The following is a 72089-nucleotide window of genomic DNA, read 5'->3' as shown; positions in this document are numbered from 1 at the left end:
TTATGGTTACCAGATGTCCCCGTTCCCAGCGACAGTCCCCAGATTTACAAATCTGTCCCCTGACAAAATCCATCCCCGGAATGTCCCCGGATTTCATTTAATGTCCCCAGAATTATATTTTAAGTGTTGTAGATTTATTAGTAGGGAATGAATGTTGTGTGATTGGTTCAATGGCACAAGACATATCGTAAGGGGACTTCCGGTGAGGCAACATGGCAGGCATCACGGCAGCGAGCAGCTCCTGAAGCGACTAGGCTGGCTCTGGGCTGCTGAGACTGCCGTGGCTGCCGCCACTACCGAAGGGGAACCAAGAACGCCCCCCCCGGCATGTCAACTGGGGGAGCCACTGACCCCCCCATGACCCAAATCGAGCCAGGAGCGAGAGCACCCGCCCACCCGGCCGACTGCCCAGCAGTGCTCCAGGGCCAGGAAAACCCGGAGCCAATGCAAAAGGAAAGGGGAGAGGAGAAGGAGAAGGAGGGCAGAGAAAGAAGGAGAAAAAGAAAGTAGCCCCGAACTTGCCATGCTGCTGTTGCCACCACTGAAGAGGAGAGTTAGGAGAGCACTGGGTGGGCAAGGACACATGGCCGAGCCCAGGCCTGACCTGAGGCTACCTCCACAGCAGCTAGCACTCAAAGAGAGCAGGCCGGGACCCATGAGGAAGGCCACATGACAGAGGAGACCACAGAAGAGAAGTTATTACTTCTTAATATTTTTTAATAACTTTTTTTCTCTTTTCAGAAAAAAAAGTGTCCCTGGATTCATTGAAAAAAATCTGGTAACCTTATTCTAGAACATTATTGAATTAATCAGAGTAGGAAAGATCTCTACACATCAGATCAATACTTTCTGTACTACGAAATGGAAACTGACAGTTCCATTGTCCGGAGAGGTCACTTCTTGGTTCGCATGGAGAAGCCATTTTCAATGGAGCCCAGCGACTGAAGCATTCCCACTCTTCCCCCTTGCACAAATGTAGGGACCCTCAGGCCCAAGAGCCAAGTTCAAGCCTCCAGAATTGGCCCTCAGAAATCGCCCCAGGCCATACGTTTCATTGACCCTGCTTTGCCCTCTTAATATTTTTCATTGCTTAGAGGTTTTTTGAAATATCTTGCCAGACAGGACGATCCCTCCTCCCCTTCCCCTGTGAATTGTTCCAGGGAATCTCCCAACCCCTCCAAGTCAATTTTGGGGGTGCAGGCAGCACACAGAGGGAGGGGGGAACCCTGTTGCACAAGGGCTTCCACTGATGGGACTTCATAGTTGAATTCCTCCTTAAACAGTATATCAATGCTTTGAAATAAATAAGCTCTTAAATAAACAAATGCTTTTTCCCTGGTTGGAAAGAGTCCATGAATGCTGGCCATGCTTCTTTCTTCTCTGGATGGATGGAGGACAGAGAGTGGTGTTGTGTGAATATGTGTAGAAACTAGCCTACTATTCACATTACAGTGGTACCTCGGGTTACGTACCTAATTCGTTCCGGGGTGCGGTACGTAACCCGAAAAGTATGTAACCCGAAAAAAATCGCGAAAAATTGCTTCTGCGTATGGGTGTACTGCGTGGAACGCTTCTGCGCATGTGCGAACTGCGCAGAATGCTTCTGTGCATGCGGTGAACTGAACCAGAAGTAAACGCTTCTGGGTTTGCGCAGCATGTAACCCGAAAAGTACGCAACCCGAAGCGTACGTAACCCGAGGTACGACTGTAATTGCTCTGCCCGCCACTGGCATGTGGCCCTCGGAATGTTACCCAGAAGGAAATGTGGCCCTCAGGCTGAAACAGTTCCAACCTCTCCCCTTATGTGTCGATTTAGCCCTGAAAACCCAACACCTGAATAAGGCGAAAATTGCCTTTGGAATTAGTTTGCTGCGCTTCAAGAAAATCCTTGGGGCACCTAGGTTTTTCCCCAGCTGGTGTTTGTATGAGTCAAGGTTTCCTTTATGAGTAGATGTAGGAAATTCTGAGCCTGACATTAAATATTCCCTTAATGGGGGGGGGGGGTGCAGTGGGAGCTGGATTTGAGTGACGATAGTCAATTAGAGCCTTTTACCGGAAAAAGTCTATTAACTAAAGCAGTGACATTTCCTTTTGTTGAAAGCTGGTATTTCCAAGACTCTGTGATAAAGGCTAATAGGCAGTAATCTAAGAACAAAGGAACAGAGCCTTATGCAATCGTGTTCCTATGTATTTATCAAAAATTTCTTCTGCCTTATGGTTGAATAGTAGTATTAAAGTTCATCTCACCTAGAAACTGTGCAGTAAAGTGAAGGAGTCTGGTCCAAGTCTAAAGTGCCCATGGCTGTTATTTCCAAAGGTTTCTGTTCGTTCATATGCATAGTTTTGCTATGACTCGTCCTGACAGTCACCTGATCTTGTGTTGGATACAGGTGCAGAGAGCTCTACCACACAAGGAGGTCAGGATTCTAGTCAAGCTAGGATTCTTTTCTCCCATGGAGGAACCCCTGTGCCCATACTTCATCTGTGCATGCATAGAGCCTCTTCACACGCATGCCAGACAGAAAGGAGGTTGTGGCTGCCAGGCACATTGGTGGTGGGGGTGAGGTACTGCAGGCCCCCCTCTTGCACTGAATGCATGGAGGGACGGGCTTTGGTCTTTCAAATTTCAGCGGCACTCTGCACAAGCCCAAAATTTGGCACCTCCTGCCTCTCACCTTCTGTTATGCTCAATTGTATATGTCATAGTTGTGATGCCCTGCAGTGCCCCCTAGGCTTGGCGCCCAGTGCAGCAGGGCCAGTTGTGCTGTCCTAAACCCGCTTCTGGGTAATCTGAAAATTACAATACTACCTGGAGATGCTGGGGATTGAATCTGGGAACTTTGACATGCAGTCTGCCCACCTCTGGTCTACAACATCTCTGTTACTGAAGCTGCATACACACTACACCAGGCATCCCCAAACTGCTGCCCTCCAGATGTTTTGGCCTACAACGCCCATGATCCCAAGCTAACAGGACCAGCTGTCGGGGAAGATGGGAATTGTAGTCCAAAACATCTGGAGGGCCGGAGTTTGGGGATGCCTGCACTACACCTTTAAAACACATCCCAAGCACATTTTCCTCTGCAAAGAATTCTGGGTAATGTAGTTTACCCTTCACGGAGTTACAGACCACAGCAATCCTTAACAAACTACAGTGCCCAGAATTCCTTGAGGGAAAGAATGTTCTTTGAATGTGCTTTTAAATTATAATACTTACATTGTATCTGATTGATCTCGGATCTGGGGATAAGTTAAATCAAAAGAAAAGAAACAGAAACAGGAGTATCTGCCGAAGCCAAAGGATATGTATTCCCCACTGACATTTCAGCATAAGGCCAAAAGCTTCCCACTATAAGCATTTAAACGCCAGAAGCAAAGAAGCCAAAATACTCTCCTTCCTATGTCCAGTAATACTTCTGCAACATCCTTGTGCATCGGTGTCACTGTTATATCAAAATGTTAATTGGTCAAGATGTCATCTTTGCTCATCAGCGACTGGATTAATTAATCCTTATCGCAAGTTCCTCTGCCAAGTTACATGGGCAGGCAGCCAGACTGTGCAAAGCAGAGGCATCATTATCAAGCATGCAATGGGGCAGAGACCGCAGGAATTTTGAGTCTATGGCCTACTTTTCACTGATAGACTTTAACATATGTTACGGTATGTCGTGAGTGTGATTTCAGCTCTTTGTGAAGTCCGCTCAGAATAGTGATTCAGCATACTAGCAAGGAACTGCTAGGAGTCAAGTATAACAAGAACAGTCTTCTTTATTGCAGTAGGAATCTTGACTAACAGGAAGGAAAGGGTGAGCTCCTTTTATACTCTCAGGAGCAGGGGTTGGGGAAAGGATACATTTAGATTTTGGCGGGAACCTATCAGAGTGAGGATCCAAATTGTGCTAACAAGTTAGCCAATAGCAACTGTCACCGCACCCATTTGAATCGCCCAAGAGCAGGAAAGGTAGTTACAGGACTAGCAGAGAAACTCATGTACACAAATTAAACCAATACATAACAACATACATTAGGCCATGGAGGTGGTCCCACAAGATGGAGAGACAGCAGCTCACTGGGATGGCTATAAAAGGGTTAGATAAATTCATGGAGCTATCAATGGCTACGAACCTTGATGTTATGTTCTATCACTGCTGTTGTAGGCAGTGCGCTGTATTATGGAAGAACTGAGCTTGTTGTGGGCCTTCCTCTGAAAACATGTCTCTGATAGCAAGTGGCTCTTTGGCGGAGTATCAGTATTGATTTGTGAAATGTAAAGTATGAGTCTTAAATATGTTTCTTTTGTTATTGTGAAAATAAAAATATATTAAAAAGAAAGAAAGAAAGAAAGAAAGAAAGAAAGAAAGAAAGAAAGAAAGAAAGAAAGAAAGAAAAGATGTCTGAGTTGTGTGGAATTATGGCATGAACTCCCAGTTTTGCCCAGTCTGTTATTAACACATCTAGGGATTTACGGACCCCATTAGAGGAAGCCTTGCACAAGAACTTCCACTTGTACAACAGGGATTCCCCACTGCTTTTCCCACTGTGCCCCCCACAAAATTGGCTCTGGTGGGCAGGGGGTCAGGAGAACAGAGGGAGGAGAGGGGGGAATCATTCCATCTGGCAAGCTGAGCTCCTTGCACAGATGAAACATTCATAATAGCTGATGTTGAGTTCCACCTGTATTCTGCAATTTTTGCAGGGATGTTATCCATAGGGCATTTTTCCCCGCGGAAATAAGAGGTGGCAGGAAAGAATGGGAGAAGAAAAATGTCACATTCTACAGAGCAATCTTTTATGAGGATTGCTCACAAGTTAGACTGAACACAGTCACAATCTGTAGCTGCCCAGGTGCAACCGTTTGTGTGTAAGGGTGTGCACTTGTTCATCTGCACAGTTCAAATGGATGCGTACACGAGTGTACACTGTGCACATTGCATGAGACCTGTGAATAACTGTATAAGTGCACAGCTTAACTATTTGTGTGGACAGATATACTGATCAGTTTAATGTGACCTGTGAACACACACACACCGTTCTCTGCATAAAGAGGAGAAATGTTCGCTTAAAATGACAATGCCTTCTAAAGCTACACTTGCAGAGAAAGCAAATGACTAGAATAGGGCTGTCTTGTTAGGCACTAGCAATCTCTTCTAAATCCAGCCCATAGATGGTCCGGGAATCAGCGTGGTTTTACATGAGTAGTATGTGTGCTTTTATTTAAAATGCATCTCTGGGTTATTTATGGGGCCTGTCTGGTGTTTTTACATGAGTAGAATGTGTGGTTTTATTTAAAAAGCATCTCTGGGTTATTTCAAAATACAGTATAGTCCGGCCCCCCACAAGGTCTGAGGGACAGTGGACCAGCCCCTTGCTGAAAAAGTTTGCTGACCCCTGCTCTAGCACATTTCTCCTGCACCACCATGTCTGCTAAAGAATCACAAATTAACTTGGATTACTCAGAGGTACCACTTAGTCTGCATTACAAGTATCGCTCACAAGCTGACTTACTTATACTTCAAGCCTGTTGCTCTTTTTTGGGTGTGCTTCACATGCTGGTACATTGTGAAATTTTAGTCGATTGGGAGGTCAAACCAGCAATGGGCCTGCTTCTTCCAAAAGATCAAACATTTTGTGATAAAGAGAGTGGTGGGGAAATGCACTCAACAGTGTTATGATTGATACAAATCTGCTTGACAATTTCCCTCGTTCATTTAGGCTCAGTCTAAAACATGCCTGCCTGCCTTCCATAGCATCTTTTAGGTCAACTGCTTTGCCAACTTTGTGTCCTCTAGATGCTTTCAATTTTGAAGTCCAAAACATCTGGACGGCATCACTTGTGCTGTTTTAGATATTTGAAAACTGCTGTCATGTCTGCATCATATTTTCTCTCTGCTGTGCACACTTCTTAATTCTAGAATTTCCTTTCAGGTACACCCTAGGAGTTCAAAACCTGTCATTATCTTTGGGCCTTCCATCTGAATTCTTTCAGTTTATCTATGTCGTTCTTAAAACGTGGTGATCAAAACTGGACACACAGAATGCTTTCTTCTGATGCAGATACTCTGGTTTTGTGAAAGTTCTGAGGCCTCATAAAATGATGCTCCGAAGGCAGTCGGGAGTCGGGGAGGGAATCTATATTTTGCAAGAACTGAGAATCGCTGGCCACTTTCATCCTTTAATCTTTGAATGAAAGCAGATGGGGTTCAGTGGAAAAACAGACAGGCTTCAGTTTGGCCCTTATAATGGAAGCTGGATGTACTGCCTGTGATCAGATGCCTACCAGCACTGTGGGTGGTGGGCACAGATATGAGTGATTAAAAATTACATCCATTTCAAAGGATCGAAAGCCCTGGTGATGATATTGAAAGAAGCAAAGCCAAAAAGAGAAAGAATCTTACATCAACCAGTTAAGGGGAGGGAGCTGAGGGACCTTTTCTGCTGAAGATCAGGGTAGAAACAGAGAATCATAGGACTGTAAGGGACCTCTAGGGTCATCAAGCCCAACCCCTGAAATGCAGGAATCTTTTGGCCAATGCAGGGTTTGAACCCATGACCCTGAGATTAAGGGCCTCATGCTCTACCGACTGAGCTATAAATAATGCTTTAAATTAATAAATAAAAAGGTCTGGAAGAAATTTAAAGTCTATTTAAGAAACAATTGCAATATTGGGAGCATTTAATATAAGATTTGGAAGTGTTTAATATAAAATTTGGAAGTACATGGAGGTTGTAGATGTGGTTTTGTGGAGGTATTATAGTATATTTAGATTTAGATATAAGTGTTAAATAAGAAATGAAATGTATGTTAAGGAAATATTAAAAGGATTCAATTATGTTTGTTGAGGAAAAAATAATAGGATTGAAGTATGATGTAGAAGGGTGATATATAAGGAAAGCATTTAGGAGGGATACGAGGAAGTCAACAATGTTAGGATATATGAATGAGAAATATGGTTTCTTTCTCTTTTTGTATCTTGTTTGGTATTTTTTTATTCTTGTGTTTTATGTGTTTTTCGTATTTTTATGTTTTATGTATTTTTTCTATTTTATAAAATCAATAAAAAAATAAAAATAAAAATAAAAATAAAAAAGCATAACACCGGGGGGGGGGGGGGTTGAGAGAAGCTACTTTTCCTTCCCTAGCAATATGCTAAGCATTTAAGTTTCTATTGGGTCAGCTGCTAGATCACAGGTTATAGAGACATGCCTGCTGTGAATGAATGAATGGCAGGGCACTCCATTGTCTCTTGAGACAGATAGATGCCAACTAGAAAAGGCTCAACCTGATGAATTTCTGCCTGCCACACAGCTGTATGAGAATGGTTCCTAAAGGAATGGTTCCTAAAGGAATAATCAGTAAATTCCGGGAAAGGATGTATCCGTTTGGTACCTGCACTTATTGTGCAGTAGTATATGCAGAAAATAACTTATAGGGAATACGTGGTCTCAGATGAATGCCACCACAGGAAAGATGCATCCTGATTGTTAGGGGGAAAAGAAAAATGAGACAGAAGCTGGGAAATGTGCACTAAGGGGAGGAGGAAACAGCAGCTCTTTATGACCATGGACATTCCTATCGCCTGGTGTCCAAACATCTCACGCATCAATCAGAACTCTGACTTCATGCATTGGCAAAATACACCGAAAGACAGGAGCAGCCAGGCTGGCTCATCTCACAGAAATCACATAGAAGGTACCTGCACATTTTGCTTCTTAACTTTATTTCTAGGAGGGCTAGGTACTAACTTTTTAAAAAATAAAATAAAAATAAAACTCATAGGAAATCTGCACCCACCTTTTGGGGTTCCTGGTGTTTGACATGGCCGGAGGCTACTTGCAGTCTTCTGGCTTTCCATGTTGTTACAAGAGACGTCACAAATAGCTATAATTTTCTGCTCCTAGAACAAAAAATGCTGTAACTGTATCCCAACAAGTAGCAGGACTGCATATAGAACAGGTTGTGTGTTTGTGGAATGGGTAACAATGTATAATCAAGACCTGCCTTTACAATGGTTATGAACCCGCTGATAATTATAAGGAGGCTTATATATGGGGAATCTTATTTTACATATCTCTAATCATTTAAAAGTATGCTTAGATTTTTTTTTAAAAAAAGAATGGATCTAATTTCAGTGTTTTCAGTCAGGTTACAATTGATATGTCACTACTTTTAACAATACGAGAGAACTGGTGTGTGAGATGTGTTCTCTTGGAAATAAAACAGGTTTTATGTGTGACTGGAGAGGTTCTTTTTCTTTCTCATGTAAATGTGGCAGTGGAAAGGAGAAAGAGCTATACGAACACCAAAGAAACAATATTTCCCTATTGAAAGCAGTTTAATTTGTCAGCTAAGTTACTGTGCGAATAGACTTCACAAAAGCTGCAATAGTTTCTGTGCTATCATGATTCACAGTTCTGTATTGGGTTAACATAATGCCTCCCCTGCTATATAAGGATCCAAGTGATGCATTTTTCAGTGGGGGTGTGTGTGAGGGGAATATTGTACCTGCTGCCAGTAGAAACATAAAAGATAAGCCAAAACTTTGAAATCCCAATTTCTGCCACCTGCATTTTATGCATGCCTTCTCAGAGGTTATATTTTATCTGGGAAGGTCAGCTAGAGAGGGTCTAGCAAACTAGGATGAAGTACACTTGAGGTTTCTGCTGAAACCTGTTGAGATGAGCAAGACAGTGTCACCGCCCAACACTGCTGTGGGACCTCCTGATATAGTTAATGCTCAATTTCCCCTCAAGTTCTGATCTTATCAAAGCAACACTTGCATGTAAAACCTAAACACAAGCAGGGAGAGCGAGTGCCATGTTCTCTGGCCTCAAGCTCCCATCTGGCTCAGAGGAAGAATTGGAGGAGGAGGAGAAATCATTCCCCACTCCAGGATCTTCCAGCCTAGAGGGCATGGCTTTACCCAACACCTTAGGTTCAGACGCCCCCGCCCCCACCCACTCTGGCCGCTGCCACCCCACAGTCTTCACCACTCCCCTGCTGAAGGAGCCAGTGGCTGCTGAATCAGACAATGGCCCTTTAAGAAACACATATACAGTACTTCCTAAAAGGGAGTGGGATTAACAGCCAGTTCAAAAGGCCACAGCATGCTCCTGAGACAATGTTCAAGTTCCAGTTAGCTCCTGCCACAGTGATCTGTCCGTGGTCCTGAAAGGCAGTGCTGTGCCTGTAATCCCTCCTGCATAGCTTACTTTGACTCTGCTTTGCCATCGATTCTGCTTTGTTGGACTTTTCTTTGGGTGGTCTTCTGGATTTGATTCTGCCTTTTCAGTATGTGCCACTGCTTCAACCCAGCTTCCCCAGTTTGGTGGAAACCTTGGGCTGAGCTAGGACAGGAAGTTGATGATGTTGTTGTTTAGTCGTTTAGTCGTGTCCGACTCTTCGTGACCCCATGGACCAGAGCACGCCAGGCACTCCTGTCTTCCACTGCCTCCCGTAGTTTGGTCAGACTCATGTTGGTGGCTCCTTCATGGATCACTGCCTTGTCGTGGCGAAAGGGCTTGAATAACGCAGAGAAGCTATGAGCTATGCCATGCAGGGCCACCCAAGATGGACAGGTCATAGTGAAGAGTTTTGACTAAATGTGATCCACCTGGAGCAGGAACTGGCAACCCACTCCAGTGTCCCTGCCAAGAAAACTCCATGGACAAAGACAACAGGCATATAAAAAGGACAGGATAGAAGGGGTGAATGTGCTAAGCTCCAGCACCATCACAATCCCTGTCACCCTACAACTCAGGGATGCTCCTTGCTCAGTCCTATATAATTGGTCCAGGTATTCTATGTAGGAACAACCAGCCAATGGAGGAGAACAGACAGCAAGAGTCTGATCAGTTGCTTATGGTGGGAAAATTAAGGCAGTTCTAAATGTAGAGAATACAGGGCAATATAACAAATAGCAAAATGCTGCACTGGAGCAAAATGTCACCTACAAACTTGTCTCTGCTGCTGTGCCCACATGCCTTGCTCCTTTCCCTCTAATGATCTGGCAGTGATGCTCGGTGTTGGGAGGGCAGGTGAGCAACCACACCCACTGACCACTACTGCATATGCATCACAGTCAGGAAAATCATAGACACCTGTACTTGGCTGGAATTTGATAAGAGCTTGAAAGGCTTCCACATAGGAAATAACTATTATGGATACCATGATGCCATAATATCTTTTTATATATATTAAATGTGGATTCTTTGCTCATTTAAGTTTATAGTCTCCCAAATTTTATTAATCCGCAGTGTTTAGAGGGTAGCTTTGGAGACTTCCAATATATGCTATACTCTTTACAGGTTTGTCACTGTATAAATTGTTTAACAAGGTCTTGATAGAGGACCAAAATGATGAAGTAGGATAATTTTGGAAGTTAGCTGCATTTTAATGTGGAAAAATCCTGGGAGCAATCAGTATCCATGTCCCAAAGCTGCTGTACTATTCCAGCCAAAGATGAATGTATGAACCAAACTATGCCTCTTCTAAACTATACTGACTATAGTTGGTCATTCTGGATGCTCTTTCTGTTTCAAACTCTTTACTCTGATCACATAAGAATGTTTTTAACACATTTACTACTACTTGAAACAGCTCAACAGGCAGATTGCTCAGAAGCTGCATGAAGCTAGAAGGTGATGCCAAGGAGCCTCTTATGCAAATATTTAAAAAATAACTTGTATTTTGTCCAGCATTCAGGTATGGGGCATGTGGCCTTGCAGATGTTGTTGATACAATGTCCATCATCCCTGACAATTGGGATGGGGCTGATGTTGTTGAGTCCAACAACATCTGCCCCATCTTTGATGCATGGCATAAGCAGAATACCACTAGAGGATCAATGACACATCAAAAAGCTATAGCACTTTTTTGTTTTTGTTTTGTTTTTTGTTTGGACAAAAAGGATGAGAAGGTATTTCTGTACTCAGTGGCGGCAGCAAGAATTTTAATTGCTAAATCATGGAAAAGTCAGGATGTTCCTACCATTAGAGATTGGCAAGAAAAGGTAATTAGTTATATTGATCTGGCCAAATTAACAAATTCGATTAGGGGTGGTTCAAATAAAAAATTTAATAATAATTGGGGAAAATTTGGAATATATTTGAAAGAACTTGGGTTTTAAACAAATATTCTGTAGAATTCCTATGACGAAAGTAAATGGAAGCAGTAGGAAAGTTAATAAATTTGAAGTCAGGGATGAAGAGAAGGGGAAGCTGATCTGTAAAAGAAGATGTGAATATTAGAAAGAAGATGTATAAGTAAAGCGGACAAAGTATTGTAGAAGATAGGGCAGGTTTTGTTTGAATTTATATTATTGTTTATTTCTGTATTTATTTTGTTTGCATTTTAGTTGGATGTTTTGTTTTATATATGTTTTAAATTTAATAAAGTTTATTAAATAAAAACAAAAAACAAAAAAGCTATAGCACTAGACACACTAATCTGGAAGTAAGTCCCATTGAATGTAATGGAATGTACATCCAAGTAGAAATACGTGAGAGTGCATGGTATGCCTCAGGTGTGCATGGTATGTCTCAGGTATGCATTGAGAAACAAATGCTTGCAGGTTGCATTTAAATCCAGGTCTTTCTTGCACAGTGTACATATTATCAACTACATTAGTGGCTTTTCTCCAGCTTCTATAAGATGGAGGAACCACATTTAACAAATATATTTAAAATATTAGGAATTTAGATTTCTTGAGTGAATATGATCTGCAAAAATCCAGAGAAGCCTTGAGAATCCAGAGAAGAGAAGGTTAAGGGGTGATATGATAGCCATGTTCAAATATATGAAAGGATGCCATATAGAGGAGGGAGAAAGGTTGTTTTCTGCTGCTCCAGAGAAACGGACACGGAGCAATGGATTCAAACTACAAGAAAGAAGATTCCACCTAAACATTAGGAAGAACTTCCTGACAGTAAGAGCTGTTCGACAGTGGAATTTGCTGCCAAGGAGTGTGGTGGAGTCTCCTTCTTTGGAGGCCTTTAATCGGAGGCTTGACAGCCATCTATCAGGAATGCTTTGATGGTGTTTCCTGCTTGGCAGGGGGTTGGACTGGATGGCCCTTGTGGTCTCTTCCAACTCTATGATTCTATGATTCTCTTTTAGAAATAAACAGGATGAGGTAGGGCTATATATAAATTGCTTAGGTTAAGAAGCTCGCTGAAGAATGAATGCTTTGTCATTTGAGCAACATAAACTATAACCAATTGCAATTTATACTCTCACCTATTCTGTGTTAGTGACCTAAAATGGTAAAGAATGTGAAATGCATGATTTCATAATGCCAGCATACACATTTTACCATGGTGGGGGAATCCTCAATGTATAAGAATGCCATTTTTGCTTGTAGCCCCATGTTTCTTGCAATGTAGTATTTGCTCGTATAAACCAATACAGTATATACCGGTAACTATGCTACATCTCTGTAGCTTGATCCTATGCATGTAAGCATTACAGACTCAGACTGGTGCCTGTTCAGGTAAAAAAATATTGAAATTAGGCCATAGGAGGGAGAAGCAGTTGACAATTTCTAAACCTGTAAAAGAGTGAAGAAATACTCAGAGGAAATTAAAATCACCAGGAGGAAATCTGTAGATATTTCCAAGGCCTACATATATGACCTGCAAAACGAATGAGACAATTGTGGAATAGATGCATCCCAAAGGATGCAAGGTAATTCTCAAGAGTAATAGAAATTTCATGAAAACTAATTTTCCTGGCTCTAAGGGTAGCAAAAATAAGTCAGGATAAAATGCCACTAGCAATTACAGAAGCTGTTCATCCTGAATAAGAAAGTGGAAGAGTGTGTCAGTAAACATTTTGGGATACAAATTGGCAACAGGAGAACATAATTAATACTTCCACATAAAGAGGAAGTCCTGATAGGGGAGGTGCTTGAGGACATTTGATAGAATTGGTTTTCCTGGCTTCCTTTTAAAACCTATTTTAATCTACAGTATGGAAAAAAAAGACTTTGTTTAAAATGAGTTGCATAGCTTAAAGCCCCATTTGTCAGTTTTCATTTGCAGCGAAACGTAATAAAGGCATTTTACCTTTTGGTCATTGGTTGTGAAATTTGGAAGTTGAGAAGTTGCAGATGGGAGCAAAAACACAGAATGTGTTAGTAGCAGAGGAATTCTCTGCCTCCTTTTGAGATTAGATGCCCCTGAGCTCTGTGCTGTGCCGAAGTTCATCAGCTCCCTCCACTGAATCCTCACTAGTCAGTCAAGCAAGCAATCTCCGTTCTGAGGTTCACTGCTGTACCTTCATTCCCTGGCTTTCCTAAGTAACTCACTCCAAGGAGAAAGATGCTCCATAGAGCTGATGGGAGCAAAAGTGCTAGTGGGAAAGGGGGAAAATGGTAAGTGGAAAAAATGCTTCCTGGTCCCAAAGAGCCATGGCTTTTTTCAGCTGGAACTCACAGGAACTGAGTTCCAACACCCCTTAGGTGGACACCACTGCCATTATAAAAGAACAAGGAAGGCATTCATGGTGAGTTCCGACACCTCTTTTTCTAGAAAAATAGCACTGGAAGCATCCAATTCCAAATGACAGCATATTTATCATAAGTCTATCTGTTTCTAGGCCTTATCGTGCAGTACATTATTAAAGCCTTTGCTCTCCTCTTTTTTTTCCTTTAAGGTGCAAAAATGTGAGGCCAAAAACAAACCAGTTGTATATTTAGCTCCAAGAGGACTACACTAAAAGTCTACCACACTGAAACCATGTTTCATTAAGAGAAAGCACTTGCAACCTTTAGATTAGAGGTAAGGCCTTTACTGGGTTGTGAATGAGATCACCCACCATTTTGATCCAATCAAGCCACAGGGAGAAAATGGGTGGGGCCTTCTCCCTGACTTCCTGTCACAGAGGTTTCTGTTTCCTTTCTAAGTCCCAAGTCTATCCACCTTTGGGGAGAGAGGAAATAAGGCTTATTTCCTGTTTTTGCCCCCTCTCCTCTTTGAACAATGTAACTAACCTAGACGCATGAGGTTGGGGCTCCTTGTCCAGACTCCATGTTTGAAGATACTTTTTGTTTTTTGTACTCAAGAATACCTTACCTGAGTTGTTTCTGCTGCAGTAAAGAACAATGCACGAGTGAGACCTCTGATTGCTCTAAGTAAAACATTTAAACTTACTTAAGGTTGTATGGACATCCCCAAACTTCGGCCCTCCAGATGTTTTGGACTACAGTTCCCATCTTCCCCAGCCACTGGTCCTGTTAGCTAGGGATCATGGGAGTTGTAGGCCAAAACATCTGGAGGGCCGCAGTTTGGGGGTGCCTGTTGTAGTCTATTCACTCTGAGAGGGGTAGAGATGGGGGAGCACATTGTGAGCACTTAATACTGGGCTGTTTAAAGGTCTAACAACCTATATTTTCCATGCTTTGCAAATGCTGAATAGGTTTCCATTTTTGGCTAGAGAGTGAGTCAAGCCACTCGTTTTTTTAATTCAGGCAACCAACCATTTTTCTTTTGTGGTTTCCCAAACACATGGGACTTCAGGATTAATTGGTGTTCACCAGTTATTTCCCAACATATTTGGTGCCACAGCCTAACAGGCACCACCACCTTTGCAGAGGTGTGAGAACTGAAAAGATTATACAGTAGTTTACAACTAAAGGCATTCCACCCTTCACAGTATGCTAAAAGCACATTTTAACCTCTCTCACATGCTGCTTGTGACATATATAAATGTTCATGTGGGATGAATTTCAAAATTAAATATCAATTTCTAGCCGATTTTAGCTTCTCCATTGCAGCCTGATTTAAGCTAATGTGTGAAAATGTTCTAATGCTCACTTCCTCTTCCTAGCCTCTCCAGATCTGGCTTGAAAGCAAAAACATCACTGCCTTTTCTATTTCCCATTCCAGTTTGATAGAGGACTCAAGTTTCCTCCTTGGTTTAACTACCAGGCAGCTGGCACCAGAACATCCGTACATAAATTACCTTCGTAATGGTTTTCAATTGACGTGAAGTTGTACAAAAATGGAGCGAAGCAGTTTCAAGGCTTTCTTAAGTGGGTGCCAAATAAAATGCAGCTTTTCATCTTGTCTGGATTGTCTTTGCTTTTACAATAGAAAAACAAGAATTTATAACTATAGTTGTGTGCATTCTGCATTTTAAAAAGGTCCCCAACGGGAGAACTCACAAGATCCATCTGACTTCTTGCAGTATGCATTTTCTGAGCCACCAGGATGGCTTAGTTGCCGAACAAATCGGCTCCCAAACGCCGCAAACCCGGAAGTGTTCTGGTTTGCAAACGTTTTCCAGAAGCTGAAGTCCGACGTGGCTTCTGCTTGAGTGCAGGAATCTCCTGCGGCCAATCAGAAACCGGGCCTTGGTTTTCAAATGGTTTCGGGTGTCGAAAAGACAAATTAAGTTCGAGAACCAAGGTACCACTGTATTTACAGCGTATTTTGGTGTATTGGGAAAATGGTATATCTCAGCAATGGAAATGTTGTATTGGCTAAAGAAGTCTGGATCTCCTATTAAAATCAAGAGCAAGTGTGCATTTCATGTGGTAAAACCCAAACAATAAAACTTAAAACCCATTGCCTTTGGAAATGTGTTTTGTTTTTTTAAAAAAAAGGAAAAGGAAAAATACTCAGGCCCAAACTAAATACTGTAATCAGATCTGCCCCAATGAAATACAAAGTGGAGGCGCAGTGGATGTCTCCCAAGTTTCATAGCTCAATTTTACACCCATGAAAGTGTGAAGGCACCTTGGGGCAATTTTGAGGACAGGCTGGCAAAGTGAATTTTCAAGTGGGGGAGCTCACTTTTCAAATACAACATAGTGCAGGAAACTTATTCCCCTTTTTTTAAAAAAATTTTTTGCCAATGTGACAAGCAGTGGCAGTCTTCCTAGATGGCTCTGGGGCCATTTCTCTCCACAATGTTTCATTGCAAACAGCAATTTGCCGCCTTCCCCAACAATGCCACCTTGAAGGATATGACATTGTAGCATCCTTCCGTAAAGGTATTGTGGAAAGTGGGGGGGGCGTCGTCCTGGATTGGGCTGGGAGTGCTACTGTGGCTTGTTACAGCATCAAAAGGAAAAGGCTAGATGAAAGCTGTTTTATTCCCCCATCCAGTTCAATGGAAATGTTTAAAAAGTCAATGGCAGTGGCAAGCCAAGGCACTTGGCTGCTAGAGACAAAGGACCAGTTCCCTTCCAGTTCCTGGCTCTAACCTCTTTACAAGCACTATACAGGCACTCTGATGCATTTGGAGAGCAGGCTATATGTCTACCCACCTCACAAATTCTGCTGCCTGGGTGAAATATACTCGGAGTCGAGAGTGAATTTCATGCTCTTTATTTGGCTTGTAGTAGCAACAGAAGAAGAACGGCTCTTTCCCCAAAACGTCTGCTTATATACATTATTTACACAATGGACCTTGTGTGATTGGCTACTTCAGGGCTGCACCTGTAGGCCAATCGGGTTGCGGATTCACTTCCACCTGGAGCTGGATTGGGTGGCTCCTGCGGACCAATCAGACTGCTGCATTCTGGATCCTATTGTTCTAGGATTCAGATCAGTACATAACACTGAGGCGGCTGTATCATTCTGCCAAATGGTGGGGACAACCCTGACAAAATGTTTGCTCCAGTGCTACAAGCAGATGAGAGCTGACCCTCCTGTAAATAAACCTATAGAAGTGGTGAGACCTTGCCCAGTGCAGCATAGCTCCCCTCTCCTTTCAGTCTTTACTCAAGAGTTCTTAAAGGAACAGAGGCCTTGTATCAGATGGAATATGACAATCTTAGTAGTCTCATTTGATTAATGGACAAGTTATTTGAACCTGTGCTGGCTTCTCCACAGTGATGAAATGCAGAGCATTCTCCTCAACTAAGAACAGCCATTTCTCGAAGGGCAAAACAGAAGTCCCTAATTTTAGTTTCTCTCCAGGGCAACTACATTTGTTACTCACAGCTGATGCTGTAATGGCTATGTTACTATATATATATCTATAAGATTGCCTTGCTCCCACGTGAACAGAAATAATTAACTTACTGCAGTAAGAGTAATATAAAGTTATGGAAATTAGATCACCCATGTAAACAAAGGCTGAAAAATACTAGCAATGGGGTGACTCCGATATGCAAACGAAGGTGGAATATTATGGGATATGTAGCCCCCCCCCCCAGGGTTTGTCAGCAAATATGCCACTTGCTGTTTTTGCCCTCTTAATAGCATTCCTAATTTGTTATGTGCTGTGTTTTGGTCTATTTTGGTCTTTCTCAACTTGTCTCCTCTCAACTATGTAAATCTGCCTTGGAAAGAATTAAAGATCTTTGTATGATACGTATGCCTTAAGAGGGCTTGCCCTTTTTGCGCTCTAGTTGTGCTATGCAGTTGTTGCTATTTTGATTTGTATCTAGCACTCCCTACATTCCTGAGCAATAAGAAATTCAGAAGGGTTTCTAGTGATTAGTTTCCTTTAGAAAGCAGAGAATTGAATACTTATGGGATGGTGTTCAACTACCGCATCCCATCAGTGCAAGGATTTCCACTTGCACAATGAGACTGTACCCCCTACTCGCCCCTGCATAGACCCCCATGGCCACCCCAAATCATTTCTAGAGGGCTGGGGGAACCCCTAGAACAGATTTAGGGGGCATGGGGGGAAACTGTCATTGCACAAGGAGAAATCTTTGCACATATGAAAAGAGACACTTAACATTATGTTGGATTCCACCCATGGGGCCTTTAGCATGCCTATTTATCGGTATTTACAAGCAGAGGCTATTAGGAACAAATGAGCTCCTAAAAAAGCAGGCAGATGAGATTTCAATTCTGCATCAAGTTCCCCAAAAGAGTACTTGCATCCCATAGATGCCTGTTTTAGCCTGCTCCATGCTCCAACTAAAAATTATTTGCCTCTTATCCCAGCTCTCAACTGAAGATGTAAACTGCCATCTTTTCTACAGTAGCAGAAGTAATTTTAGACTTAACCCTACAGGTAAGTTCCCCATTCCTATAAAACAGCTTGACAAATTATCTCCTCTTGAGGGAATGCTGACCAATTTGCAAGCAACTGGCTTAACAAAGGATGGGTGCTTACCTTGTGCCTTTAACAAAAAGGAAGGCATTTCAGATTTCACTTCTTGAATTTGGATTAGCTGTTATTTGCATTTCCTTGCAGCTCTTATTTTGGGAAATGCTTTTACCTTAAGCTTTGCATCTAATGAATGTAATTTATCTTTGCATTTAGTTTGCTTGCAGTTTAAAATCATGTCTGTGCAGCAAGCAGTCTTGCTTTGGTTTGGTGCAGTGATAACTGTGCTGTCCCAAAGAACATTTAGTTGCAATGTTTAGTTTCTATCATCTTCTAGGTTTCTTTCTTCCTGTAAATCACTAGGGGCTGTATACTGAGCATTTCTCAGATGCTAGAGGTCAGCACCTTACCCCACCAAGGCAGAATTTACAGGGTGAACCAAATTACAGTGTGGGTAACATAACATTGCAAGCTGAAACATCTTACTCAGTATGTGATCAGATCTTCTGGGGAACCGGTGCAGCTTCACTAGGCTCTGCTAAGTCCCATCTTCTTGCTATCTCATCTTCCTTCCTGATGTTGCCACTCTCATACCTACCGGTAGAGAAACCTAGAGTTCTCTTGAAGCCTAGAAAACTCTAACATCTCCTGAATTATAATGAAAATAAAGCCAGTTGCAAGACAAACCAAGGTCTATACTACGTATACTGACACATACTCCCGAGACCTAATATTTGTTAACGGCGTAAGCCTCATTGAACACAGTTGAGTTTACTTTTGAATAAACATGCCCAGGATTGCACAGCACATGTGACAACAATTATATGAGCCTGGAATGAGCTAGTTTATTAAAAGGCAGGGAGCTCTATAGTAATACAATATGATTTATTAACAGAGCCAATAATATGGAATTACAGCTGTCATTTACGTCCGGGGTGGACAAAAGTTAATTTAATAAAAATAAAAAGGTGGCTCTCTAGATAATTTGCAGATGACTGGCAAGGCTTTCTGACTCCCTTTTGTTTAAAAATGGCAACAAAAGGCTTCATTCAACCCCTCCAGGTTGGTCTGCTGAAATGAAAAAAGCCGGGATAGGATGGGACCAGGAGCAGATTTTGGAACAAAATACTGGTAATTGTAAATCCAGTTTATGATACTGAAAACTAATTACTGAGCATGTGCTCAGAGACAATGTATATCTTTTGCACCAGGCTCCAATTAATAGACCACAGGATTCTATTAAAAAAAAAACAAAGTAAATCCCAGAATCCTAAAGTCTGTCTAGGCCTGTTTTACTTTCTACATATTGAAAATGCAACCGATCATATTGAATGGACTTTTAAAAATAGCATGTCCTAATGGATTATATCATTATATAAAATTCAATCTGCAGGAATATTAATAAACAGTTCATTGTCAGAAGCATTTAGATTGCCTTAGGGTCCAGGAGCCTATACATTGTAGTCACTGTTATTTGTTGTCATGATGGAACCCATGGCAATTGTGATAAAAACACTATTCTGTCATGGCAGGTTCGGGAAGGGACAGAAGAAGTCAAATTAACGGTGCTTGTGGATTACATCACAGTTTCCACCCAGAATCCTCTAATTTCGAATCTAATTCCATATTATTCAACTGTACAGACACATTTCAGCTACAAATCAGAACTGCTTAGAGGCGAAGTCCATTTTTATAATTGCATGCTCTGATATAGAGAAAAATCCAGCTCCATATGTTTTTTATTTATTTATTTTACAAAATAAGTAATACTGCTTACTTGATAGAAGACTTCCAAGCAGCTGATAAAAAACCCTAAAAATAAGTCGCAAGGCTTGGCTGAATTACACATTAATTATAAACTAGTTCTCTAAAAATTCAATTCTAATTCAAGCTGAGACATGATTAGCCATTTTTCAGTCTAATTTATTTCAATGAGAGACTTAAGTATGCACTCTCCCTTCAATCAATGGGACCTAAAATGGGTTAATTTTGGATGGATCATGTACAACGTCTGCTGTGGTTTGATAGCACATCTGCAATTCTGTCACCAAGTCTTTGAAAAAAAATATTCACAATGTTGCTATTTACAGTTTTTAAGCCAATATTTTAACAGCTGTAAGAATATGATTATAAAATGTAATCAGAGCAGGAAAAGGGGTATTTATGTGGGGGTGGCTACCGGTAATATATCTAATTTGACCCTGAATATCAGGGGCTTACCCTATGAATGCATATTCAAACAAAATGTGCACCACAGGCACTGTTTAGAGTTGGATCACACACTGGCTGGAATGAAGAAGATAGACATGGTGAGGGACAGAAGCAAGACTCAAGTCTTGTGCATGCCTCAAGCAGTAAGGACATGTGAGATTGGGCATAAAGGCAAATGATATAGCTCAGGCTTGTCCAACAGGTAGATCGTGATCTACCGGTAGATCACTGGACGTCTTTGGTAGATTGCGGAAGATCCCCCCCCCCAGAAAGCTTTGGCTCTCCAAAAAAAAGCTCAGTAACTTTGCCTCGCCTTAGAAAAGCATAACAACTTTGCCTGTCAATAACAATGGGTAGATCACAGCCAGTATTTTTATAATGTGAGTAGATCAAACCTCTCCATTCTGAAGGAAATCAACCCTGGGTGCTCACTGGAAGGACAGATCGTGAAGCTGAGGCTCCAATACTTTGGCCACCTCATGAGAAGAGAAGACTCCCTGGAAAAGACCCTGATGTTGGGAAAGATTGAGGGCACTAGGAGAAGGGGACGAAAGAGGACGAGATGGTTGGACAGTGTTCTCGAAGCTACGAACATGGGTTTGACCAAACTGCGGGAGGCAGTGCAAGACAGGAGTGCCTGGCGTGCTATGGTCCATGGGGTCACGAAGAGTGGGACACGACTAAACGACTAAACAACAACAACAGATCACAGTCCCTTGGGAGTTGGACATGCCTGATATAGCTCGTATAGCTTTAATTTATTTATAAGATCTATATACCATCTTTTGTTTGAATGACCGTCAAAGTGGCTTACAATAAATTGTAATAACACACACACACACACACACACACACACACACACACACACAGAGAGAGAGACACACACACACACACACACAGACACACAGACACACACAGACACACAATCCCCCCCAAAACTCAGCAGTGAAGTGATGAACCCAGTGTGTACTTCCCTTCAGCTGTACAGTCCCGTGGCAACCAGCAGTTGGAGGTAAGTGTCCTTTATGGTTAGGGCAGGAGAAGAAACCTCCCATCTGCCCTGCCCTGCCAGCATGGCCAAAGGTCAGGGTTGATGAGAGCCAGTCCAACAACAACTGGAGGGTGCAATTTTGGCTATCCCCAGGCCAGAGTATGTTTCACTTTTGCTCCTCATTTGTAGGGCAATAATCTGTATACTCTTCCCATCATTGAAGAAATGGATGGATGGGTTGTCTGAACAGAGTTTAGGTTGACATGGATATACTAAAACATATGCCTGCCAGCTAGAATAACACTCTGTACTGCCATGGTCACAGTCGTTAGGCAGGGTGAGGCTGCTGCCTCAAGCAATGCCTCTATGGGCACCCCAGCACCACTGCTGTTGGTGGAGAAGCAATGCCAGCATCAACACCTATTTCTGGTGAGATCACACCAATTTCCAGCAAGATCTCACTGAAATTGATGTGATGTTGTGGAGGGCATGAGATCCCATGAGATCTCACCAGGAATTGACATGATCTCACCCCAAATCAGCACTGATGCTGCTGGTGCCACTTCTCACAGCGGGTGGAGGCACGTGGCAGGGCAGGGCAAAGAAGGATGTGCAGCTACTGTGTGATAGGAAAGACAGGCAGAAGCCTAAGACTTGTTCCTGCACCACATGGCATGTAGATTGTGTGCAGCGCTAACAAAATCCCTGTGACTTTACCATATCAAAAATTAACTTGAGCACAAAGCCTCTAATTTCTGTAAAATGGTTCCCATCATCACACTCTTTTGTAAATTAATCTTTTAAATTGGTTAAATGGATTCACAGCAGATGATTTAAGTCAAAACTGCTTTGAGTTGAATGGAGGGCCTGAATTCGTTTTGCACTGTTTGCTACCAGAGAGGTTCAAAATTTGTGTCATGTCTACACAATTATTCATGTTTGTGATTAATGCTTGTAATAATTCCTTTGATTTTTGTTTTAGAAGTTCAGCCACATCTTCTGCGACCAACATTGTCACAATTTCAAATAACATACACTTTTGTGTTCTATTAACATTCTAGACATCAGGCAGTGTAGTGAATTATAATTATCCATCAAGTGGGAGGATTCATTTTATATCTCATGATACCAATAGGTGTGCCTCGTGTCCATAGATGTTGGGGAAAGCAGCAAAAGCACATTTGGTAAGCTGAAGAGGAGTGCTTTCTCAGGTTTAAGTCCATATATCAAAGCCTCTATTCCCAAAGAGGGGCTGCTTTCACGCATTGCAAACACTTTCCACATACAAAAACAATGAAATCACATAAAATACCTTCCTATATTATTCTGCTTCTTCTCCCCAAGTGTAAACTTTGCATAAGACATTATTCAGTGTCTTAAAAGTGTCACTATTATAATGTACTCACGTATTGCAATGGCAATAAACAATTTCATGAGGAATTCAGTACTCAATAATGTTCCTGTAGCTAGACACACAAGGAGTGGGAAGGGGAGAGGGATTGGGAGAAACAATTTAATTATTGTGTCTTTGTATACACAGTACTCTTGAAAATTAACCAACAAATACATTAAAATCAAGGGAATTCATAGTCCCGCTCTATTCTGCCTTGGTGAGACCACACCTGGAGTACTGTGTCCAGTTCTGAGCACCACAAGGGGCTGGAAACCAAGCCTTATGATGAATAGTTGAGGGAGCTGTGTATGTTTTGCCTGGATGAGAGGAAACTGAGAGGAGATATGATAGCCATCTTCACATATCTAAAGAGTTGTCACATGGAAGATGGACAAGCTTATTTTCTCCTGCTCTGGAGGATAGGACTCAAAGCAATAGATTCAAGCTACAAGAAAGGAGATTCAGACTAAACATCAGGAAGTACTTTCTGACAGTAAAAGCTGTTTGACAGTGGAACAGACTCCCTAGGACTTCATTGGAGGTTTTTAAGCAGAGTTTGGATGGCCAACAGACATGGATGCTTTTGTTGAGATTCTTGCATTGCATGGGGTAGGACTAGATGACCCTCAGAGTCCCTTCCAAATCTACAATTCTATGATTCTAAGCATCCTCTGTTTGAAGGGCTGTTAGCTCCAAGTAACCATAAAAATATTTAAGAAGGGAGAGCAGAGGCGTTAAAATTGCTCATCAGCTGTTGGAAACACAACAGACTGAGCAGGCACAAAGATCACCTGGTCACAGTCTTCCTTACTGTGATGAGAGCTATTGTTTTTCTATTTACATTACAGTAATTATTTCTAAATCTGCACCTACAGATATACCTTTAGCACATACACATTTCATGCAAATCGATGTCCTCTTAATCTTAATTGCATTTCCTTTCTTTTTCCACAATGCTTAAAAGGCCACCTTACCACTCTGGGAGCAGGGACACGGGTGGTGCTGTCGTCTAAACCACTGAGCCTAGGGCTTGCCAATTAGAAGGTCGGCAGTTCGAATCCCCGCAATGGGGTGAGCTCCCATTGCTCGGTCCCAGGTCCTGCCCACCTAGCAGTTTGAAAGCAAAGTGAGGTGCAAAGGACTGCATAATTTGTGCCTACTCTTAACGTTGGAAAAGATGCGTTTTCAACAATCTGTGCAGAGGACTCTGTTTTTGCAACAGGGAGCCAAAGGTTACAGTTGCATGGAAAGAGCTCTCTGTGTGTATACAGTCGCATGCATGCAAGCTCTACTTCAGCCCAACACCTTAAAATTGAGGTCTGAGGCTGTCAAGATTAGGCTCTTTATTGTTTTAAGATATTAGCAAAAACTTGGTTTTAAAAGACCTTTGGCTGAACATTTCCTGCATTATAAAATCATAGAACTGTAGAGCTGGAAGGGACCCCAAAGATTGTCTAGTAGTCCAACCCCCTGCAATGCAGGAATATGGAGCTGTCCCCATACAGGGATCAAACCTGCAACCTCGATGTTATCAGCATCATGCTCTAACCCAGGGGTGTGCAAGGTTTACCTTGTCTGGGCCGGTTCACTCCAGCTGAGATCCTTCTGTGGGCCTGATTGTGTGTGAGTGCGTGCTCTCGCGATTTCTGGCATCTGCGCAGACGAGACTTGTGGCACCTGCGCATGCGCAGACGCAATTTCCGGCGCAGCATGCGGGGACTTGTCGAGCAGGCGGCTTGGCCACTTGTGGCCTATGGGCCTTAGGTTACCGACCCCTGCTCTAACCAACTGTTAATTTGAAAGCTTTGGGTTTGTTTTTTTAACATTGCTGTCTCTCAATTTTGTTGTTTGTAGTTGTTATGAGAACATTCCGATTTTCACTACTGTTTTTAGCTTTTCCTTATCTGTTAGCTGCCTGGGATCCCCTCTTTGAAAGCGAGATGAGGTATAATACATATTAAAAATATGAACATATGAAGGTTTGGAGTGTGTACAGTGCATGTGATCCCACTCCAACCTCATGCACATATACAATACCTGAAAATGACTCAAATAACATTTATAAAAACCAACACCATACTGGTTAGCTAGCCCCTGCTCTGAGTATGGGCACAAGGATGTGCTTGCCAAAGAGCCCTTTCCCCTAAAAGCATGTTCTGTTGTTGTTGTTTAGTCATTTAGTCGTGTCCGACTCTTCGTGACCCCATGGACCATAGCATGCCAGGCACTCCTGTCTTCCACTACCTCCCACAGCTTGGTCAAACTCATGTTCGTAGCTTCAAGAACACTGTCCAACCATCTAGTCGTCCCCTTCTCCTTGTGCCCTCAATCTTTCCCAACATCTGGGTCTTTCCCAGGGAGTCTTCTCTTCTCATGAGGTGGCCAAAGTACTGGAGCCTCAGCTTCAGGACCTGTCCTTGCAGTGAGCACTCAGGGCTGATTTCCTTAAGAATGGATAGGTTTGATCTTCCTGCAGTCCATGGGACTCAAGAGTCTCCTCCAGCACCATAATTCAAAAGCATGTTCTATTGAGCCTTAATAGGGGAATCAAATTTTGTTTACATGCATCCATATCAGAAAACATCTTGCATTGCAGCATTAGTGCCTCAGGACCAGTGGAAAGCCAGTTTTACAGTGGGTTCCTGTAGAAAGCATGTGCTCACAGTGAACTAAACATATGTGCACTCATCACACATGACTGCACACATATGAGGTAGAAATAATTTTTATGCAAATATGAGATTTATATAGGAAACCCACCTTGTGTGAAACAGCCTTGAGAGAGCCCTTGTGGGTGTATATGTGGATTGAGATGAACGGCTGTGTGGGAGACAACCAAGAAAATTCATGTGCAAAAGTGTAGGTGGGCCACGCTTGTGTTCTAATATGTGCCAGGGAAAAAAGCATGTGCGCAACACCAGAGCAAATGGTATATTCTGGGACATCTTAGCTAACATATTAAATCCTTTTATGAACTTCAATTCCTCTTTACTCACCCCATGCAATGTGATGGTAACAACAATTATCCTATGTTGCTATAAGGAACGCAACATTGCTCTGTGACTAAAAAGCTGCCTACAATGTTTGCATATCCAGGATCAAATTCTTTCTCTCCACCCTAGTCCAGAATACATGCACATGCTGACCCATTAGCACCTTACAAAGGACTGCTACTTTCAGTAATTTCCAGCACAATCAAAAGCTTGTTTACTCAGTTGTCTATCCCATCCCTAGGATATCTGTTTTACTATGGCAATTTTGATAGCTGTCCACAATTTGCTGCACCTTAAGGTTTGTTCCCGTTTGTTGCTTGAGACTGCAGCTTTCGTTTACCTTGTGGCATGGCCATCATACCCTAGTTCTTATTTTGCACATTGCCATACTACAGATCCTAGCAATGGGACGGTGTCTTCCAGCAAACTCAAGGGAAGCAGTCTAGCTTAGGAGGTACAGAAAAGCCTGTGTGGCACACGTGGCTCTGTCCTCCAACAGAGAGTGGTCGGTGGGTGGCAATGTGGTCTAAACCACCAAGCCTCCTGGGCTTGTCAGTCGAAAGATAGGTGGTTTGAATCCGCACGACGGGGTGATCTCCCGTTGCTCCGTCCCAGCTTCTGCCAACCTAGCAGTTTGAAAGCACATCAGTGCGAGTAGATAAATAGGTACCGCTGCGGTGGGAAGGTAAACAGCATTTCCATGTGCTCTTGCTTCCGTCATGCTGCGCCAGAAGCAGTTTAGTCCTGCTGGCCACATGACTCGGAAAGGTGTCTGGGGACAAACGCCAGCTCCCTTGGCCTGAAGCGAGATGAGCACCACACCCCATAGTCGCCTTTGACTGGACTTAACTATCCAGGGGTCTTTTACCTCTGCTTGAGGCAGTCACCTTACTCTGGTCAATGGTTGAGCCAGCCCTGTTACTACTGTCCTGCTTTGCTCCAACAAACCCATGCAAGGAAGTGGAAGCTGCATAAAATACCTGCTGCCACATGGAGACTGCCTTGCAGCAAGCTCTAGGTTTCCTTTATGCCACTACTGCAAAGTTTGTCACTTTATCTACATGTACATTTAGCTATAAACACCTATACCTATACAAATTTTGTGTATATCTGAGGCCCCCCCTCCTCCTGGCGATAGATTGCCTCCTTCTTTCTGCAATATTTAGGTGGCTATGGAGGGAAATGTATTAAAGTTGCCTTTATGAAATCCATAAACCCTCCCCTACTCCCTCCCCTTCTTTTTTAAAACAATTCATAGCTCCCCTGTGGCTTTTAAAAAAACGGCAGCGGGTGGGTATCGCAAGACGTTTTCTATCATTTGAGCGCTGGATTGAAGGATTGGAGGTAAAAGCGTGCGCTCGAGAGTTTCTGTGAGGTGAGGCGCCTGAGGACTTTGCCGGAGGAAACCGGTGGGCGAGGCCGGCACCGCGCGCTTTTCGCCGGGGAAGGCCAAGCGCGTGCGCGGTGACGCCGGCCAGATCCCTCGGAGTGCTCGAGGCAGCGTGTGTGAGAAGGGGGAATGCAAAGTGCGTGAGCGAGGGAGACGGGGAGCGCGCGCGCGCTGTCTCTTTAAGCCGCTCACTCAGGAGCCTGGGCGCGTGTTCAGCGCGGCGCCTTGCCTCGCGCGCCGCTCCGCTCTCCCTTCACTCGCGCAGGGGAGCTTCCTCAGGCAGACGCGGACGGGCGCTCCGGCTCCTTGCTCCGGCAGAGACCCTCCGCGGAGCCCAGCCCGCTAGCCTCTCCCTGCCCCCTTCCTCCCTCCCTCCCTCGCCAGCCCGATTCAACAGGCGTCATGGACCACGGCCCCAAAGAAGGGGACTCGGCCGGGGCAGCTGCCGGCGACGCCGCTCGAGGGGCTGCCGCCGCCGCCTCCTCCTCCAGCGGCGTGGTGGTGCAAGTGCGGGAGAAGAAAGGACCCCTTCGCGCCGCCATCCCTTACATGCCCTTCCCGGTGGCCGTCATCTGCTTGTTCCTCAACACCTTCGTGCCAGGGCTAGGTAAGCAGCCCCTGCTTGTGGCGCTTCAGCCTGAGGGGGCGGGGGCGGGCGAAGGGGCAAAGCGCCCTGGGCGGGAAATGGGACGCGCCCAAGGCGTGGGAGGGTTCCTGTGGCTCCGGGGGAGATCCCTCTCCGGGCGGGCTGGCGAGCGGGCGGGGATCTGGGCGAGCATGTGCCAAGGGGCTGCCCTTGAAGGCTGTCGGGGCGGCTGCTTGCCTCACAGCGCCTCGGCAGAGCGGAGCCTCGGAGCAGGCAACCGCCCTCGCGCCCTCGCGGCTACTTTTATTGACGAGCAGCGGCCAATTAATTCCCTGCAACCTGCTGCTCTCGGTTACTTGGGAGATGTGAAAGTGGGTCGCGGATGTGAGATCGCAAACAAGTTGTTCGAGCGGCGGGCAGAGAGAGACGCAAGTAAGCTGGCGGGAAGGAAAGTACTTAATATGGGCAAATGAACCCACATAGGGATAGGTTAGCCTCCTTGGACAACGTTGCTTTTTCGCAGCTTGGGATGGGGGACAGGGTGGGCTTCTTCCCCCATCCCTTCAAGCTAAGATGGACCCTGCTGGATGAAACCCAAAGTCCATCTAAGAAGCCTAGCATCTTGTTTTCCCAAAGTGGCCCAGCGGATGCCTTCTGGAAGCCCACAAGCAGGCTCTTAGTGCAATCTCATTTTGTTGCTCTTTGCCATCTTTCACGCACGCACACTCACTCACGCGCACGCGTTACTCGGAGGTACATTGTCTCTGGACATGAAAGCTTTCCTACAGCCATCCTGACTACTAGCCATGGATAGCGCTTGCCCTCCGTATTAGGAATAGGTCTTAAAATTCTGTCAAAGGCATCGAAACTGGTGGCCGTCGCTACAACTTGTGGCGCTGAATTCCACAAGTTAATGATGCGAGTGTCAGTGTGGGTTTCTTTTGCCTAGCCTGAAGCTGTCGCCGATCAGTTTCTTCTTATGTCTGCCCTGCAGCCATGGTAATGATCATCAATACAGTATTGGTGTTTTGAATGTGAAGCTCAGGGCTGCAGTCTACATTCCAGGACGTGATACAGGAAAAACCCCAAGGATAACATTGCTGATTCTGCAACCCCATGTCTGCCCATATTGTTGGGACATTTACAGATAAAAAGGGAGGCTGAAGCAACTTTGGGTTAGCATATCCCGTACCTGCAGGACAAACTGCTCACTGCTGGCTCCCCCGCTTGTTTTGTTCCCTGAATTCTCATGCAGGAAGGGGCCGCTCTTCCAATGATAGGCTGCAAGGTTTTATGTATGCAAGGAGGAAGAGGTAGAACTTTTTCAAGGGGTGCAACATAACGGTATTCCTCTTGAGTGGGAAAAGGAGCCATATAGCTTCTTTGATCAGCTCTGAATAGAAAAAGGAGGGGTGAGGGAAGAGCAAAACTGAAGAATCTCCAGAATGTCTAATGGGTAAGGCTATTGCCAGAAGCTACAAACTTTTATAGCTGCATAGGAGCAAATATTAAGTGAAAACTAGCTTTCCTGATATGGAGCTGCATTAGGGGGATTCTATCAATGCAGTAAACTGCATTTCTACCTGTGGTTGGAACAAAAGTGAACATCTGACAACAGGGTTAACTGTTTTCTCCCCCCCCCCCAACACCTGTAGCCATATGTATTTTCTCTCGGCTGGGGGGATGCCTTGACTTCAAAACCCACTTGTATATACTTTTGTGGAGAATATATGGTAGGGATTAAACAGTACACCGAAAAGGATGCTGTGTAGGGGGGCAGAGTCATGGTGGCTCAGCGGCAGAGCACATGCTTGGAATGTAGAAGATTCTAGGTTCAGGCCCCAGCATCTCCAGGTAGAGCTGGGAGAGTCCCTGGTCTAAAACCCTGGAGAGCTGCTTCCAGTCAGTGTAGATAATGCTGATCTAGATTGACTCCAAATAAGTGAGAAATAAATTATAGTGATAGCCAAAAATGCATAAATGATAAATAACCCCTTCTAAACTGAGAGCTGGCAGAGCCCCTTCTGATTGCGAGGCGACCGACTGTCATTCAGTTGTACATAGTTGAGCGAAACTAGGTGTTAACAGATGTTGGTGTTGTTAAAATGACATTATATTTTGTGTGTGTGTGTGTGTGTGTGGTGTGTTGCCACCTTGTAAATTGCTCTGTAGCTGGAGGATGTTGCTGCAGAATAGGCTCTGTGGGTTCTTTTGAGCTGTGGGTGGATTTTGGAGGACTCTGGACCTACTGAGAGATCAAATATGTTCTCCTGGCTAACTTTACTGGTCTCTGAATGATGAACTGAGAGGGGAAAAAGAAACTCTCACTTATCCAGTTTGTATTCTACAGGAGCAATGCATGTAGTTGTAGTTGGTTCTCCACAGCACGCTATCAGCAATAATATTAGGAACCCTGTACCAGGAAGCTTTTAATGTGTGATGTTGTGTAGTGTTTTGTATATTTTGTTGGATGTCACCCAGAGTGGCTGGGGCAACACAGTCAGATGGGTGGGGTACAAATTATTATTATTATTATTTTATTCTAGTAAAGGTAAAGGGACCCCTGACCATTAGGTCCAGAATAGTGTGTGGATACGTAAAGGTAAAGTTACCCCTGACCGTTAGGTCCAGTCGCGGATGAGTCTGGGGTTGCGCGCTCATCTCGCATTATTGGCTGAGGGAGCCGGCGTATAGCTTCCAGGTCATGTGGCCAGCATGACAAAGCTGCCTCTGGCGAACCAGAGCAGCACACGGAAACACTGTTTACCTTCCCGCTGTAGCGGTTCCTATTTATCTACTTGCATTTTGACGTGCTTTCGAACTGCTAGGTTGGCAGGAGCTGGGACCAAGCAACGGGAGCTCACCCCGTCACAGGGATTCGAACCGCCGACCTTCTGATCAGCAAATCCTAGGCTCAGTGGTTTAACCACAGTGCCACCCTATTCTAGCAGTAGCAGTATTAAATGATTTCTACCATTAGGTCTTTAGCCTGGGATGCACCTATCAATGCAAGTGGCTAAGACCCTACGTGGGTCTTAGTTTGTTTCTCTTTAATCCATTGTGCACTAGCACCCATTATGCTTTTTATCCCACACCACCCCCTTTATTCTCACAACGACCCTGTGAGGTAGACTAAGCTTAAGACAAATTCCATTATCAAGGAGATGCACCCTATTTATTTGTTTGTCCTACTTGAAGGGTCAAAACAGTTTCATTCTTCCATCACAGTCTAAAATCCGTTCCTGTATGCTTTTTTAAAAGGTTAGTGTTCAGGGATATTTAAAGGTTTATATTCTTGTGAGGGGGGCATGCAGCTTGATCCTGTGCATGGTGATTTAGAAGTAATCTCCATCGTGTTCATTGCTACCTTAAAGTGATGTTAGAAACTCAGATATATAAGCTAGGCACCAAATGGTTCCTGAAAGCAAGGTTACAGTCGCCAAAAGGGAATGTCTAGTTGCCATTTGGGGGGCGGTGCGGTAAAACAGCTCTTGAAACTTATTTTTAAAATGATGGACTGACTGTGACTGATTATCAATTAAACATCTGGCTAGTTCAGATGACTACTTGATCCAAGGACAGTCCATATATATATACTGTGAGCAGGGGAGTGGGTTGGGGTAAGCGAAGACAAGCCATAACAATTAGCTATAACATTGTTCACTGCTCCTACTCTGGCTGCACAGAAAAGCATTTAGGTTCCTGAAATTCATTCCAATTGTGCAGATAAAATATAACTAATAGTATTCTCCAGGATCTTGTGAAAACCATCAAGATCCAATGATCCCCAGGCATGCACCTCCAGGTGGTGGAGATATCAGGCACTATCCTGGTGCCCAGGCATCTTCACTTGGTTGCAAATGGTTGATAGCCAGGTCCAAAATGCACCTGACACCTGGCTGATTTCAAACACTGCCTTAAAGCCTTGCCTTCTTCAACATGGCTCACTTTTTGTTTGATCTGGCTTTTTCTTAATTCTGTTACAAAATGAAATGCTGTTGCTATTTTGTATGCTTACAAAGCTGTCCTTAACACACACACACACACACACACACACACACACACACACACACACACACACACTGCACCATACAGACTGAATCAGCAATACTTGTTTTCTTTTCTGTCATTTTTCACCCTCTGAGGACAGTCACAGGGCAGGAAGCAACAGAATGTCACTTTATTTGCATCAGAATTTTCCGCCTCTTGGAGTAAAAGCACATTTATGCTCCATATGCTGAAATAGGAATTAATAGCTTGTACTTTACTCAATGTCTTTCACTTGTTTTTAAAAGTAATGATGGAAATGCAACAATGTGAATGTTTAAAGTGTCTGGGAAATGATGCCAAAGCTCTTGTAATATCTAGCTAGCTCTCTTGTGCATTTGTACCAATACAAGAACCCAATTGTGGAAACTGTAGTCATTTAAAACAACCTTTGTGCTAGCAGTATGTTTTTGTAACTATTTTAGCTGTTTTAATTATATATTTGGACCCAGGTGGCGCTGTGGTTAAACCACTGAGCCTAGGGCTTGCTGATCAGAAGGTCAGCGGTTCGAATCCCTGTGACGGGGTGAGCTCCCGTTGCTTGGTCCCAGCTCCTGCCAACCTAGCAGTTCAAAAGCACGTCAAAATGCAAGTAGATAAATAGGAACCGCTACAGCGGGAAGGTAAACGGCGTTTCCATGTGCTGCTCTGGTTTGCCAGAAGCGGCTTTGTCATGCTGGCCACATGACCTGGCAGCTGTACGCCGGCTCCCTCGGCCAATAATGCGAGATGAGCATGCAACCCCAGAGTCGGTCACGACTGGACCTAATGGTCAGGGGTCCCTTTACCCTTTAAAGGTAAAGACCTTTAAATCACCTCCGGATGCATGTTAAAGGTGATATTATTATTATTATTATTATTATTATTATTATTATTATTATTATTCAGAAAGTACATAGGAATTATAACATTTTCTTTTCAGTGTACTCTAGCATCAAACCTGTACTAGAGGTTTGGCTAGAACAGAATCATAGAAATGTAAAGTTGGAAGGGATCTCAAGGGTCATCTAGCCTAACCCCCTACAATGCAGGAATCGTTTGCCCAATGTGGGGCTCGAACCCGCAACCCTGACATTAAGAGTCTCATGCTGCACCAACTGAGCTATCCCGAGGAATGAATTGTTCGTTCAATTCTTCATTTGTGGTATCTCTGCTAAGCCACTGAAACCAATCTTTTACAAAATGGTAATCTGTTAAAGTATGGTTTTTTTAAAAAAAATATATGCAGTGAACTGAACCCACCATGTTCTCTGCATCTTAAAACAAGAAATCTATGAGAATCTGATCGCACATACTTTGGATATTAAAATTGAGGTGACAAATCATTTCTGAGAAAGTTAGAACAAAATAAAAAAATTCCTTCCAGTAGCACGTTAGAGACCAACTAAGTTTGTCATTGGTATGAGCTTTCTGAAGAAGTGTATCTGAAGAAGTGTGCATGCACACGAAAGCTCATGCCAATGACAAACTTAGTTGGTCTCTAAGGTGCTACTGGAAGGATTTTTTTAATTTTGTTTCGACTACGGCAGACCAACATGGATACCTACCAGTAACTGAGAAAGTTAGCTATCTGGAGGGTTTCTACATTCACAAAGAATGGCTAATAGAGGAAGTGACTCTTCTTCTTGTATAATGGACAAAATAGGGACATGTGACTCCCCAATTTCCTCGGCAATCCAGGAGGGAGGGAGGAGGCAGACGAAGAAATCATCAGGTGCTTGTTTGAAGTGTGCAGCTTCTAATGTATTCAGCTCCATTTTATTAATGTTCTGAGCTGCTTTGAGGACTTCAGATGAAAAGTGAAAATAGAATCTAATGAATAACCCACTTCATCCCCAAGGGCAGAAGAATACATACTGTAGTCTACATAGCTCCTAGTTGGGAGGTGGTGATTTACAAACTTGTTGCCCAGGGCTAAGAATGTTAAGTTGCTATTTCTTTGGAACTAGGAAGGCTAGTGGCTGTCTGAACACTTGACTAATAATCCCTTTCAGGGGTGCCAACTTGAATAAAATAGAGGTGGGGGAGGAGGAGGTAAGCCCCGCCCTGCACAATCGATCACATGATGCGGCACATGCACACCATTTGAATGGCAATGCTCATCCACTTTGAGGGCCCTGGCCCCCTAAAATATTTTATTGTGGGGGCAGAAGGGACCTTGGCCCCTGGGAGTTGGCTCCTATGATTCCTTTTAAAGAGGTATGTGTCCCATTCTTAATATACCTCCAGGGTGTAATCTTTTATATGCTTACTTGGTGGAGAAGGTTCTGGTGGGGCAGTTGCATGTATTCTTGGATGACGTGGATTAGTTATATCAATTCTTCGCAAAGAGTGGAATGTTGACATGTGTTTTAAGCTGGTTTTTAGCTTACTGTTGATTTTAATTTTTTTTAAAAAAACATTGTAAATAGTTGATGTTTTTATTACACTCAAGCAGTGAATAAATCTTGTGAAATAAAGAGATAAATACACCCTCACATCATAATTTGTCCTGGCAATGATTTTAACGCCAAAGCTCTTGTCTTTATGAAAGTAAAAGCAGTCACCCATGAATTTACATAAAATTATGTATGCACATATAATATGACTTGAGTGTCTTGTGATGAAAGATGCTCAGCAGTGTGTAGTTATGACAGAATGTAACGTTAATTAAAATTATTTCAATAAAAAATGTCAACTCCAGGGATGAGAGCTTTATTTTATTCTACCTCTAATGGCATAGTGGTGTGAATTTAAATGACTCAGTGGTGTGACCTTCTCCTCAGCTAGTTTAATTACTTCTGTTTTAAACAGAGCCCTTCTTAAAGTTTTTTTCTGTCCCCTGGCTAAATTTGAAATCTCTTCCATTATGGTGAACATATCATTCTACGTTGGGGGCGGGGGAAAGAATCCTGACCTAGGAGAAAATTTAGGACACACAACATACTCTATACAGTACTGTATATGTTTTTACTATGCAATTACTATGTAGAATATTGCTAGTTATACTGAAGGGAGAGATTTGCCAATTGTGTTATTGAGCTGAATCTGATCATATAGTTTGCATTGTATAATTCTGATTGTATGGCTTAGCCCCCATATTCCTGGGATGCCCTTTTCCTTAAAATGCTTTTCAGTGCCTCTGCGTCTCTGTACCAAAGTGGGCCAAAGTGTAATGAAAACATTCGACAGCAAGACAGAATGCCCTGCTAGCTATCAAGGCCGGATGACTGACCTTGTCTGACGCTACCAGTCTGACGCACGGAACAGGCAAGATAGTCAGGAACTCAAGCCCCCACTCAAGGCTGCTTGAGGATGCTACCGGGGTAGTATGAGTCAGCATGTGTTTATGAGAAGGACAGGATACGGATCTTCCTTATATGTACTTGTAACCTGTGACCCTCTTGCGTGCACACATTTACAGAGGAGGGGGAAGGAGCCCAAGAAGTGTATAAGAATCTTTGCAAATTTGTGTTTCTTTACTCTTGTCATGAAGGTGATCACCAAGAGTCTCTTAAATTTAAGAATTAAATTCTTTCTCTGAATTCAACCCTCGGTGTCGTTATTGACTGTCTTTGTCCCTGCCTGGGCGCAACTTAAGGACCCTTATTAGCGAATAAGGCTACAATACAATTGGTATATTTTATCATCTCTGCACATTGAGCTGACATTTTCACTGTCCACCATGGATTGAAGATCTCTTGCCTGATTGAGGTTGCAATCTTACTTGGAAACAAAGCCCAGAACTCAGAGGAACTTACTTCTGAATAGTCATGTAGGGATTGCACTGTAAGCCACTGCCAGCCCTGGACCCCATCCATTCATATGTGAAATGAGTTTTAGTTTGTTCCCAGCTAGGAACTGAGAAGAAGACTTGGCTGTGCCCAATAGAGCTGCTTTGTGCCAGTCATTGTGGGAAGCAGATTTGGCTCCCTAGTATGCTTCTGAGCCAATACATTACATTTTTGCCGCCTATCCCACCCTCCTGTTCCTTGAAGTATGTACACCCATGGACACGTTGCAGACAATGCCTTTCAAAAATATTGTAACTAAGCGACAACTTATTTTGCAGCATAAAAGTTCTCTTTGGACTCATTGCACGCAAAATGCTTGCAATGATCACTCAGCTTGATGACGGAGACGACGACGGATCTTATTTTATTATCGATTTGGGATCTTTGCACCATCTCATGAACAACAGAAGACTGTTCCAGACTTTTGAAAAACTGGACTCCATCGTGTCACAGGCAGATGGCAATTCTTTGAAATCCGTTGGAAAAGGGTCTATTTTTCTGAAAAAAATTTGAGTATCAGTAATGTGTATGTGTATGTTCGGCAATCGGTGTACCGCACCTCAGTTTTTAAACATAGAATTGAATTAGGCCATCATCATGAGGTAACAAGCCCTTCTCCTCTGTAGTGTTACAATCACCTTGAGCAGGAATAGCTCTGATCCATTTGACTCTAATCAAGTATATAAGGTACAGGTAGGTAGCCGTGTTGGTCTGACGCAGTCAAAACAAAATAAAAAAATCCTTCCAGTAGCACCTTAGAGACCAACTAAGTTTGTCATAGGTATGAGCTTTCGTGTGCATGCCAATGACAAACTTAGTTGTTCTCTAAGGTGCTACTGGAAGGATTTTTTAAATTTTGTTTCAAGTATATAAGGGTTTAACTGCACTTATTGAGCTACATGTATAAAAGGGCTTTCTCGTTGTCTTCAGTGAAGAATACTCTGTTCAGCTATGAGTCTTTCTAGGTAGGCATGAGGGAGTCATAATAACTCAGGCTAATCTTCTTTGGGCAATGTTATGAGAATAAAATTACAACAACAATTATAATTTTATTATTTATACCCTGCCCATCTGGCTGGGTTTACCCAGCCACTCTGGGCAGCTCCCAACAGAATACTAAAAACAGAATAAAACTTCAAACATTAAAAACTCCCCTAAACTTCCCTTCAGTTGTCTTCTAAAAGTTGTTTATTTCCTATCTGAAGAAGTGTGCATGCACACGAAAGCTCATACCAAAATATAAACTTAGTTGGTCTTTAAGGTGCTACTGAATGAATTTTTTTATTTCCTTGACATCTGATGGGAGGGCAGGCGCCACTACCAAGAAGGCCCTCTGCCTGGTTCCCTGTAACTTCGCTTCTCGCAGTGAGGGAACCACCAGAAGGCCCTCAGTGCTGGACCTCAGTGTCCAAATATCGCACCCTTTACTGTAGGTAGGCAAGAACCAAACTGTGAGTTTCAGCTAACCAAATTTGAGATATCCAAGATCCTATTTTATGATGCTGTAAAACCTATGATATTTACTTGCTTGTTACTTTCCAGGCTGAGTTTGTATAACGACTTAAAAAAAAAATCTGTTCCATACCATGTTTTTTTGCATAACCTGAGTATTGTGGTTTCGTGGCTGAAAACTGTGCAGAGATGGTAACTAAAACAACTTCAAATATCTTGAAATAAATAAAAATACTGTATTAGGTTGTGAATTTTAATGAATGGAGTGTTATTGATGTGGATTAGAGAATGAACACACGTGGGAAAAGACTCTGCTGGGTATCTGTTAATCTAATTCATCCTTTAATTGAGCCAGATGCAGTACAAAGATTAAAGTGAAGGTGAAAGAGGATGAATAGTAGGAAAAGGGAGGATCGTTTTATTAAAGTTTGGTTTTGAAAAATGTTCACACATCTGACATGGCCCAGTGGTTCTCATAAACTAAAAAATGAGGTTCACTTCAAGCACAGCTAGCCTGGAAGCTGAGCAGACTTGTGAAGGAGGAATGGAGAATTCTGTCCTTCTGCTAGCCGCCTTGCTTGTCTGTGTGGACTTGCTGGTTGCCTGTGGCTACCAGGCAAGCTGTTAAAAATAAAACTACTACTATAGTTACTAGATTCTAGTACCAGGGATGTTCTGCAATGAGAGCCACATTTGGAGTACATTTTGAGCATGGTGCCTGTTCTGTTTTGCAAATCTATTTGTATAAATTTGCTTGCTATTTTCATAAGTAAGGCAGATTGCAAACTACAATTCCTCGATATGTTGCAATTATTACTAGAACTACGGTAGGAATGATCCACAAGGTCTTGTGGATGGATAAAAGTCAGCATGCATTTGTAACAGTCACGAACTCTTAGTTGCAGGATTATAAAGCCACTGGCTAACTTTAGGATAGCCATTCTTCCAGTTTGAATCGCATGAATGTAAGTATCTTTTAAAAATAAAGAATTATAAGAACATTCTAGCCTAACCTACCGGTATGTATGTTGACTCAAAAATAATATGTATTCACAGAATCACAGAATCATAGAGTTGGAAGAGACCACAAGGGTCATCCAGTCCAACCCCCTGCCAAGCAGGAAACACCATCAAAGCGTTCTTGGCTTAAAGACCTCCAAAGAAGGAGACTCCACCACACTCCTTGGCAGCAAATTCCACTGTCGAACAGCTCTTACTGTCAGGAAGTTCTTCCTAATGTTTAGGTGGAATCTTCTTTCTTGTAGTTTGAATCCATTGCTCCGTGTCCGCTTCTCTGGAGCAGAAGAAAACAACCTTTCATCCTCCTCTATATGACATCCTTTAATACAGGCATGTCAAACCTGCGGCCCTCCAGATGTTTTGGCCTACAACTCCCATGATCCCTAGCTAGCAGGACCAGTGGTTGGGGAAGATGGGAATTGTAGTCCAAAACATCTGGAGGGCCGCAGGTTTGACATGCCTGCTTTAATACATTTGAACATGGCTATCATATCACCCCTTAACCTTCTCTTCTCCAGGCTAAACATACCCAGCTCCCTAAGCCGTTCCTCATAAGGCATTGTTTCCAGGCGTTTGACCATTTTGGTTGCCCTCTTCTAGACACATTCCAGCTTGTCAGTATCCTTCTTGAACTGTGGTGCCCAGAACTGGACACAGTACTCCAGGTGAGGTCTGACCAGAGCAGAATACAGTGGTACTATTACTTCCCTTGATCTAGATGCTATACTCCTATTGATGCAGCCCAGAATTGCATTGGCTTTTTTAGCTGCTGCATCACACTGTTGACTCATGTCAAGTTTGTGGTCTACCAAGACTCCTAGATCCTTTTCACATGTACTGCTCTCAAGCCAGGTGTCTCCCATCCTGTATTTGTGCCTTTCATTTTTTTTGCCCAAGTGTAGTACTTTACATTTCTCCTTGTTAAAATTCATCTTGTTTGCTTTGGCCCAGTTGTCTAATCTGTTAAGGTCATTTTGAAGTGTGATCCTGTCCTCTGGGGTATTAGCCACCCCTCCCAATTTGGTGTCATCTGCAAACTTGCTCAGGGTGCCCTCAAGCCCATCATCCAAGTCATTGATAAAGTTGTTGAATAAGACTGGGCCCAAGAGAAAACCCTGTGGCACCCCACTAGCCACTACTCTCCAGGCTGAGGAGGAGCCATTGATGAGCACCCTTTGGGTTCGGTCAGTCAGCCAGTTACAAATCCACTGAATGGTAGCATTGTGTAGCCCGCATTATACCAGCTTCTTTACAAGAATATCATGGGGCACCTTGTCAAAGGCCTTGCTGAAATCAAGATAGGCTACATCCACAGCGTTCCCTTCATCTACCAGGTTTGTAATTCTGTCAAAAAATGAGATCAGATTAGTCTGACATGACCTATTTTTCAGAAACCCATGCTGACTTTTAGTGATCACAGCGTTTCTTTCTAGGTGCTCACAGACCGTTTGCTTAATGATCTGCTCTAGAATCTTTCCTGGTATTGATGTCAGGCTGACTGGGCGGTAATTGTTTGGGTCCTCTCTTTTCCCCTTTTTGAAAATAGGGATAACATTTGCCCTCCTCCAGTCTGCTGGAACTTCGCCTGTTCTCCAGGAATTTTCAAAGATTATTGCCAGTGGTTCTGAAATCACCTCTGCCAGTTCTTTTAATACTCTTGGATGTAGTTTATCTGGCCCTGGAGACTTGAATACATCTAATCTAGCCAAGTATTCTTGTACTACCTCCTTACTTATTCTGGACTGTGTTTCCTCTGCTGGATCATCTGCTCCATATTCTTCAGGACGGGCATTGTTTTCTTTTTTGGAGAAGACTGAGGCAAAGAAGGGCTTATTGCAACATAAGCGTGGATAGGATTTCCCACGTAAAATTTCAGGACTAATCAATGTGAATCACCATTCTAGACTAGACTAAAAGTTAGAATAGTTGTAGTTTTGCAAACTATTTTACATAATGGTGTGAAGATATTTTGTAAACAAAATAGGTCTAATGCAATGTGTTTTCTAAAATTAACTAACAGTTTAAAATGATCTCAGCCAGAGATTTGATAAACTATCAATCCAACCCAGTTTTGTGTTTTTCTGCATGCAGGGGGGCGGGACAGGCAAGTATTTAAGTGTATTCACAAAAGAAAGGATTTCGGATTTCATAAATGGGTCCTGTTAATTTGCTATTTTTAAAATACTTGTGAGACCTTTCCTGTTGCCATGACAATTTCCTCTCCATAAACATGATTCTGTGTATCTCTTTGTGCACCTATCTTACATTCCTTGATAACAATATAGGCACCCTACTGAATCAGACCAAAGGCCCACCTGGACCAGCATCTTCTTCTCACAGTGGTAACCAGATGCCTATAGGAAGCCCACAAATGGGACCTGAGTGCATAAGCACTCTCTTTATCATGCTCCCCAGCAACTGGTATTCAGAGGCATACCATCTGCAGTACTGGAGGTAGTAGGCTGACATCATAACTACGGTAGTGGCCATTTGATAGGCTTATTCATGAATTTATCCAATCCCCCTTTAAAGCCATTCAAAAAGGTGGCCTTCACTATATCTTCTGGGAGTGAGTTCCATAGTTCATGTATGCACCATTTGAAGAGATCATTTCCTTTTGTCTGTCCTGAATCTTCCACTGGATGTTTCCAAGTCCTAGTATTTCTTCACACTATGCGTAAAGTTATACATTCAATTTACCCCATAGCTGCCAAGTCTCCCGTTTTTCGCGGGAAACCCCCGTATTTTGTTACAGTTTCCCGCTGTCATCCCGAATTGATTAATATCCCGTAAATCCCCCGGATTTAGCTCCTGCTGGCGGCCATGTCCTGGCTCCCGGCTGTCTGCGCATGTCTGGACATGCACAGAAGCGATTTCTGGTGCCCAGACATGCAGACATGGGCAGCCCGGCACCGGAAGTCACTTCTGCGCATGTCTGGACATGCGTAGAAGTGACTTCCGGTGCCGTGCCGCTGCTGAATCCAGGAGTTGGAGGGTATGCCTCCACCACCACCACCCCACAAAAAACCCCAGGTCTGGAGAAACATTTTGGTCTAGTGGACCAGATCTTTATGTCCCCATCCTGTGGGCCAACTTTGACAGCATGTGTCAGCAAGTTCCTAGTGGGGAACTTGTTCCGGCACCCAAACGAAGCAGGATTTAACTCTTCTCTCATCAGTTCCAGCTGCAGGAACCTGTTGTGTCTTCATTTCTCCCACAGCTGACATCACATATTATGTCAAGGGTGGGGCAGGTATGTGGGGTTTGTGGAAAAGGCCTTATGGGCTAAATTTGGCACATGGGGCCAGAGGTTCCCCACCTGTTCTAAACAAAAAAAGCCCCCTATGTTACAACCATTCCTCATAGGGGAGTTGCTCCAACTCCTTGAAGAGCAGCAATCACAGCTGTGCCCAGTATTCCATGTGTGGTTGCACCATAGATTTGTATGATGGTGTTGTGGCATAAGCAGTTTTATTTTCATTCTCTTTTCTAATGGTCGCTCGCATGAAATCCACCGTTTTCACAGCATTTTTGTCAAGCTACCAACTATGACTCCAGGACCTGCCATCTGTCTAGTCACTGCCAGTTGAGTGTATGCGAAGTTAGGATTTCTTTTGCCCCAGTGTGTGTCACTTGGGGTATATTAAACTTCTCTTGCTATTTAGCTGCCCATTTACCCTTGCAAGTCTGTTTTTATTCTTGCCACAAGTCAATAAAATTGGCTGCCTGTCTTCTCCCCTGTACCTTTAAAGTGATATACAGTATGGGAAAGAAGTATTACATAGTTCAGTGGGTGTGGGGCATGAGCCCATTAGTCTTTCAGATATTAGTAAGAGTACCTTATATGCCTATGCTTGGTAGTAGCTCTTTGCATCTGGATTGTAATATTGTTGAGTGTGAGTGGTTAATGTATGAGTGGTTGATAGAAGACAATGTTTGAGGTAGGGAATGTTTGTAGTGGCCATGGTTGACTCTGTCCATTTCTGGTTTATTTTATGCAATCATTTAGAAAGATTTGCAAAGCTCTCTTAAGCAGTGTACATGATAAAATCATGAATAAACACAGCTAAAATCCACAAAACTGTTGATTTTATCTTTTATGTTGATAGTTATCCGTAACACAGAGAGAGACACACAGCAGAAGACGAAGTGAATCCCAGAGATTATTGATTGGTTCTTTAATTTCTATATTGCTTAATATATATTTAAAAATATCTAAGCAGTGTACAGAAAACTGAAGCAGCAACAGATAAACAAAATGTTGCAAAAATACGCAGTTACATATAAAAATGTTGCATTAATAACAAAGTTACTAATACAGTACAGTGGTACCTTGGTTTATGAACACAATTGGTTCCGGAAGTCTGTTCATAAACTGAAGCGTTCATAAACTGAAGCGAACTTTCCCATTGAAAGTAATGGAAAATGAATTAATCCGTTCCAGACGGTCCACAGAGTACTTAAACTGAAGCGAACTTTCCCATTGAAAGTAATGGAAAGTGGATTAATCCGTTCCAGACAGGTCCGCGGAGTACTCAACCTGAAGCGTACTTAACCCGAAGCATGGGTGTAATTGGTTCCGGAAGTCTGTTCATAAACTGAAGCGTTCATAAACTGAAGCGAACTTTCCCATTGAAAGTAATGGAAAGTGGATTAATCCGTTCCAGATGGGTCTGCGGCGTTCGTAAACCGAAAATTCATAAACCAAGGTGTTCATAAACCAAGGTTCCACTGTATCTATAAATCAGTATCAATTCATTTTCCTTCTGGCACACTCTCCCTCTCAGCCTCTAGGTTCTCACCCAGTAACTCCAAACAAGCTCTCAGCTTACCCACGAAAGTATCACAGCAAGGAGAGTTCCCAGAAACAGCAGACATCACCCTAGTCTCCCTAGACATCACCCTAGTCTCCCTAGACATCACCCTAGACTTGGGTGGCACTTCCTCAGGCTGTGTCCTATTCAGCTGCACTCTCCACACCCAGGGTCTGGAGGGCTGCATGGAATTAGGCTGCTGCAGGTTCCCTGCTGCTGTTCAAATTGTTCACAATTCTAAATGTTCTGATGAGAACATTTCAGGGGAGGTATTCAGAAATGGCCTATAATAAGCAGTGATGTGAACAAAGTTGCATATGAGTAATATTAATATCTCAAAACTGTTTCATAAGGATACCCCAGGCAACAATCCATCAAATTCCATCAATGCTACCACCCCCTCATATACTTAATACCTGTCTTGGATTTGATTTACTGTGTCACTCATGTAAGCACTGAGGCAGCTGGAAAAGCCCACCCTTCCATAGCAGAACAGTTTAAGTGTATAGACTCAGGGCAGGGAACCACAGGTCTGGGGGCCCCCACTGCCTCTCTGCCAGGCCCTCAGTACTCTCCACAGGCTTCAACTCTCACCAGCTCTGCCCTGCACCCTGCTCAAATACTTTTACCTATTTGGAATGTGATAATGGAGATATGTGTATCCGTTGAAACCCCATGGCTGGAATGCAGCCTGTGCAAAGAGCTGCATTTGTTTTGTATGCCTATCCAAACCCATTTTTGCCTCAGTCCCTGCCCCCCCCCCACTAGCATGTCCCCACCCCCAACATGTAGTTCATGAGGGAATGTTGCCCATGGATCCCTACTGCTGCTTTAAAGGGAAAGCTAACCCTTGTTAAATGTGACGAGCTGCGGTGCTCAAAAACCAGAGACACTCTCGTCTCCAAGAATTAGCAGAGGATTGGAAGCTTAGCCGATGCATGGAGAGCTTTTACCATGCAAAGACCACACAGAAACAAAAGGCTTTCTTCAGTACAGTTTACTGAGGTTTAAAGTAGGGGTCAGCAAACTTTTTCAGCAGGGGGCCGGTCCACTGTCCCTCAGACCTTGTGGGGGGCCGGACTATATTTTGAAAAAAAGTATGAACAAATTCCTATGCCCCACAAATAACCCAGAGATGCATTTTAAATAAAAGCACACATTCTACTCATGTAAAAACATGCTGATTCCCGGACTGTCCGCGGGCCGGATTTAGAAGGCGATTGGGCCGCATCCAGCCCCCGGGCCTTAGTTTGGGGACCCCTGGTTTAAAGTGTACATTTCATGCTGAGATGCAGCAAACGTAGCTCCAAAACGTAGTTCTTTAAACCCCCCTTGACCACACACAACTATGTTTTAAATAATGGCCCTTTTAACTATGGTGGGGCACCTTTACCAAGGGTGCCAACTTGAATAAAATATTGGAGGAACCCAGGTAAGCCCTTCCCCACATAATTGATCACAAAAAGGGGCACACACACACACCATTTGAATGGCTATGCCCATGAACCTGGGGGGGAGGGCTGACCCCCCTCAAATATTTTATTGGGGGGGCAAAGGGACCTTGGCCCCTAGGAGTTGGTTCCTATGATTCTTAACATATTCTGTTTACCATGGTGATGTCCCCCTCAGGTCCCCCTCTGGAGTATAAGTACTAAACAACGGACGGGAAAAATTCCCTTGCAGACAGACACTGTTTTTAACAGCTGCCTTATCTTCATAACAGTGAAAGCCAGAAACTTGTGGTTAGCATAAACCAGACTTCCTTGTGTATGCATTCGTAAAGAAAACAAAACTGTACCAAGATTGGAGGAAAGGAATCTCAAATATTACAAAAATGGAAAACGGCAGAGCGAACTCCATCTGGAGCTGAGGCAAATTTACCACATTGATGATGACCATAAAAGGGGGACAGGAAAACCCTATTCTAGAGAGCCATCTGTTCTGGACATGACCCCAACACAGGAGGAAATAGTACCGGTACTTGGGTCTTGAGAAATATGGAATGGAATGTAAGAGAGGGGGAGAGCTCTGATACAATAGTTTGTTAAGTGGTCAGTCTCCTGGAGCTACCGTTTACTAAATAATGAAGATGCCTGTCTTAAGACAAACATAATGTGAAACACTAGTTTGCGTGGACAGGCGGAGTCCCCCAAACCCCCAGGCGACCCCCTGAGCAGAATAAAGACGCAGGACAACGTGCTATGGGATTCAAATTGGCCACAACTTTATTAAGATTCAGATGTAGGGAGACCTTGGCTCAGGCATTGGGCGTTATCCTTCCCAGTCCCCAGCCGGGGTTCTGGGAGGCTTCGGGGTTATCCACATGTATGGGGGTCGGGGCTGGCTCTGAAGAACATATGTTCAAGCAGAGAGAGCCTGCCCCCTGTTCGCTGCCGCTGGAAGGGGGAAGTGATGACGCCTATTGGCATGGTCAAGGCTTCCCCCAATACCCCGATCTTGTTGCCACAAAGGGAGTGAGGTCTCCGTCTCATGCCCCTCCCTCTAGGAACATCGCCAAAGAATTCTGCCCAAGGCCTGACACTGCCAAAGTTGTGTCGTATTGCTACGGGAAAGGTGAAACCTGCCAATGCAGGAAAATTCCTTTCCGACCCTTCAACAGAATACTAAACAATAAAATAGTTTAGTGATAGAGTACATACTCAAATACTAGTTTCAGTTCTTGAATCTCCCAAGTTATAAGAATCATGTAACTGGTGATGGAGGAAGTGTCTTTCTGGCAGAAATCCTGGAGAGCCCCTGCCAATCAGCATAGACATAATGGGAGTGAGGAGGTCAGTTTTGGTAACACTTTTGTACCAGTTGCAATAGGTAGTTTCCCATGCATTTCTGAGCACAGTTTAAAGTGCTCAATTTCAACCTTTAACACCTTAAACAGTTTAGGCTCAAGCTATTTGTTGAATCACTTGTACACATATCAGGTTTCTTGCACATTGAGGTCTAAAATGGAGGCCCTTCTTGTGTATCTGTGAGGTTGGTGGCCACAAGGAAGCAGAATTACTTTGCCTCACACCTTTGGTACTCCCTGCCAGTGCATCTACCATAGGCTGCCATGCTTCAAGGATTTTGGTCTAGCTGGCTTATTCTTTTTGTTAGCTGAACTATGGTTACTGTTGCTGTGGGGGAGTGTTGGTTGACTGTATTGGCTTTTACTTTGAGAGGTTTTGATGCTTTTTGTATTCTTATGGTTGTGAGCCACCTTGGATTTGCATTGTCCCGAAAGGCAGCCTAGAAATATTTTAAAATAAATTAAACTGAATTAAAATTAAATTAACATTATTTACTTATTGAGCTGAAGGAATTAAAAAAATAATGTACTGTATGCTGCTACTTCTTAACAGAGAACCTGATTGTGAGTTGTGTTTTCCAAGTGAGCAAGTAACCAAGCTTGGAAATCCAAGAATAATGTACTGCGAAATTTACTCTATTCTTCACCTAACAAGAAGAGCTTAATTTTTATTATTTTAGGTACCTTGCATTGAAGTGTTCTGTAGAATAATTTGTGTAAAGGAGGTTGGGTGGGGGAATAAAATCCTAGCAACATGAGGCTTCTACCAGTGATTGACAGGAGGTTTGCTAGGTAGTGGGTAGAAACTGCCAGTTGCAAGTAATGAGTTACAAAGAAGGTGGATTAGTAGGCTTCTACTATTGATAATTAATCTATATAGTAGCATATGAGGGTCCCAGGTAAGTGCAGGTACCTGCAGCGCTTAAAATTAAAATAGATGGGGGCTGCAATCCTAGACACATTTATCAGGGAGTAAGCCCCACTAAGCATGCTGAAATTTACTCTGAGTAAATTTTGTGCTATGGGGATTGGTGATGGAGAGACAAATGAGCTAGATATTCTGCATAGAACACAGTGTCCTGAGAAGCTTAGGTTTTGAAACCCTTAGGACTGCAAATAAAGGATTGGAAAATGATGGTATCTAGTTAGAAACTCAAAATCTAGATAAGTCGTTTGCTGGCCACATCTACTCCTAACTTCCATGCTTGCTAGAAACTGCCATTTTGTGGTAGTTGTTTCTGATAAACACCTGTATCTAATTTTGTTCCTTTAGGGCAAGCCCAAGGCATTACCTTTCGTACTTAGGAAATGAAACCCAAGATTCTTCTACACCTGTATCTGTATTGCAAAAACCATATACCATATGCTAGGTATTTCTAATACATATAAATAAATGGGTTGGGGGGGGGGAGTTAGCATGAGATGCTAGGCTGATTAGTGTGAGTAGTCATTATTCAGGGCTGAGTTCTCTCCTCAAGGCCCCTAGAACTTAAAAAATTATGTAGCGGAAAAGTGGGGTCCATCTTGTTTTTAGGTCATGAGCATATAAATGGATGCAGATGAACTTGTATGTCACCATGCAGTACACAACCTCCTATTTTATACTCTCTAGCTGCTGGGACATAATCTTGACTTTTAAATTGGTGGTGAACAGGCTTTTGCAGAATAAATGAATAAAGTAGGCAGGGTAGAGCCTCCCGCCAGGTGTAATAATGAGTCTTGGGAAGCTATATTTACAAAAACAGAGTTTCAAACATGTACATATTTTTATCTAAGAAGTGCAGGAGAGTAGTGGTCAGGATGTTAGAGTTTAGTGCTATGCCTTTGGCCTTTGCCCATTTCTTGTATAGCGAAAGCAAAATAAATTCTTCAAAATAAGCAATTATTTTCTCAGTTTCTTGCCTTGGGGTTTGTTTGTTTTTAATGCAGAAGGTACCTACTCCAGAGTTTTGACTCTGTGGGTAGCAGCTACACCAACTACTTTTGTTTTTGGCTTGATCAGGTAGAATGGAGCATAAGACACTAGAGCCAAGAGATGCAAAGCACACATGCTTTGCTCGAAATCCCCAAGGGCTTAATTTGCAGACTATTGCAGACCTTATCAAGGTGCGTAGAATGGTAGTGTGCCCAAGCTCCAGTTTGTTCATGAGATCTGTCCACCAGAGGTAAGATGGCAGAAGTGGGTCTCATAAGGCGGGCAGTGCTGAACCGCAGTTGCTCTTTTGAAGTGGTTCTAGTTTAAGGAGTTGCCTACCCCCACTCTGCTTACCAGAGGCCTCATGTTATAGCTGCCAAGTACCCCGTTTTCCCTGGGAAACCCCCGTATTTTCTTACCGTTTCCCGCAGGTGTCCCGAATGGCAAAATACCCCATATTCCCCCCAGATTACAAAGCTCCTGCCGGCGGCCATGTTCTTCTGGTGCCGCGCCAGCACCAGAAGTCGTTTCTACGCACTTCTGGACATGCGTAGAAGCGACTTCCGATGCCGCTGTGCCCATTTCCAAAATGTCCGCAGCACCAGAAGTCGCTTCTACACACTTCCGGACATGCGTAGAAGTGACTTCCGATGCCGCTGTGCCCATTTCCAGAATGTCCGCAGCGCCAGAAGTCGCTTCTACGCCCTTCCGGAAGTGCGTAGAAGTGACTTCCGGTGCCGCGGCGCTGCTGATCCCGGATCTTTCAATCCGGAACTTTGCACCTATGCCTCATGTTCTTCTTGCCTTTCCCCACCACACTTCTGAAATACTGGGAGGGGCCTAGGATGGGCAACCACTAGGAGTAGTGTGCTATATTCCACACTGGCTCTCCTGCACTGTCTCCTTTCAAGGCTCTGACAGAGCCCACTGACAGCACTGGTAATGCGTCCATATTTGTAAATGAAAAAAGCCTGTTTTGGGCATTAATTGACAGCAACCCATAAGCAAGTAGGGAAAGGGGAGTCTTACTTGACTCCTTCTATCCCTGCCCTGCTTGTTTATGAGCGTGGCCCCAGTTTCTAGGCTGTTAGGTCAAAAACCCTGGTAGATTTTTTATTTATTGCCTTTGAATCCCACCTTTCCTCCAGGGAGCTCAAAGTGTGCACAAGTTTTCTCTTTCTCCCCATTTTATCTTCACAACAACCCTGCAAGGAGGGTAGGTTAGGCTGGGAGTGAGAGACTGGCCCAAGGTCACCCCGTGAGCTTCATGGCAGAGTGGAAATTTGAATCCTGGTCTACCAGGTCTTAGTCCAACACTCCAACCCCACTGGCCCTCTAGATCTGCTTCCTATTGTCATAACAGTTTAGTCCTGGAAGAGGATCAAAGAACATCATGCTTTTGCAAAAAGAAAGGGGAAGATTGGGAAAAAGAAGAAGAAATAAGCGCTCAAGATAATCTTTATTCTCCTTAACCTGTACAAGAATCCTACTGAATGGGCGAATGGAGCATTATGGGGTTGGGGTAATATTTTCCCCCTCCCTAATTATAATTCTGGTGGGTGTTCCTGTGCTGTGTGTGACACTGGTGTGCACAGCAACATGCAGATAGCCCAAGTAATACCAGGCCCTTCACTAGAAGGCTGCAAAGTCAATGCAACCTTCAGCCTGTCTAGTGAGAATAAAAATGAAGCTTAGATAAATGTGCACACACAAAGCATTTTACTGGAGGGAAAAAAAGTAATAATTTTAAACGCAATGTTTAAAATTTGAGTTTTAAAGGCACAGTTGGGACTTGTTCCCTAGCAACGGTTCACATCTAATCCTTGTGAATGATGCCAACGTTGTAAAAAAGCTGCCCTGAAGAATAAAGCGAAGGGAAGGAGGATAGGAAGAAAAGCTAGTTGGGTTAGGGTTAGGGTTCCATGCTGCTGCCCACCTCACACTGAAGTTGGCTTGCTGTGGTGCAAAGAGCCAGCAGCTTCTGGTTGTGGTGTACATTTGTGCCTCAAGACTGGAATTGCCACTGGCGAATATTCTTTTCGTTGCATTCATTTATCTGGGGGAGAACCAAGTGCACCACTTTGAGCTCCTTGGAGGAAAGGCAGGATATAAATGGGGGGGGGGGGGAATAAATGTATATAGCACTGTTCTGCCAGTGTGTTCCAGGCGGTTTATAAGCTAAAATAACAGCATGCAAACTGACAGACACAATACAAAAGCTACCAGACAACTCACAAACAACAAAAGACTGTGTGTTTATTTCAGTTAATACATATATAATCACAATTACTGTACAGGGTGTAGGTATTAGGAGTTTGCGTTATGGCTTCATGGAAGGCGTAAGCTTTGAGGAGGGAGTTAAAAGAAGCAAGAGGGGGCATCACGTAATTTTTCCAAGTGAAAGTGTGGAGTCATTAGAGAACAAGGAGAGCTTCAGACAGCTGAGGGTGGTGGGGCTTGAAGAGAGAAGGCCATGAGCAGAGATAATCTTGATACAAAAGTAGAGAACAGTGCTGTGAAGATCTTATAGCTCAGGTGTTGCATAACTATTATATTATCACCTGTGTTAATGGTTATAGTTGCATAACAGTGATTGAAGAAGGCCAGCTATCAAAGGGCAAGGGTTAGGACTGATTTGTGAAAACCAAGTAGAGAGCTCCTCGTTTGCAGCTCCATTCACGTTTCACTGCAGCTATTAAAAGTGTATGGTGAAGGGTTGTACGAAATGAGTTGCAAACTCTGTGGGAGGTAGGGATGTAGGAGAAATTCAATTCAGCTCATATTTAAAGGCGAATGTCTCAAATCTGAACTTTCCAAAACAATGTGAGAGCTGAAATGCAACCATCCTTCCAAATTCACACTTACTCGAATTTTACGATGCAGTTCTCCGACGGACCATTGTTCAGAAAAATGCATATATCCAGTTAAAGGTAAAGGTAAAGGGACCCCTGACCATTAGGTCCAGTCGTGACCGACTCTGGGGTTGCGGCGCTCATCTCGCATTATTGGCCGAGGGAGCCGCCGTATAGCTTCCAGGTCATGTGGCCAGCATGACAAAGCCGCTTCTGGCGAACCAGAGCAGCACACGGAAACGTATATCCAGTTAACATGATCAAAAAATGAACCTATTAGTGGAAAACAACACACAAATGCATTATATTAGGGGAAATTGCTTGCAGAAATGTACACATTTGTCAAAACTGCATACAAAAATATATTTGTGAGCTGGGAGTTGAGGAAACTGACAGAAGGACCCCCAACTTAGCTGATATAAAAGGTTTATAATCCACTTGCCTTGTAGACACTCATATGAGTTTCTAGCCAGGTTATAGTTCTTCTTTTAGGCTGCAAAGGGGGTCACAAACTACATTTACTTTTGATAACTTTGACGTAAGTCTAATTTCCATATTTTAGATAATGAAGAGGTTAATGAATGAGAAGTGATATCAAATATTAAAACACATTACACAAAAAGGCATACAGTATATCATTCAAATGAAAGGAAAGTAAACCAGGTACATGAAAGTTGTATATCTGTATTTCATTCTGCATCCTGCAAGATGGATTTCTATTCCAGACATTTGTTTTTACCGCTAAACAGTTGTATACCATTAAATGTTCATACAAAAGGAACATTCTTATACCTGCAATTCTTTCTTTCTTTTTAGCATGCCCAACAATGGATCCCGAAGCATATCTTCATTTTTTCATTAATCAGTTTCCATTCAGTGTTGAAATTCTTCCAGGAATTCAAGCCAGATATATTTATGAATATGTACAGTTTGTCTGGTGCTGCTGTTAAAGGTCAGGCTTATAATGACCTCTGGCTTTAAACAAAGAAAGCAACTGATAAACATCTGCCCCCTCTATTTTGCTTGAGTTTCCTTAACCCTAATAGTAAATCTTCTGTTCAGGACAATCCACAAGAATGGGTTATCTTTTTTTGTTGGTTTATATTAGAATATGTTGCATGGATTAGTTCTAGACTGGGCTGCCTAACAAGCAAGCATATACTTTCCCCATGTGTGTATGTATGTGTGGGTGCATTTTTGTGCATTAATATTTTTTTCTTAGTCTCATGTTTTACTATCTTTCAAGTGGCTTGGGCAGGATCCTAAAGCTGTAAAGCTTTTAGTACATTTTAGGCACAATATATAAAAAAACAGTGCATATATGGGTTTTTCTAAGATAATGTTTGTGTAGGTTCCATAATTTCTGTTGATTTCTGCTGATATTCCAGTGTAGTGTTTCTTCAGGGGGAATGGGGTAAACACTGGAATAGCCAGCAGAAAAACGGTTCTCAGTGCACAGGATATACCTCCTACAAAGACTGCATATACAGTGGTACCTCGGTTTACAAACACAATTGGTTCCGGAAGTCTATACTTAACCTGAAGCGAACTTTCCCATTGAAAGTAATGGAAAGTGGATTAATCCATTCCAGACAGGTCCGCGGAGTACTCATCCTGAAGCGTTCTTAACCCGAGGTATGAGTGTAATTGGTTCCGGAAGTCCGTACTTAACCTGAAGCGTACTTAACCTGAAGCGAACTTTCCCATTGAAAGTAATGGAAAGTGGATTATTCCGTTCCAGACAGGTCCGTGGAGTACTGAAACTGAAAATACTCAAACCGAGGCATACTTAAACTGAGGTATGACTGTATAGGTTTTTGGTTTGGGGGCGGGGAAGCTTTGTAGGCAAGATGGAATTTTTGAGTATCCTATTCCACTGTCGGTAATTAATTTAAGCAACGTTATAGCAGATCCTTCATAGGAAGAAACATAGGAATTCCAGCCTTATTTTTTGTGTTGCTGATTTGAGGGGGTTATGTGCAGGAAAAACTTCCTGGTGTAGAAACGATTAAACATCTTCTCTTGCATGCCCCCATCCCCAGTTTGCATGACATTTCTGCAAACATAGCATGTGTTTGCCAAGATACAAAGTTCTGCCTTTGAGCGGTTTCTTAAATCTACACTTTAATGTTGATCCTGTATCCTTTCTAAGAATGCCCCTTTCCAATGCCCTTTTACCTTGGAAATTAACTTTCACTTTTTAAAAAGTACTTGCATAAAATAAAAGCCTTCATAAGATCAGTGGAACTACAGTACTGATAACATAAATGAATGCTTTACACAGATTTGAAGGACTGGGGCTACAGTTCCTAGTATCTTGCAGAATCAAACTGATGTGACCCAGATAATGCAATGAGATTTTCACCTCTAAAAGTTGATCTCCTAGGCTTAGTCATTACCGCAAGTCTGAGGTTGTTCACTTCCAAGTCTTTCTGATTTATATCTTACGGGCCATCAGGATTGCCATACGTCTGGAATTTCCTGGACATACCCGGAATACTGCAGTTGGGAGCAGTGTCTGGACAGAAAGAGACAAAAATTTCCAGGAAAATCTGGATGTATGGCAACCCATGTCGGCAGTGTCGTTTTTGCAGATTTTCATTAAAAATAGCTCTAAAAGTCTGTTTCGTGTGCGATTTTGCAAAAAAAAAAAAGCTCAACGTCTTTATGCGTTTAAAATAATGCATCTACTCATACTTCTTAGGAATCAAAAGTCCAGAGCTGAGTTGTTCAAGAGCAGAATGCATCTGCCCACCTTTCTTTTCCGACTCTTCCCTGTAAAAGATGAAAAAACCAATATTGGGGACAGAGAATCTAAGATATGAAAAGATTGAGACGTTTCATGGGGGATGTAGAAGGTCTTGGAAGGTCCACAGGGCCGTCTTAAACGCCCCTGCCGCTGTGGTGCGCCGGATCTCTCCGGCGCCCTCCCGCCCCGTTTCCCAGGGCGGTGGGCGGGTGGGTGCAGCGGTGGGCGGGCGGGCAGGCACAGCGCGATCTCTCTGGCGCCCTCCCGCCCCGTTTCCCAGCGTGGTGGGCGGGTGGGCGCAGCGTGGCTCCCACAGGCGCAGCTGCGCGGCGGACCGGCGGACCGGCCGGCCAGCAGGCGGGCGCAGCTCGCGGCGCCTTTCTGGCGGGCCGGCGCCATGGTGCCCTGCGCCACCGGGGGTCTACCTAGAGCCGGGCCTGAAGGTCCACACAAAAGTGGCTTGCTGCACAAACTAAAATTAAACGTAAGCTAGCACAGTGGAAGCATAGATCACACCCTGTGTGTATAAATCCAAAGTGTGTACGTATTAATATTCTTTATATTGGTGAGTTGACTTTTCCCCAACCAGGGTGGGTTGGGGCATTGCGCTGGTTGTCCAATGCATAGAAAAAGGCCCATTTAAACTAAATGCTTACTGTATCTATAAAGTATTTCTAGGACTGCCTTTGCCCACATGAACCTAGATGCAAAGATCTTCATTGGAAGCACTCCTCCGAGTCCTCCCATCTTCTGACATTAGACAGTGCATCACTGGGGAGAAGGCCTTTTCAACTGTGGTTCTCTGAATGCAAAATGCCTCCCTAGGGAGGCTTGACTGGTGCCAAACTTGATGTTCCTACAGTGCCAGGTGAATGCTTTTTGATTTCCCCAGCCCTTCCAGCATGCCATCCAGTTACACCTTGGTAGAGTTCAGTTCTGAAAGGTGGCCTGTAAATATTTCAAATAATAAATTAAATATTAATGTTGCTGGCAATTTTTTTTACTGGCTCTGCTATTTTTTTGTTAACGTTTTTGGAAGGTTTTTTTTTTTTTAAAAAAATGGCTCTTACATTATTTTTGGAAGCAGCTTTGAGCATTATTAAATGGAAGGGGGCATGTAAGTGGGGTTGTTTTTAAAGCGAGTAGGCTATTAGAGCAAAACCGTAAAACAGTGTGCTCATAATCAGAGTAGTGGGATGTCTGTCAGTAGAAAACTATTGAGGTCTGTGGGCTATAAAAAGGGAGAAAATAGAAACAAGCTCCTTTATCAGCAGTGAATTGTAATAGGACAGACATTTTGGGACCTGGTGGCTGTGATGGGCTATAAGCCATAGAATGTCATCTGGGCTGTTAGTTTCATAAAACAGAGACATTTAGATGGCTGATAATAACCATAAAGGGGCTTCAGGGAAGGCATTGCTCTCATGCAGAAAAGCAGATACAGGAACTATCCTTTAGATTACATGCTCTGGAAATGGATCTCCTATCATTAATTCTTCTGTGTTTCTTTGTTGCTGCCAGCTGGGCTGTTGACTTTTGGGAGAAGAAGCTTTGCTTTAACAACATACTGGTGAGGGCTCTCTAAAAGTCCAAGGCCATGCCTAATACCCACATCTTTGTTATTTTCCTTTTAACCCATGTTTTTCCTTGCTAACAGGGCCGGCTCTAGGGGTAGTCTGGGTGGTGCCGCGCGGAAACCGTGCTGCACGCTGCGCCCACCCACCAGCCGCGGAAAGAAACAGAGCGGGGCGGGGGCGCTGGATTGATCTCCGCACCAGGGCGCCAGGGCGCCCGACGTGCTTGAGACGGCCCTGCTTGCTAACTTAGAAAAAAGGAAGAGTCACCAGACCGCATATTTTCGCTGGAAGTTCTTGGTCATACTTGTTTTTGGACTTGGAATTCTCCCTCCACATGGATTCAGGATTTATCTCAAGTGAAGAAACTCAGAACATAGTAAGGTTTTAAGATCAAGAATTGCATCTAGAAATCACTGCCATGGGGGTGAGGTATCTCAAGGTTGGGGGCTGAATATGGCCCTCCAGGCTTTTCTATCTGGCCCTTGGGACTCTGTCCCAGCAGCAGCCCTTCTCTAGGGAAGCTCACATTGGCCCTGCCCCACACCTTGTTCAAGTGCTTTTTCCTGTCATCGTGTGCCCTTGTACTGCCATAATGTATTTTACTTACCCGGCTGTGTGTGTGTATATATAAACCTCTGGTTTGGGTTTTTTGCATGGCTGGACTGTAGCCTCCTGAACAAAAGTACAGTGGTACCTTGGAAGTCAAACGGAATCCATTCTGGAAGTCCATTCAACTTCCAAAACATTTGGACACCAAGGCATGGCTTCCAATTGGCTGCAGGAAGCTCCTGCAGTCAATTGGAAGCAGCAGAAGCCACATTGTCAGATGTTTGGGTTCCAAAGAATGTTTGCAAACCAGAACACTCACTTCCGGGTTTGCGGCATTCGGGAGCCAAAACATTTGAGTCGCAAGGCGTTTGTCAACCAAGGTACAACTGTACATGTCACTTTGGCCTTTGGTCACGGTCACCCCCGGCATGTGATCACCATGTGGTCCTGGAGCTGAAAAAGGGACTCCATCCTGTACTACCGGGTTAAATGTACTTGTCGGAATCCAACTCAAATGGAAATATTTTGTGGCACTTCTGGAAGAGACACAGACTTGGCTTCAGAGGGAATCTGGTCACAGCATCTGTGCCTTCTCCATTCTCAGTCACCATTCAACAGAGGTAATCAGTCAGCCCCACATTAGCAGTGACCAAGTCTGCTGGACAACACAGCATGCTACTTTTTCATACAGTACCAACATTTTATTTTAAATAATGTGGTTTTCTATTGGCATTTAATATTGTAGCATTGTGGGGCTACCCTCAAGGCTGCCCTGGAAGCTGCAGTTAGAACAAAATTTGGCAGCTCAACTGCTCACTGGAGAAGAAAAGACTAAGGAGCAAAGCCTACACAAGTCCAGAGTGGAGTCCCTAAGATGGTTGGGTGGAGTCTTGTATGCCTCCTTCCAGCAACTCCTGCAGCCAAGCTGGAGTATTGCTCTGCTTTCCTTTGGACCACATCAGCAAGGCCCAAAGCTGGGTGTTGTTGTCTGGGCTGCCCAGGACCTCCATACACACTGCCTAGGCTTGTGCCCCAGGGAGGTAATTTCAGTGCTGTTAATACAGCAGTTTGACTCCACCCCCGGAGGTGCACTCCATTGTCGCTCGAGACTGATCGCCGCCACCACAACAACAAAGAACTATCTCTCTCCGTGCCATTTTCTTTCAGGGATGGATAATTTGCTGACTCCAGGGCTATTTAGATGCTCATTCTTTTCCTGCTCTCCTGCTCTGTCTCACTCCATACAACTCTCTCTTCAACTAGAGTTGAAGCTCTGGGGCAGGTGGAGGCTGATAAGCAACGGCTGCTGCTGCTGTGCTATCCTGCGCGTCAGCTGCTGGGCAGGGAGGCTGAGCAGCTTAAACAAATCCCTACTGTGTCTTTGGTGTCTTTAAGGCTTCCTCCACTCTCACTGAAATCCTCTTTGGGCTCTGTGGAGGGTCTCCTCGTGAGCCACAATGACTCTCCAGCATTCTCCTGCTATTTCCTGGTTTGGATCTATCTATCTATCTATCTATCTATCTATCTATCTATCTATCTATCTATCTATTCATTCATTCCTCAGTGCCACGCATATACATGATCATCATTGCACAAGTCAATCGCACATAAGTGGGGGGGGGGGATGCCTGTATTCAGTATGTTCAGTTCTGACATTTAGTGTAAAGGCTTCTGCTATACAGCTTATATTAATAGGGAATTCAAAATAACTCAATATCAATATTTGCTTTTTGAAGGGACATAGGGATGAAGCCAGGAGAAGCATAAATTCTGAAATCTTCATTCAGACTTTGGATTATTTATTTTAATTCTTTCTAGCATTTCTCTTTTACCTTTATATTACATATTTATTTTTAAAAGTACTCAAGGCAGCTTGTGTGTGAGGAGACAAAGAGGCAGAAGGTACGGCTCCATTCAAAAAAAAAAACCCCACTGTGCTCTGTTTAGTTTTGACTGATCTTGTTTTAAGAAAGACACCTAGATTTATATCAAACAAACCCCCGGAAAGAGGTTTTAGTATCAACACCTGGAATCCATCACATCTTTTCGGGTACTTTTTTCTTCTTGGGTTCCTCCCCACTTTCCACTTCACTTAATAATTTCTTTTTATCTGCATTTCTTATGGCACTGACTCTTAGAGATAATAGAATCATAGAACTGTAGAGTTGGAGGGTACCATAGTGGTCATTATTCCAACCCCCTGCAATGCAGGAATCTTTTGCCCAACGTGGGGCTTGAACCCATGACCCTGAGATTAAAAGTCGCATGCTCAGCTGACTGAGCTATTAATGTTTTAACTCAGTTTGTGATGTGCTTTCCTTATGCACAGCCCTATGCCATTTATGAAGGCCTCCTAAGTGATTTGATAGCAACCCCTGAAAAGAGCAAACTCCAGTCAAGCCCTTGACTGATAGTTTGGAGTACAAACCTCGGACCAACCAAGAGGAGTTAACTGTTGCAAATAACCTTCAGCCACCAGATAGACTACTTTCAGTCAAGAGCAAGGGATCCCAAACTAAGGCCCGGGGGCCGGATGTGGCCCAATCGCCTTCTAAATCCGGCCTGCAGATGGTCCGGGAATCAGCATGTTTTTACATGAGTAGAATGTGTCCTTTTATTTAAAAATGTATCTCTGCGTTATTTGTGGGGCATAGGAATTCGTTCATATTTTTTTCCCAAAATATAGTCCGGCCCCCCACAAGGTCTGAGGGACAGTGGACTGGCACCCTGCTGAAAAAGTTTCCTGACCCCTGCAAGAGCATGGTCAGTTTTGGAGTGTCTCTGTCAGTGCCTCACACAGGGATCAGCAAACTTTTTCAGCAGGGGGCCGGTCCACTGTGCTTATGAAGCTATTATTATTATTATTATTATTATTATTATTATTATTATTATTATTATTATTATTATTATAGTGCTAAAACATTTGCAGGTCTACTCTCCAGCATTATGTGGGAATGAGAGAATGCCCTGCTTGGCTCTGGATCAGCTAACCTAAGATTAACATTTGAGGTGCTGGTGTCTGAAATGTTCATTAGAGCTGGAGTCAGCATACCCAAGAAAATAACTCCTCTTGGGAGGGAGTCTACTAACATGAGCTGTGTAAGGGCGACACTTGTGGAAGATCACCTTTCCTTCTCTGTGGTTTGTGGAGGTGAAGGGAACGAACATTTATTTGTATGAGTGAAGCCTTTCAGAAGAGTCTGCACCAGCTCTTGTCATTCTAGCCTGCTGTGGCCGTGTGGGAAAGTAAGAAGATGAACATTTAGAACAGCAATATAACCAAACATGGTATCAAGTAGAAACTGCAGCACTGGGTCAAAGACACAGAGAGTTGGCTCACTGCCAGTGGCTGAGTCATTCAGTAACACCTACCACTACGTTAGCAATTAGGTGTTGCCTTTTGCATCTAATTTACCTCTTTTTCCAAAGGTATAACCTCTCAATTTGTGAAGTAGTATGTTGCCTAATTGGAACCAAACAAGAACATGAATCTTTTTAAACTTTCCCATGACTGCCCCCCCCAAGGTATAAACAGATGTTTGTTTATGAGGTTGGTAATAATGGGACACATTTTTTAATACTGACTTTCTATATACAGGGATCAACGATATTTTTGGGCCAGTAGGTATATCTCAAATTTTGATTGAGTGCTGTGGGCATCATTCACAAAATGGCTGCTGTCGGGGGGGGGCATGAGATAAACTATGAACCATGCCTTCTGCAATATAAAACTTATTCAGCAACTCTTCTGGTTTCTCCATAGCAGGAGACACATGGATAAGCCTCCTTGCAAAGTTTTCACATTTGCCTTTTGGTGGGTTCTTTACCCCACCCATACTTACTGTGTATGTATTGTGCAAAAAAATAACTTTTAGGAACTACCTGGTCATAGATGAGCCCACCACAGGAAAGATGCATCCTTTTTGATAGAGGAAAAGGAGCAAGCTATGGAGATTTCAAGGACTTGAAAATGAAATGAAAGCAGGGAAAGTGCACTAAAGCGCAAAGGTTGGAGGTGTGGCTCTTTAGGACCCCAGTGTTTCCTGTTGCCTGATGTCCAAACAATTCACGTACCAAGCCCAGCTCTGACTTCACTCACTGATCACTGAATTTCAAGTATTGTTTTTGTTAATAATTTATATGCTGCCCATCTGAGTGGGTTGCCCCAGCCACTCTGGGCGGCTCCCAACAAAAAGTAGTAAAAACACAATACGACATCACACACTTATAAACTCCCAGGCTGCACACATGGTCATTTAGGGGCACAGTTTTAAAGCTTGGTAGTCTTGAATTCCTGATTCTGCCTTTAAAAAGTCTGCTTTTTTGTTGTTGTTTTTCTCATGAAAATTCACCTGCATTTTAGTGCATGTTTCAATTTTGCCTAATATGAACTCTTTTGCAAAACGATTTTTGACAATTAACACATTCATATGTATATTCTGCTAAAACACGCATTTTTATGCACACTTTACCATAGTATGTGCATTTATTTGTACGCATTATGTGTACTGCACTGTAAAATTGGGAGATGGGTGGAATTCAAAGAACGACTGTGTTTTGATTTGCTTATTGTTTCGGGAAGTGCGAATTAAGTAAATTCATATTTAAATATTAAGTGAATTTAATTTCCTCCTCCTCCCCTCCCCCCACATACAAGCAGGCACTGCTTATAAAATGGATCATCTCACCCTTGGGCTTCTACAGCTGTTCAGTCTTGTGAAAATGAAGCCCTTAAGGATATTGTCTCATTAAAAGAAGAGTCTCCCAATCTTTTCTTCCCACTACCACCTTCCAGCTTCAATATAGAGTTGCTTTCTTCGACCTCAGCGGCTCCCACCCACTCTTTTTCTCTGCAGTGCTTCTAAACTAGCTTGAGGAGAGTTTGGAGAAAGTGGGAGTTGGAAATAAAGGCAACAGCAGGAAAAGAGGGGGGAGTGTCTTGAGATATTATACAATAGAAGAAAGCAACTTAATTCGAGTTTGCAAAAGGTTTGAGATATTTTAAATGGGCAGGGGTGGCACAATTTTCCCCCTCTCACTGGTGGGAGTTCTTAGGTGGGTTGTCTTTCTCAAGAGGCCTGGGAGACTAGCATCCACCTCCCCAAAAATTAAAGTGCTTGAAGCTTCACATCCAACACTGCTTTCACCTCTGCCTGGTCACCCACCTGCCTCTCTGCTGTATTAGGAAATGAGCACTAGAAGATTGAAGCCTCCTGATATTATTTTTCCAGGACAGTTGAATTAAAACAACAATAACCAAAAGTCATAGCAGCAATAAAGATGCTTAGATATTCATGATATCAGTAGACTGTGGATTTGATGGGTTTGCCATGGCTGAAATTTATGGAGGCAGGGGTGTCCCTTCCAATCCATTGATCCTGCTTTTCCATTTTCTTTTCCCAGAAGTTTAAAGTGCTCTCAAAAATTCCTTCAGGTTTTTTATTTTGAAAAAAGCTTGTATGTTTCGTACCACTTGTATCAAATGCATCAGATCAAAACCAAGTTTCTGTAAAATGTATCTTCTACCAGCAGAGTATTAATCTTTGTGAAGGGTTTACCATTAAAACTGATTGTGACCAAGTGACAAAGAGTTCTTCATATAACACAACTACAGAGCTCTGTGTTTTATTAACATGATCAAATGCATTTGGGGATTCAGTTTTACCTGCAAAAGAGTTTTCCATTCCTTGCACCTGCCAGCCTTCCTATTAGAGGAGGATAGCCAAGCTGATCAGGGGTCTGGAAACCAAGCCTTATGGGGAACAGTTAAGGGAGTTATGTTTAGCCTGGAAAAGAGGGGATAATTTATATGCTGCCCATCTGAGTGGGTTGCCCCAGCCACTCTGGGTGGCTCCCAACAAAAAGTAGTAAAAACACAATACAACATCACACACTTATAAACTCCCAGGCTGCACACATGGTCATTTAGGTTGTCTTGAATTCTTGATTCTGCCTTTAAAAATTCTGCTTCAAATGTCTAAAGGGCTGTCACATGGAAGATGTAGAAAGCTTGCTTTCTCCTGCTCTGGAGGGTAGGACCCAAAACAATGGATTCAACTTACAAGAAAGGAGATTCCGACTAAACATCAGGAAGAACTTCCTGACAGTGCAACGGACTCCCTTGGGAGGTTGCAGGCTCTCCTTCCTTGGAGGTTTATAAGCAGAGGCTAGATGGCCACCTGTCATGTAATGATCTTGTTAAGATTCCTGCATTGCAGAGGGTTGGACTAAATAACCCTTGGGGATCCCTTCCAACTCTACAATTCTGTATAGTTTTTATGGTATGATTTTATGTACCACTTTTATAAACTGCTGTGGTGGTTGTTGTTGTTTTTTAAAAAAACAAACTAGCGGTATGTAAATACTTCTATAAAGAAATGAAATGAAATGAAATGAAGTTGGTTTGATATGTTCTCGTTTTGTTTGGCATGCATGTGACCCTCTTCTGGTTCCTTCCACATCCTCACTGATGCTCTTTCTTTCCACAGGGACATTTGTGTCTGCCTTCACGGTGTTGTGTGGAGCTCGGACCGACCTCCCCGATAGGCACATCTGCTGTGTGTTCTGGTTGAACATTGCAGCAGCTCTGATTCAGATCCTCACAGCGATTGTGATGGTTGGCTGGATCATGAGTATATTTTGGGGAATGGACATGGTCATTCTTGCCAGTAAGTACAGTTGCAATAGCCTCTTTTTTCATTCTTTTTATGGGCATCCGCTTACAGAAGTTCACCGTGAAAACCGCTTTGCTATCTGGCAACAACAAGCTAAGGCCATTATCTTGTGGTTTGTCCTGTTGGTGGGATCTGATTGCAAGGGCTAAATATAAGGTTTGCATCCTTGCCCCATCCACTCTTCCTTCTCCTTGATAAAAGGTGCATGGTTTGACCTACTCTGCTCTCCCGGTCAGGATTCACAGAACTGCTTTTGAAAGGGACATACCCACCTCAAAGTGGGGCCAGAACTTTTGAGTAGGAAGAGTTCATACTTTGAGTTTCCCACTATTTAGAGCAGGATTTCCCAAACTTGGGTCTCTAGGTGTTTTGGGACTACAGCTTCCACCATCCCTAGCTGGCAAGACCAACAGTCAGGGATGATGAGAATTGTAGTCCATAAATAGTTGGCGATCCAATTTTGGGAAACACTGAATTAGAGTGCCACACTGTTGTCAGCTGGGTGCTAATGGGTGGCAGACTGCTGATTTAAAGGATTTGTTAGGAACCATGATGGCTACCCCTGCATTAGGGAGTAGTAATTAGAGGTTAATTTGCAATTTTGCAGTCCACTTTTCAGCCCCAGAGTAATCGTAAGTCTCTGAACTTGACAGCTGAACTTTACAGGGCTGCTATATTTTTATGACTATACGGAGCTTCATAAAGCCCATGCCCACGTTTGTTCTTCCAGAGAGCCACGGCAACACAGGTCTGCCACCCTTTCATGTGTGAAGGTGGGTGGACAGCAACTTTTGATAAGAGACACAATGAATTAATAGAACCAATTATCTGTCTAAAACTGTGCCTGACTAAGCCTTCTGTATGCAAGCAGCTCGTGTATCTTTCTTTTTCTCTTTTTAAGAAAAATGTTCAATTTGTATCACTCCTATGTGTCAACTGGAAAGAAACAGATCAGAAAACAAATCTGGCCTATTAGCGAACCCAGTTTCTGCCTTCTTTCGAAGTATTTTGATCATTTCATTGGACAGGTGGGGGAGGGCATCTAGAGGGCATGCAGACGAAGGGCTTTTTGCCATGCCTCTGTGCATTCAAGCATTCATTGTCGCTATTAACAATAATGGGGGGGGAATAAGAATAAAGGATTTCTTACTCACTCTATACAATAAGGTCTCCATGGTGGAGTACAGCAATGTAAAAATACAATATTCAAATCTTGTTAAAGCAATTTACAATCAGAGAAAACAAGGTGGGTCCTAAAAATGTGTATTTCCTGTGTCAAGGGGCAGAATAAAGAGATATGATGAAAGCTACACAGTGAAGGCAACAGGTGCACCTTCAGGAAGGGAATTCCACAGTTTAGGAACTGCAACAGAAAATGCCTATGTGCTGGTGTCCATGTGTGGAAGCACCACACAACGAAGTCTTCCTGTTACACTACCATTTCAGAAGGAGAATATCATGTTTCAATGTCTTTTTCATTTTTCATCTGCCCCTGGAAAGCTAGCAAGAAAGATGACTTTACCTTTTTTTGCACATTCTAGCTTCCTACTTGCAGGCAGTTTCTGAAATGAAGGAGCATTGAAGCTTGCTACCTATCTGACACCAACTTTCTGAAGAGGCACAGACCCAGAAATGATGCATTGTGTGAATTTCCAGCCACATGCATTTGTTTTCCCTTTCTGTCTGAGAGGTAGACCTAATGTTAAGAGAATGTGCATATTTAAGAGCTGGGAAAAGGCAGTTCTGCATTGGGGCTTAAAGGTCAGCTTGGTGAGACACCTGCCATTTAAGGCACCCTCTCTTCCCAAGGCTTTCTGTGATTTCAACTCAAACCGTGTTGGATACTGTGACATACAACCTTCCACTTCTCAGTCATTTGCCCTTTTCACCAAGTGGTGTTGCTGTCATAGTTCTCTGTTTACAAACAGGAAGTAAAATCACACTGAAGTTTGCAGTTTCTGTACTAGCAGAGAAGGCAAGTCAACACGACCACACCTCCAAAATTTCTCCAGTAGAAATAGAGATGTCCCCTGCACCATTTCTCCAATGAAAATAGGGACATCTTACCATACTCTCCAACATTTCTTGTGCATGTGACATGAGCACATAGTGCAGCACCCACCCACCGTGTGCACACATCACCATGGAATATTAAGGGGGACAGCCCCCTCCTTGAAAAAAAATTGGGGCGTCCCATAGCCACCCCAGATGGTGCCCCTGCTGCCAGCTCAGATACCATCACTGTACATGTGAAGTTGTGTTTCTTTGCCCTAATGTGTATCACTTTGCCCTTGCTTCCAATTCATAGGCTCAAGGTCTTAAAAGTGAACTTTGTGTAGTGCTCTTCTGTGCCTTCTGTTTTATGTCTACTTCTCTTAACTAAAATGCATGCATGGCATAGTGCTGCTAAGTAAAGTTGTGCTCCGTGCACCAAGTCTTATTGTCTTAGCTTAAAGTAGGCACAAGCTTTTAAATATATAATTCTGTCGTAGATTACTTCATTCATAAAAACCAAATGTAAATTTTTGCAGTTTATGGAGCTGGGGGGAAATCCTCCATTAGTTTTGCAAACCCATTCCTAATTGTAGTAAATTTCTGTTTAATTGCTTATCACTTTACTTGCTTGTGTTTTTCCATTATTGATGTGCTTTGGATATTCCTGATAGTTACGTCTTTCCTTTTCTCTCTTTTTATGTTTCTTTCACGTTCTCTAAATGAACAACAAAAGTTTCACAAGGTATGTTTCTCCCACACACCTCTTTTTTCTTATTTTTACTGTACACTAATAACTTAGCATTGCGTTTTCTAAGGTAAAATCCATCAGAAATCTAGAGTGGGTCCTCTTCCCAATTTATAATTAGGATGTGCATGTTCTACACACTCAAATTTCTGACCCTGTGAAGTAATTTTGCTTTCATTCACTTGGTTATATTTTACTCTCTGGTAGTAATACATACATGTTTGTGGGATAATGTAAAAGCTATTCTAATATGTTCAAGTGTTATACGACCAAAGATTTTCTCAGATTTCAAGTGTTCTTGTTGCAGACTAGTTTTTGTTTCATTAGGAAATCATTAGAAGTGAACTGAAAGACTCTTATCATGTAAGATTTGGCTCACTTGGAATGTATTCCTAAGTGATCCAGTAACCTCTTACGCATGGAATAATTATGCTGGAAATAGTTAGCAGAAGTAGTAGTGGTCATGTTTTGCTCATTTAGCCTTATGTGAATTTTACCTGTTTAGTCTTAATACAAAACTTCGTAAAGAAACAAAACCATGCAGATAAAAGCAAAACATTTGTGCACTCATTGCAGTCACAGAAGTACACCATCTTGCATAAGGATCCCTCTGAAAATGCCTTCCACTTCCTCTGTTTGATTTATACCTTCACACCAGCTCCATGCAATCCCACAGGGGGCTGGTCCCTTGGGGTCTTATGGCTCAAAGGGACCACAAGAGTACCACAAGAGTAATATTTCGCATGATGGTTTTCACTTGAGTTTCAACTACAAAATAACCTGTGGGAACCTTCTTCTTCTGCCTCTCACAGGGTACAACAAACATAGGATCCCTCAGCACTTGTGATGCGGTTTGGCACCAACGAAGCACAAAGATAACTTCGTTTTTGTCCTTCTTTTTCCTCTGTCCAGCGGAGCGGAGGTGCAGAGCAGCAGAGAGTGACCTTCACTGATCACTTTGACAGCCAACCCCACTGTGAAGGCGCTGCCATGTGGATTTTCGGACTAGCACAGCCTATGCTCCGGCGTGACAGGCAAGCCATTCCAAAAGCGGGAGGGGAGCCATTGGCTAGGCTGAGATGTCACCGAGGAGGATGGCAATGGAGCAAAACATCAAAGGAAAGGGACCTGCTAGCTAGAGATGCTACCATTCTCTCCATCTGCAGGTGGGGAACACTTGGAAGCATTTCGCCTCCTTTGTGACTTGCTGAGGAAACGGCTCTGGTGTGAATATCAAAGAAGCAAATGAAATATTTATAGATACATTTATAGATGTAAAAGCAAAAGTTGGATGGGACAACCTGTTTCCCAAGAGACACCCCTTGACTATTTCTTGAGTGCAGGAGGGTTCAAGCTGAGGCCTTTCTTGCTCTCTTGAGTGTGTGTGTATGTAGTTTTAATGGTGCTCGTTGACAATCAGTTTCCCTCAGCCATCCTGACATTTTGCTTGCTGCTTTTGTACATTCTATGTCATTGTTAAGGTGATTGAGGCTCAGCTGTTCATGCCTCCTGCCATCTTCTGCCTGCTGAATGCTGAAAACCAGTTTGGCTCTGTTGTCAGCCAGGACGGGAGAAGCCGGCTCTTGCCAAGATCCATCATCACTCCTTGGTTTTATGAGGGTGCTTTGTTCTGGGGTGGGAGTGGGAGGCACAGTTTCTCAGATATTCTAATAACGAGTCTTTCAGTCTTGTTGTATAGTAAGTAGAAAGAGAGAGAGAGTCTTCCCCTACCAGCTCCCTGGGAAGACACTGTCACTAAATGTTACTGTACTCTGGAAATGTGCATACAGTATACAACAGATTGCATTCTGTAGCTTGTGTGCAGTAGAGCTGTGGCTTCTGTCTGTTTCCCAGCTTATGTGGCCAACACTCCTAGGGTGCACACAGGTAGTCTTACATATATTCTAAGCATTAATTGGGAGAGAGGAATCAACCCTGCACCTCAACATTCCAAGATGAGAAAAGGAAGTTAAATTTACTGTCCTTAAATCTGTGAACCAATGCCACCACTGTTTAGAGCTTCTTGGGCATTGTTTGACGCCTCTCACCTCTAGCCAGGGCTGATCAAAACCCCTGATCTAAGGTTCAGGATCATAAGGTGTAGATCGGTTGCACTGGGGAGACCTGGGTTCAAATCCTTGCTTAGCCATGAAGGCCATTGGGTGAATATGGGCCAGTTAAACTTTCTGCAGTCCAGTCTTTGTCACAGGGTTGTTGTGAGCACAAGACAGAGGCAATGGCAGTGTATGTGTGTGCAAACCCTGAGTGCCACCTGAGATTTTGGAGGAAGGACAAGATAAGCAAGTGATTTGTTAAATGGCTCCATGTTTTTTTCCTATGTGTTTTTTCCATTATGAAAATGATTAAATGAAAGGATGTTCATTCATATGGTGTTAACTTTCCTGCTGGTGGGGAAACATACTTTTTGCTTCTAAGGGAAAATGTAGCCAGAGTTCTGTGGGGGTTCTTTGACCGCTCAGCAATGACACTTCTAGTTCACCCACAAGCCAGCCAACAAGACCTACTGTGGTGCAATGGGTCAGTGCATCTGGCTGTTAACCAGGAGGTTGGTGCTTCAAGCCCACCCAGGGATGGCTGTGGCCAAGATTCCTGAGTTGCAAGAGGTTGGACTAGACGGCGCTCGGGTTCTCTTCCAACTCTACAATTCTATGATTCGATACTTCTAATTGTAGTTCAGCAACATCTGGAGGACCAACGGTTCCCCACAATCTAAATTCTAGTCTGCCACCAGAATTATTATTATTATTATTATTATTATTATTATTATTATTATTATTCTATACCCCATCCATCTGGCTGGGTTTCCCCAGCCACTCTGGGCAGCTTCCAACAAATTACTAAAAATACAATAAAACACCAGACATTAAAAGCTTCCCTAAACAGGGCTGCCTTCAGATGGGAACAGGTACAAAACAGACCAGTTTCTCTGACTGATCCAAGCAAATAAATCTAAGCCACAGAATGCTGGGAGGAGGAGAATGTGTGTGTGTGTTTGTGTGTCATGTCAGTAGCCAGTCAAAGGGGAAACCACTCCCTGCCCCGAAATGCAGTTATTACTTGGTCCCCGATTATGAAGGGACCCAGGTGGCGCTGTGGTTAAACCACTGAGCCTAGGGCTTGCTGATCAGAAGGTCGGCGGTTCGAATCCCTGTGACGGGGTGAGCTCCCGTTGCTTGGTCCCAGCTCCTGCCAACCTAGCAGTTCGAAAGCATGTCAAAATGCAAGTAGATAAATAGGAACCGCTACAGCGGGAAGGTAAACGGCGTTTCCATGTGCTGCTCTGGTTTGCCAGAAGCGGCTTTGCCATGCTGGCCACATGACCTGGAAGCTATACGCCGGCTCCCTCGGCCAATAATGCGAGATGAGCGCGCAACCCCAGAGTCGGTCACGACTGGACCTAATGGTCAGGGGTCCCTTTACCTTTACCTTTACCCCGATTATGAACAAAAGGATAGTGAAAGCATTTTGAAGGATGTCATATGCATCCTATGTTAGGGTTGCATTCATAGGCATGCACAACACATTTCATTAGAGTGTGCACCCAGGTCACATTTTCAAGGCAACCTCTGCTACTCCCTTTCAGCTCCAGTAGATAACATCATCAGCACCAGTGCTATTACAAATAGTTACTGAAGATAATCTGTTTCAAAAGGGGTAGAATATATCATTTATATTTATTTAAAATATTTTTAGCCAGCTTTTAAAGCAACAGCTAGAATTGAAATGTAAACTTTGCAGAGTATATGTAAACTTTGCCAACTATCTGTTTCACAGGGGAGAGTTTGCCAACTGGGATTCATTAGACACTGGGCAATACTCTTTAAAAAAAAAAGGCTTGGTTTCCCTCTGCCAAGCTTAGGGCAGCTCATCTGGCAGCAACCCCACTCCTGAATAGAGTTTGGATCTGGTGTGCTTTATTCCACCTTAAGTCAAGCCTGGGTAATTTAGTACCCCTTGGTACTTGTCCGTTTTGGCTCCCAAATGCTGCAAACCCGGAAGTGAGTGTTCAGTTTCCGAACGTTCTTTGGAAGCTGAACGTCCAATGGGGCTTCTGGGGCTTCTGATTGGCTGCAGGAGCTTCCTGCAGCCAATCGGAAGCCAGGCCTTGGTTTCCAAATGTTTGGAAAGTCGAACGGACTTCCAGAACGGATTCTGTTCGACTTCCGAGGTACTGCTATACTTAGGTTTGATCCCTAAGAAGGGGTATGTGACAACTTGCAAACAATGGCTGGTTTGGGACTACTGTAGGCAGAATGGGCTATCAAAAGCCATCAACCAGCATGTTTACTACAGATGGGCAAATATTTTATATTCCTAGAGGGCTGCCCTGCACTGCTGAAGTACCGGTAGGAAGGAGGAATCTGAATTCCAAGTTAGCAGCAGAACCCAGCCTCTACCGTGTGTTCTGAAGTGCAGTTATTGGTCTCTTTTTCAATGTGATCCCCTACAATGAATTAATGTATCACAACCAGTTATTGTTTGGTATATGTGAGATATATGAAGCACTGCTTCATTAAAGGGGGAAAAATGAATGTTGAGTGTAATGTCAATTCCCATACAGTTTTAATGCAATTAACAATAGGTTGGGCAACAGCACAAAATTAGACAGAGGGGGGAGAGAAGGAAGGAGAAAGGGGGATGCCTTAGGAAAGAGGGGATGTAGGGAGTCATTGCTGATGTAATCAGCTTCAGTAGTAATAATAATAATAATAATAATAATAATAATAATAATAATAATAATAATAATTTATTATTCATACCCCGCCCATTTGGCTGGGTTTCCCCAGCCACTCTGGGCAGCTTCCAGAAGGATATTAAAATACAATAATATATTAAACATTAAAAGCTTCCCTAAACAGGGCTGCCTTTGGATATCTTCTAAAAGTCTGGTAGCTGTTTTTCTCTTTGACATCTGATGGGAGGGCGTTCCACAGGGCAGGTGCCACTACCAAGAAGGCCCTCTGCCTGGTTCCCTGTAACTTGGCTTCTTGCAGCGAGGGAACCGCCAGAAGGCCCTCGGTGATGGACCTCAGTGTCTGGGCAGAATGATGGGGGTGGAGGTGCTCCTTCAGGTATACTGGACCGAGGCTGTTTAGGTAGGATGGAAATGCTTTGACTTCCTCTTCAGTCCATATCCTCCACCACCACCACCACCACCTTGGCTACTGCTGCCACTGGTATATGTACTTGTCTGCTGGTGACATCAAACCAAGGCATCTACTGCAAAGGCAGAACTTGCAGAAGCTGGCCGAATTCTCTTGGCATGCTGGATGCTGTTTTGAGGCTGCCTGTTGGCAACCCCTGTCTTGGATGCATTTGCCAATTCATGTGGCCACAGCCCAAAGGCAGATTGCATTAGAGCAAGAGAGGGAGTAGGTTAAAGGCTAAAAGCACTGTCAGCACAGTAAGCAGGAGGCTCACAAAATGTAACTGGGTAGGTCTACGCTGCTTAACAAGACCACAGTGCATAGTCTTGGGCAGTCCAGGTTTTCTGATGTAAAGATACTTGGAGAGAAGATACTTGAAACAGTGGCAGGATGTGTGGGTATAGTTTTCCCTTTAAAAAAAAAACCCACCTCTGTCTGTCTGACATGGCAATTGCTCGTTGGAAAGCTGGGAAGGCTGATGTCTATGTCTTTCCAATGTGTTTTGAGGATAACCATTTGTCAATGAATATGAACATATACCTAGATTCTCTGAATGGATTTTTGGGGCCTGGCTGGAGTGCAATCACCAGAAGACAAGGATGGTCACCGGTGCTCCTCTGTATTCAGCAACTGTGCAAAGATGAACACTAAAATGTAGAGTTCTAGCTGGTTTGGTCTATTTTTCAATTGTGTTTGAAACTCGTAATGAATTTTAAAGAAGTGTATGGTTTTTCTGTAGAGCTACCTTCTTGCATTTGATAGTTTTCTCATATGTTTAGTCCCCACTTATTATTATTATTATTATTATTATTATTATTATTATTTATTCATTTCTATAGCACAAATTCATATTGAAATATATCTATGCGCAGAATCTCAATGAAAACCCAAACAAAATAACAAATAAAATCAAAGTAGAATACATTAAAGAAAGATAATTCAAAAATGGGTCATCTGACAAGAAGCTTATGAAAACAACAAATCATTTTCATAAGAAGGCTGCCTCGCTCAAATACTGTACTTAATTCTTAGATTGGTGCCTGGAGCTCATTATTTGTTATACTGTCTTGGTTTCGTTAGGTGGAGAGTTCCATAACCCCAGTGCCACCACACTTAACTGCACAATTTCTTGTGAAGGACAATGGTGTCAGGCGCTGGGAAAGATAGGGCAATACAGTGGTACCTCGACTTACGAACGACTCGACAACCGATTTTTTTTACTTACGAATGGGGGGTAATGGTCGTGCTCTTACGGATGTCTCGACATCCAGAAAAAAAACTGCGGCGATTTTAGATAGGGATTTTTCAACTTACGAATTTTTTCGTTTTCAATGCATTCCTATGGGAAATCGCGTTTCCAATGGCGTTTTTCAACTTACGAAGGTGCCTTCGGAACGGATTAAATTGGTAAGTCGAGGCACCACTGTATGGTGATCTCTTAATTACATTGGCTAACAGTGCTGCAAAGAGTGGAATATTTAGGTTCAGGTTTTTTTAATTGTTAGAACAACTCTACAGTAGAAGAAGAAAAAATGAGTCTGGCGATATCCGACCTGGAGACTTTCAAAAGGGTTTTATCTACATTTAAATTTTATAGGCTGCTTTTTGAGCTGAAAAGGGCTTACAGAAAACATCATTAAAAAGTCATTAAAAACACAACACAAACTCATAAATGACCATTAGTTTATATTGTATTAGAACAGGAAGCAGCCCCAGTTCCTAGATGTTTCATGTAGTTTTTCAAAATACAGAGTTGCAGTCACGCAGGCTTTGTGACTTTCTCCAGAGAGGGAATTCTACAATACTGTATAAGTGCTGCCGCTGCTTTAGGAACTGGGTTAATCTTGTCTTCTGCCAATGAGCTGGCCTCAGTCTATTGGTCCCTACCTCTACTCCTTTTGATCCCTCTCCTACAACGAGTGGTACGTTTCCCTTGTACAGTATTACAGTATTTCTAATATTCGAATGTCAAGGTTTAAACATTCAGAATATCTATGGTGCTTCTGGCTTTTAAAAAAAGAACCATTAAACACACTGTCTTGTTCCCAAAGGCTATATCTGATAAAGGAACTCTAGGGCTCACCCACACCTTCCACTGTGCCAATTTCCGCTTGTCCTGTGCTTTCTAGGCATGGGACTGAGCCATTTTGCCATTGCCCTGCTGTTTTCCCTGAAAAAACCTACTCTTTAGCACTAAATCCGGGGGGGGGGGGAGCCCAGCAATCTGCAAAAAACCCAATTGCCATTTGTTCCGATTCATCGCTGGTTTTCCTCTTGACAGTGGAGTTGGAACATAGCTATCATCTCCCCCCCACACACACACAGCTGCGGAATTTCCTGGGAGTGTGTCTACCTCCTGAATGACCCAGGCACAGG

The 72089-nt window shown here is 43.2% G+C and overlaps 1 protein-coding gene across 2 annotated transcripts; it reads left to right on the top strand.

Moving 5' to 3' along the window:
• The first annotated feature begins 27153 nt into the window (after positions 1-27153).
• STUM (stum, mechanosensory transduction mediator homolog) lies at positions 27154-71715 on the top strand. Of its 2 annotated transcripts, XM_060272968.1 has the most exons (3): positions 27154-27598; positions 61620-61799; positions 65458-71715. In XM_060272968.1, the coding sequence occupies exons 1-3, from the start codon at positions 27394-27396 to the stop codon at positions 65496-65498; spliced, it is 426 nt and encodes a 141-aa protein (XP_060128951.1). In that variant the 5' UTR covers positions 27154-27393; the 3' UTR covers positions 65499-71715. The 2 variants fall into 2 exon arrangements, with proteins under 2 accessions (XP_060128951.1, XP_060128950.1); XM_060272967.1 differs by having other exon boundaries at positions 61620-71715.
• The last annotated feature ends 374 nt before the right edge of the window (positions 71716-72089 follow it).

This window comes from Zootoca vivipara, chromosome 3, assembly GCF_963506605.1.
Source record: "Zootoca vivipara chromosome 3, rZooViv1.1, whole genome shotgun sequence".
In the NCBI taxonomy this organism is placed as follows: domain Eukaryota; kingdom Metazoa; phylum Chordata; class Lepidosauria; order Squamata; family Lacertidae; genus Zootoca; species Zootoca vivipara.
The sequence above is the reverse complement of the archived record's forward strand: the minus strand, read 5'-3'. Positions and strand labels throughout refer to the sequence as shown.

Excerpts from the sequence above, each read along its gene's own strand:
- STUM (XM_060272967.1), top strand. The coding sequence starts at position 27,394 with ATGGACCACGGCCCCAAAGAAGGGGACTCGGCCGGGGCAGCTGCCGGC. Across the intron at positions 27,599-61,619 it reads CACCTTCGTGCCAGGGCTAG|GGACATTTGTGTCTGCCTTC; the intron begins GTAAGCAGCCCC and ends TTCTTTCCACAG.